Below are 55,828 nucleotides of genomic sequence, written 5' to 3' on the forward strand. Positions count from 1 at the left end.
GGAAGGGAGCCAGCAGGCTGGGAACCAGGGGGGCCAATAAAATCAAAGAGGAACTCTGGTAGTGAGCCCCACAACCAGGGTTTTTCTACAGCTACCGCAGAAGTCAGGGCATTAAAATACTGCGGGCAATGCAGCTCCACCTGTTTGAACGTATTTAGAGGTTTGTAAGCTCCCAAAAGACATTTCAGTTTACAGCGTTTAGGCTTGTGAACATACATAAATTCTCATGTTTTTCTTCTGTCTTTAACACTTCTACACTAAATTCTAAGCTGTCACTGATTTGCGCCTCCTGTGGCACCTTTGCACCGTTGGATTCATCAAAGAGCTCATTTATTAGTCTGCTTGGCACAGTGCATTGATGCGCGCAGTTGTAATAATCACTCTTAATGCACTTATGCAAATTGTATCTCCGTCTCTCACAGGTGTATAAAACACTTCCAGTGGGAAATCAGCAAATTATTCTGAGCAGCACTTAATTTGCTTCTGTCCTGTCATCTTCGGAGGCGTTTCTAAACAGTGAAGGCTATTTCAAACAGTATTATGTGCTACAGTTGGATCTCCACCAAGAAAAGATCTGTTCCAGTTCGATCCAAGTGTTCTGTTTGAAGCCAGGATGTTCAGCGGTGTTATTCAGACTACAGGGTTGTGAAAAGAGGTGTGTGTGTATCAGATGTGCCTTGGATACAGTACAGGATGACCAGGTTTGTCTCTGTGAAGTACACACAAGTATTTCTCCAAGGGAAGCTTCCTCATGAGGTTCAGAATGCAAAGTATTAGCAAAAACCCCAGTGAGATCTCAGTACTTTTAATCCATCCTCTCTTTAAGCTCCTTTTTTAGCTCTGTGACTGGGTTTATTCCAGACACTTCAGATGGCTCTGGCTGTGTATTAATATTAGATGAATCTGAGATATCTCTGGTGGAGTTGGAAGAAAAAAAAAGATAAAGTGGAGCACATTCTGCTAGCAGGAATTATTTCTCCTGTTTAAACTCAGGCCAACCTTCTTCTTGTTGAATCCTTTGGGCCTCGTGTTAAAATTTGTTGGTGATTTGTTGCTGCTTGCTGAATTTTTCTTTTGTTTTGTTTCTCTTCTGTTACAGCGGGATGCAAAGGGACAGTATCTGTTTGACCTCATCTGCCACCACCTCAACTTACTGGAGAAAGACTATTTTGGCATCAGATATGTGGATCCAGACAAGCAGCGGGTAAGTGCTTGTGTCTGCGAACACAGCAGGGATCTTTGTGTGCATTTTATTTATTGTTTTCTTGGTAATCGCCTTAGTGAGGCATTTTTAATAAGAAAATTTTTGGGGTAATTTGAAAACGGTGTCATTACATAGCTTGTCCAGCCCCAAAGCTATTGTTTACAATCCTGTCACTACTGTCTGCAGCACATGTAGCAGAGTACAGCTAAGCAGGCGGTGGTGCGGAGTCAGTCTGTGTCTTTACGGGGCTAACTAGTTTGTGAAGTGCATTGCTGGAAAGTTACTAAACAATCAGCCTAACTTTTTTTTTTTTCCAGTGTAACTCTAACATATGTATATACAACTTCATAAATATAAAAAAAATACTGGTCAATGTACCGATATGAAATTTCTTACTCCCAAAAAAATTCAGCATCGTTGAGTCTTTAGTTTTTACTGTTACATAGTGATTCGTGTGTGTTTTGTGTGATGTTTGGTTCTGATCCTATGATATGTCATTATTTTGACTATGTGCAGCAATACTTTAAAGATAAGATACTAAATTATCGATACCACACTCATGTCTGTGTATTAGCTTTGGAGCTGGATTGGGCCCTATGCTTCCAGTTATGCTAAGCTAAGCTAACTGCCTCCTGGCTTCACCTCCTTACTTAATACGAATGGGAGACATAAAAGTGGCGTCACGAAAGTAAATAAGAGCACAATGCCAAACTATTCCTTAAATAATCAACAGGACGTTCCAGTAGAGAATGATAGATGGTAGAAGCTATTCATTTCCTACTTTTTGTGAGTCAGTGTGAGCCAATCTTTGAGTTGAAGTTCAGTGCTGAGTTTGTAATGTGCCTCGTTACATCTGATGCATCCAAACTTTCCAAAGCAGAAGTTGTTGAATATGAACTGAGAATAACTTCATGCACTGTGTTGCTTTGTGTCTGTGTGAAAATCAAGTGCACGGTTGTCCTTTGAAAATTGAATGCATTTGATTTGGCCAAAGACTAAGCGCGAGATTGTGGTCCAGAGTGAAAAGTTGTGTTCTTCCGTTTCTCTTATTCATGCTGCCTCTCAGACTAAAGGTTGCCCCATCAGGCTCTCCTGCTACAACCATGTAGTAGCACTGCTTGATTCATGAAGTATTAACATGTTCACAGATCATGTCGTAGTCCTGCAGACAAGAGCCGAGTCCTGCTGAAGCTGCATTTCCCCTGCTGTCACTCAGGACTATTTTGGTGGTTGTTGCTGTGGGTGGGTTGGCTTGGCGAGAAGATGCATGGTGAGAGAATATGGTTCCAGAGAGAACGAAGAATCTGAACGTGGTCGTGGACACAGACCGAGGATGGCTGTCACCGCGGACTTGCAGCGCCGTCAAAATCTGTCTCTAACGGTGTCTCGGGAGATCCCTGTATGTGGAACAGAGCTGTTTGAGCTCATCTGCCTCAAATCTTTGATGATTTCATGAAAGAAAACCCCGCATATTCTTCATATTCAATGCAGCTTTGACATATTGCACAGTGCTGTTGTAACACCATGCGTTATAAAAACAGGTTTTCCCCAGAAAACTGTCAATAGTAACAGCTGAACATCATGGCAGCTGACACCCAAAGTGTTAGCTGAATGATGTGTTGATTACTCACAGAGGATGTTTTGTGACGTTTAATTATTGGCATTGATCTGTTTTTTCCTTTCATGCAGCATTGGTTGGAGTTCACGAAATCAATCGCAAAACAAATGAAATGTAAGTACCTGGAGTTTATGTTGATGTGTTTAGACACTAATTAAATCCTTTATATGATGTATGCACCGATGCTGATGAATGACATGAAATGTTTGAGCCTATATAGCAGACAGAGGAACTGATTAAACAACACAGAGTTTCATTTGTCATTATTGCAGTAAAAACACCAAAGAACTGCTTCTCAAGAACTCTGCTTTTGAAGTAGCTGTATTTGACTATTTTAATTTTATGCTGCTTTTGTTCACCACATTTGAGAGGAAAATAGTGTACTTGTGTTTGACTCAATTTGCAAGATAACATTTTACATGAAACCAGTGACAAATCCATAAATATGATGAATTGTTTTGGACCCAACAGTAAATAAAAAGTAAATATTTGCTCCACCACACACTACCAAAAAACCCTGAATTTATTCTGTTTAATGTCTTACTGTATTTCATTACTTTTGAAGCATTAAGTCAATTTTTTAACCTTATTTTTTTCCACTTTACTAATGTTAAATGTAGAATGCCGGACATTTGCTTTTAATTGGGCTATTTTCACACTGGTGGTTTTGCTGTTGTCTTGCTTCAGTGTGTTTTGAATCTGAACATTTTCATCTGTACTGTAAAAACATTCTTTAGGATGAAGAGTAATTAGGCTTTGTCCATCCATAAGAACTTAAATAATCTTCACTTTCTGCCTACAAACCAAGCTGGTCTTTAATGGAAGTGAATGAGTCCCGACAAATCTGGATAATAACCTGTGATTCATTACAAAGTCAGAGAGTTCTGCTGACGTGCGCTCTTTAGTTGGAGAAAGCAGAAACTCTTTTGTTTTATTCTCAAAATAAGTTGTGTTGAATTACATTAATTTTTTTCTTTTGTTATCAACTCAGTGTAACTGTCACAGTATCACTTTTGGAACTTCAGAAGTCACGAGTTCAGCTGACTAAACCTTCAACTTCATTTGTCAAATTAAGTTATGTAGAAACAGTGTGAGTCAATTTGCATATATTTGTCAGCATGCACTGCAGTGATATTAAAAAATTCTCAGAAATCCATCTTCTCGCTGAAGAAACTCATTTGTAAACTAAAGATATGTATATAGTGTGCAGATGTGAGTTAATTTAAATTAGAGCAATTGCCTTCTACAGTAAAATAACTTTATATTCTCATTTTAAATATAATACCTCATATTTGAATGCTGATGAGCGATCGTGACTTTTATAGAGGAAATGATTCATTATGATTACAGTGAGTTTATTTCAGGGTTGAAAACTGGTAATTTATTTATTTTCAGGACTTATTCTGTTGGTTTTTTTGACAGGAATGATGCACTTTGATGAACAGAAACTAGTAAATGATGTAGGGCTCTTTCCCCCCCCCCCTGGCTAGATGTTAAAAGTCACCCCAGAATCAGAATCAGAATCCTTTTTATTGTCATTATGCATACGCTGCATACACACAACGAAACTGCAGCTGGAAGTCTCGGCTTCCAGCAATAAGAAGAAGAAAAATGGCACAAATAGACTTCGAAGTAATAAACACAAATAAGAAAGTATAAAGTATATAAATATAAACATCGTAAACATTCCTTAAAAAAAGTTATATAAAATGTTATATAACCAGTGCCACAGTAGAAGTCCATGGCAGCTCGCGAGGCTCCGTGCTAAGTCAGTAAAATCATGCAAATTACAGTCAGAGGACTAAACAAGACCTGTGGCTGTGTAAAACACTTCTACTGTCTCCTTCGCTCTCCTGTTGATTGTTTGATCTGCAAGACTGAAATTATCCCCGTGTTTGTTTCTTGCAGCTCAGCCTCCGTTCACCATGTGTCTGAGAGTCAAGTTCTACCCTCCTGATCCTGCTGCTCTGAAGGAGGAAATCACTCGGTATGACCTCCTGTTGTGGCTTTCACTTCAGATGACTTGATAAAGGCTCTTTATGTTTTTTTTTCTTGCCTCCCTCTACAGTGACAGTTTATTTCAGTTTAACAATAAAGAAGAGAGAGAGAGTTTTCATCATCTGACACGGTGGTTTAGTTGTTGTTTTGTTTCTTCACGTTTGACTGTGGCACAGATTACGCTCTTAAACTTTTAGACGCAGCAAACGAAACATTATTTATGGCCTTTCATAATTAAAAAGGCTGTCTTAAAACAGAAACACAAGAGCTGTGAAGCAGAGAGGAATGTAAAAGCTTTCCCTAGTAGCTTGGAAAGATAACGGGGAGAACATTGAAAGCAACATCATATAGGTTTTTGTGCACACGTTTTCTCATGGTCATTCCTTCTCACTGGTGTCCTGTCATAATACTTTCTAAAATTAATTTGCAGAAATCGGTGGAAGTAACAGATTCACTAATGCCGAGCAGACGTGAGTTCACACTTCCTCCAGATGACGCTGAGAGTAGGCAGCTGGTGAATGTGTGTGTTTGCGCAGTTTACTCATGTATTCATTATTGACCGGAGGGAGAGGAGTCCACTCTGTCTTTGAGGGGTAATGAGATGAAATGTGCGCCACATGTAGAGTGGACATAATGAACAGAGTGCTCAGAGGAGACAGGGGGGCAAAGGGTGTGAGCGAAAGTGGGCAGTGGGGGGGAGGTGAAGGACGGAGTGATACACAATTATGGCAGTGAAGAGGGCAAAGCACAGAGGGCAGGGGAAGGATGAACAATCAGTCACGTACAGAACGAGCCTCGTACAGCGTGTGCTCCCTCTAGTTGTACTCTGTGGGGACGTTAACCCTCTGAACCCCCCAAAAAACCTGCCGGCTGGTGTGAAAGGCTTGTTGTCCTTTAAAAAATTCATAAAAGTTACATCATTTATCAGAGTCAGGAACTGCAAAAGCTGAAAAAAAGATTTTCACCTTTCCAACTACTCATCGGGACATGCTGTTCCATCAGGAGAACATACCCAAATTAAAGCTTAAAATTTCATCAAAATAACTTTATTCTACATTTGAAAGTTTGCCAAAAAAATGAAACATTTGCTTTTAAAAACTAAAATTGTCTGTAACTGTGTGTTTTAGCTACAGACAAAAATTCAGGTAGTTTTCAGCTGAACTTCAGGCTGTGTTCACACAGAGCAGATAGGAGACAAGAATGGAAACACATTAAAAATGTAAGTAATAAAATATTTATACTGTGTGGAGTCACCTTGTTTTTTCTCGATATTGGTAACACCTGTGGGCACTTGGAAAATGATTGTACGTGTTGATTCCCAGGTTTTATTGGATTTTCTAAACTAATTTCTGTTGTGTTCTTTTATTATTATTATTGTTGTTTGAAGATTTCTGACATTGCAATTGTGTCATTCTGCACAGTATACCATTTTTTTTAGCTCTTTGTGCTTCTAGCCTTGTTGTGTATTCTTAGAGGTGCAGGACTTCACTTTTCTGTGAAAAATGAGCCCACGGTGACGAAAAATGCAACAGGAAGCTTTCTGGGGTTTAGTGGGTTAACACCAAATTAAAATTGTATAGATAAAAACAAGCATTTTTCATAAACCATAGCCACACTTTGCTATTTTAATTTCACTTGTCACTACTGAAAAAACACATTTTCTGCCATTTAGGGTCTAATTTACAAGGTACTGTGATCATAAAGATGAAGTGAAATTACTTGGCAGAAGAGAGCTGATCTCTTTACACGTGTTTTGTAATATAATCCAAACATCAGCCGCACATCAGCAACAAAAGGCTGTTAATGTTTTTACCCACGTACGCTACTCATTATACTTTGAAAAGAGTCTGTTGAACCTGCTGCCGTGTGAATAACATGGAACACGTAAGCAGCTTTTGATTGTGTGTCTCTATAAAAGAAGCATCATTAGCTTCAGTGAAAACGGTGTAGACAAGAGGGAAGCAGGTCCGCCTGACTAATTGTCTTATTTACTGAAATCAGCTCTTGAGTAATCCCTCTGAATGCGGGTGCTCACCTTTAATAGTGATAATAATAATAACAGCAATGATGATAATAATAATAGTCATCTCCATTGTCATCATCACCATCGTCCCTGCTGCAAATGTTTTTCTCATTAAAGCTCGTGCTTCAGGTGCTGATTGGTCGGGGGAGTCTGAAACTAGGCTGGAAGCTTTAAGAGAAGCACAGCATCAGTAGCAGCGTTTCCCTCGGGGCCTTTTCTACCCTCCTTTTTTCCCAAAACAAAACCCTCATTTCAGTTAAATCAAAAAGAAATATTCAAACCACCCACAGGGAACGTGAACTCAACATGCAGCCTTTGAGTTTTATCAGGTTTGCTGTTTAGCTGCTTCCGCTCTCTTCTTTTTATTGTTTTTTTTATTCCTTCTGTGCTTTCACTGAGAAAATGAACTGTATATGAGAGGTTATGGGTATTCAGGAATACAAGCAGTATTCTTACAAGCATGACGTTTGACCCTTGCAGGTATCTCGTCTTCCTGCAAATCAAGAGGGACCTCTACCACGGTCGGCTCCTGTGTAAAACCTCGGATGCGGCCATGCTGGCTGCCTACATCCTTCAAGGTAATCCAGAGTGACAGATGGAAATGACTTGTACCACTCTCTGCTTCTCGACCTCTGTTTTGCCGCGCCCCCGTAGTTCAACGTGCAGATAAATGCCGCCCGCTGAGCAAACAGATTTCCTGAGGTATTTCTACGAGAACATAAAACACTCCATAAAGGACGTACTTGCAGTCGTTCAACATTTAAAACATGTAATGAGCTTTTCACACTCTTTGTAGGCGATTTTCCACACTGATATGCACGCTCATCAAATGAAAAATCATTCGGCGCTGTGTGATAATTATCTGAACGGCTTGTAGACTCTTTAACAAACAGAAAAATCATGCTCGATTATAAAGTCTTTGAAGTGGTTACCCGGCATCTTATCTTGTCCTCACCGCATAGAGAACACAAGTCCACATGACGTATGGTGGTGGCACAGCTCGCTTCACAGAAAGCACAGTGTTTGATGGGAGGCAGGTCTTCTTGGAGGAGGGGCTGATGAATTAAAGATGGGCCGCCCGGTCAGCTCCTCCTTGCAGAGTCATCTGAGGGAGTGCAGTGTGGCATGAAGGACTGCAAATAACCCCGGCCATGTTCAGCCTGCCTCCGCTGACAAAAGCACCAGTGTGTTGAAAACTGTAGATTTTAATGAATGTCTTTGAATATATTTAACATCCAACTTTTTTTTTTTTCTGACCCTTCCTCCAGCTGAGATTGGCGACTACGACCCTGGGAAGCATCCTGAAGGTTACAGCTCCAAATTCCAGTTTTTCCCCAAACACTCTGAGAAACTGGAGCGACGGATTGCAGACATACACAAGACAGAGCTGATGTAAGAGACACATTGATGTGACTGCGCCTCCACTGTCAGTCTCTCTCGGTTGTTTCACCTGCCTGCAGAAGCTGCACTCACTCAGGCCAAACAAACACTGGGCTGCCTCTGACATTTATATAATTGACTGCAGTAATGAGGTACCAGTGGTCTGCACCGGGTTGGCTAGATGGATTATTGTGGGCCATTTGAGCAAATAGCGGAGAAAAGCACCTCTCTCCTCCGCTATCAGGTCATGTAACTCAGTCAGATCATAACTCGGCCTTTTAGTTGCGCGGTTATCGATGGATCGCAGCCTCAGCTTTAAGTGGAAAAGCAGCAGAGCTCGGTAATGAAAGTGATCAGATAGAGCAGGTCTGTGCAGGCGTACAGACAGAGAACACTTTCATAGACAGCCCCTGAGCTGACGAAGCATTTTGTTCACACCCTGATCGGTCCTGCTGATTATTGCAGTATTTCACCCTCTAAAATGTTATCTTGCATTAGTTTGTAGGTCGTTTCGTAGTTCATGCTGGCTTGAACAAACAGGAGCACGAAAAAACAAAACAAAAGATGTCTGTTTAATGACATACTGTCAGACACAATGAAGGTGGAATTGCACCAACCCAGTCTAGTTTTGATGCCGTGGGAGCAGCATAAGACTCTGCTGCCCACTAGTGGTCTCTTCTTTCTTCACTACCCAGGAAGCACAGTCCTGCTCTACGAATACTGACATTAATTTCACACCCAGAATGGACGCCGGGATAAATAATGAGTGCTGTAAAATACATCAGCCCATATTTTATTTGCTTCACTGATCTTATGCTAATATTTCATCTGTTGTGGTGTAATTGATTTCTGCCCTTTTCAGTCTTTCTAAATTAATGGATCTCATTATTGGGATATCAATTTGTTTGCGCCTCTCTCACAAGTCTTTGACCTTTTAAATTGTACACACTTCCTTTTTTCAATGCTTAAATAGACTGACACAGACTGTTGCTCTCCCTCAGTGGTCAGACACCTGAAACATCCGAGCGAAATTTCCTGCAGAAAGCCCAGATGCTGGAGACATATGGTGTTGATCCACATCCATGCAAGGTTGGGTTCTATTTTTAGACAGTAAACATTTCAAAAAAACATTCCTGTCCAACTTGAATGTTGAAGCCTTCCCTTGGGAAACACAGTACATGCACAAACATATGTCTGATTTACTCTTCGTTTGTGCGCCCATGCGTGCGTTTCGAGTTGTGTTCTGATATTGTTTCGTCTGTTTCAGGATGTGTCTGGGAATCCAGCTTTTCTCGCCTTCACGCCATTTGGTTTTGTGGTGCTTCAGGGAAACAAGAGAGTTCATTTTCTCAAATGGTGAGCAGCACTTTCTTGCGTGAGCCAAGGACAGCACACTCCTCGGGAACTTGCACAATTGTATGAAGACAAACACTGTGCTGCGGGCCTTGACTTTATCGGATTTGACGTACACACTCTGTATGCAGGGCGGTCTGCATGAAACACGACGTACACTACAGCTGGTTGTACAGTCACAGTCAACAAAGCCCCTCCATCTGCCTCTACCTGTGACTAGAGCCGTGGGCTAACATGTGCACAGATGGCTAATTACAGTGGCTAGATTCAGAGACAAACTCAGCAGAGGAGCCTCATACCAGGAGCCTCTACCTGAATTCAGGGAAATGCTTTATTGCCTCAGTGACAATGTATACAACAGGGTGCCTTTCTATTTATTTTGCTTTTAACCAAGGATGTTACTGTTACCATTATGCAGCCAGACTTGTTACGTATCATGTTTGCAGTATTTATAATGGCTTTCTTTGTTTGCCATCAGCGGCACTCAGGTTCCTTTCACTCTCCATTCCCCCGTCTGGAGGGAATATTATCACTTATTTGTTTTGTCAGGCAAACATAGAGCTCCGTGACTGTTTATGTGATCTCAAAGTGGTTGTCATGAATATTTAACGAGGCTGTGGCTTTTTGTTTCTGCTTGCTGGATCTGTAACTGTTGATACACTTTCTCCCGGACAGGAACGAGGTGACCAAACTCAAGTTCGAAGGCAAGACTTTCCACGTATATGCAAATCAGAAGGAGGTGAGAGCGTGAACTGTCGGACGTGGGGAGGGTGGGAGGCTCTAATGACACTGTCTATTGAGGGTGACTTTCTGCCTCAGTTTTGTTATATTGTCCTGCACGCCCTCTTTATTTTCAACGTGCAGGACATAAAGATCATCTTGACGTACTTTGCGCCCACACCGGAGGCATGCAAGCACCTTTGGAAGTGTGGAGTGGAGAATCAAGCTTTCTACAAGTGAGTCCACAGATCTTCATTTTGCCTTTTCACCCTGCCATCTTGATGTAGTTACCTGCTCTGCATTCCCCCGAGCGCTGTGGGGCACGGCACCGTCACGGTGCCTTGGTGTCCTTAAAATCCCTTCCCTCCCGGTTGTTTATCAGCGAGAAAATGAGGTGTGAGTTGCTGCTGACCTTTAGTGAATGAGTGCGCGCTGGCACGAGACCGCGAGCGCTCCTTCTGAGATATGGCTCCCCTGTCTCGGCTGTGAGTAATAGTGCAGGTGTCCTCTGCTCTCTCTGCAGCTTAGGAAAGGTGATTAACAAAACCAGGCGGTGTGAGCTCAGAGGCTGCGAGTGGTGGTGTAATGAGGCGGGCTCTGGTGATGAAGGGTTAAAAGATAGAAGGAGGGGAGAGGGGGCACGAGGAGGGCAGAGCTTAGCTTGATGGAGGTAATATGATGTGACCTTTTGGTGACTCTTTGAAGTGGCAGGCTCATAATATTTTATCAGCCCTCCACTTATTACGATTCCACTGTAATTGGAAGTCTGGAGGACTGAAACGCAAGAGGCAAAGATGTTTTCTTCTGAAGAAGCACACACATGCCTTGAAAGCAAGATGGAACATTAAACTTTAATGTCTCACTTACTATGACAATATAAACATATTGAATACTGTATGGAATCGCGCTGAGAAAGCAGTGCCTATAGCACAAGGAGACGACATGCATAATTTAACAGCAGGGTATTTGATCCCAGTTTCTGCCTCGTTCTGGGACTCGGAGAGCAATTGCATACATTCACACTTCAAATGTGTGATCATATTAAGGCTGTATTCTTGCAAGAATGTGTGGGAAACTGTTAATACCACCTGTTTCCCTTCCTGCTCGCTTTGTTTCGTAGCTTTGAGCTTCATCTTGTGTTTTTTCTTTTTCTTCTTTCTCCAGGCTTGAGAAGTCAAGTCAGGTTCGCACAGTGTCCAGCAGCAACCTGTTCTTCAAGGGCAGCCGTTTCCGCTACAGGTATAGTACACGACAAGGCAGTATGACTGATGACAGGGAAGGGGAGGACACTGCAGAAAACCCCCCAGCTGGATGTGGAGAGAAGTGTTCCCAGAAGACGTGGCCTCCTGGCCTTCTGTGCTGTAATGTCAGCCTACTTTTTTTTTTTTTTTTTTTGCCTGGAGGACAGGACTGACACCTCACAAGACAGAGGACACAGACGGGGGGAATGAAGGGGACTGATCACATGAGGCATTATCACACTGTACCTGCTGTAAACCTGTAGTATGACCAAGACGTTGTTCTATAGTCAAGGGTCAGATGATAGAAAATACATGTTTACTCACTTACACTTATTGGTACCTATTCTAAAGAAAGGTTCAGTTTTTATTTGCACAGACTTTGAGATATCTCTGTAGGACTTGTGGTGAATGCAATTTAGTTTGCAGCATTTCAACACTGAAAAATTACATTTAAAATTCATAACAGCAGTATCAGTTTTCCAAAAACAGTGATGCAGTTTCTTTGGATAATCCACTTAAGGCTGAAGAGTTTCCACTGAAGCTATTTAATACCAAAGTGACACTGTAGAAACAAAACAAAAAAACACACATAGAAGTAATGCTTTCAACTGTTTTTTGTTTTGTTTTTTTTTAAATTAAATATTTTAATCAATTTATAGTGACTTCACAGATGTTCCCTGTTTTGTTAAATTATAGATAATAACTTGTACAGCCACATCAAAACTCTGTCTTTTTGTAAATGATAATTTGTCCTTTTACAGTGTTTGACCATCAAATTATTATTTTTTTTTTACTGTATTTAAATCAGAATAAAAAGAATCATCTTAAGGATATTTACCATTGTTTAAAACGACGAGGTATATTAGGGATAGAAAGTTGTTATTCAGTTTTCAATTGTTGTTTTCCAGATTTTTTGTTTTGTACAATTGCAGATATCTGGTAAAACCACTGAAGAAAAAAAACAGACCAATCGGCTAAAAAAAAAAAAGTCAACATTTTAACAGATATTTGACAATATTTTCAGTGGTTTTGATGTTTTAAATATTATAGTATTCCACCGTTTTTATTGTATTTTTTCTGGCACCCTTGCAGCCAGATCTACTTCTTTTTTCTTTTCTTTTTTTAATACTGTATAGGACATATTATTGTGTTGTAGGAAAAATCTCAAAACCTCAGCAGATAAAACTGAACCTAGAAAGTGTGCCAAAATGTACTTTAATTATGGCGAAATGGCCCTTTAAACAGAAAACATTCATGAGAAAGTATCGTGACATTTTCTCACAAGCCCAGTCAGTTAACTGTTGAGTTTAGTGTCGAAGGGGGCAAACCATGATCATTGTTTTGATATTTTTGCCTGCAAGTCTGTGTGTGCATTTTGTCTGACTGGTGGTAATTCAGTTACACAACGCTGAATTCACCAGGTTAATTCAATCATGATGCTCATGTACTGTACTCATCCACTGCAGTGATGGCTTTCGTAGCATTGGGTGAGACCAAGGTGGCTGCTTATGTGCGTGTGTGTGTCCGTGGAACTCATCCTGAGCATCGTCTCTGTGCTTTATAACAGTGGACGAGTGGCAAAAGAGGTGATGGAGCAGAGTGCCAAAATCAAACGCGAACCTCCAGAAATACACAGGTAGAGTTGTAAACTCAGGAGAGGTCAGAATGTTTGATCACAATTTCGTTTTCAATTTTCCTCCATTTTCTTAGGCACCAAGCTACTGTAGATGTCTTTATATCAGCAGCGCCTACTGGTTACAGTATCCACGCTCGCAGCTCGGCGCACTGATGTTTGTGCATTTTGTGTCTGTGTTTGTCTCTGCAGGGCTGGCCTCGTGCCCAGCAGAAGTTGTCCATCCATCACCCACGGGCCTCGGCTCAGCAGCGTACCGCGCACGCGTCGGAGAGCCGTGCACATATCTATCATGGAGGGTAAGAACTGAGCTTCACCCCGACGCTTACACAGCGACCAATCAGTGTTTTTTACATCGAGTTATATGCTGCCGCACTCAATTTAGAAAGCAGCTGTAATCTCGCTTTTCTGATATATTTATGAACAACCTCTTCTGGCACAGATTTTTAAATGAACCACAGAGTCCTTGTTTATGAGGATTTTTTTCCCCCCTTCTTCAGAAAACACACTTGTGCTTACACTTTCTCACACCCACATGCTGTAACTGGAGCCATGTGGCCCAGTTCAGGCTGTTGGGACGCGCTGCAGGTGTGTGCGTCAGTCAGCCTGCCTGGTTCAGAGATGTGTATATTATGTGTGTGTGGAAGCTAAAGTCACTCGCTCAGCCTTCCTGCAGGCTTCTGGCCCAGAACAGATGAACAGAGACGGCCACAGCAGGCGTACAGCCCTGCGTGGCTTTGGGTAAAACAGAGTGACGCGAGTGCCCTTCAAGTACAAACTACAAGTCATTAAACAGCGAGGTAAGCGGAGGTCAGAAGCAGGTGTACTGAGTCTATTGAGGGTCCTCTGCTGTGGGTTCAAGAGAGCCATAAGCGTTTCTTACCCCCAGTGTGTGCTGACTGGGTGTCTTATAGTGGTATTAATACCCCCAGCTGAAAATAGCCTGGGTCTTCTACTCCATGTATGTCACTGGTTTGGGTGGGGCCAAACCAGGCCAGGCCAATGCTGGCGACCGTAGTGCTGCTGCAGAAACCCACCGTTTCACCCCCGCAAACTGAGGAGAGAACCCTTCAACACAAACACACTCTGTGGCCTGGACTCCGGAGAGGGACCATAAGGACGGGATAAAACGCGTGCATGCTGCAGCCATGGTGAAGTGTCTGATCCGCATCACCACCCGGGTGAACGTCCACCTGCGTATGATCAATCACTGCTACCGGGATGTGAAGGTTCGCGTGCTGAGCCTGGGGCCTCGTATGCTGGGGAAGGCCCTGGGCGTCCTGCCCCTCTACCCCGCTCTGATGGGGCAGCAGGAGTCTGCCGGCATCCCCCCTCTCCCCAGCACTCCGCTGCCCTGCGTTCAACCCAGCAATCCTCCAGGTAAACTCGTCGCAGAGCCAGCCAGGAGTGAGCTTTACATGGAGGCGCGAGTCGCTATTTTAAATCAGTCTCATCGATGTAACCGGGGAGGGAGTGATGACATTCCTGTGGTTTTCTGTGCATCCTGGTTATTGGACGGATATCTTTTTTGATCTTTCTTTTGCTGAGATCATTTCATTGATTCAGATTAGAGGACTCTTTATATACTTGCTATATTTGGTTCCAACCACTATATTTCAAGTGGCATTTATTCTAAAGTTATATTACACAGAAGGCTTTTAGATTAAGAGCTCTGATCAAGGCAAATACAGATGAAAATAATGCATTTTCTGCTCACTGCTGCTCTCTTGTAAGCATAACACAGGATAAGCTGAGGCAGATCAGCTCAGAGCAAAGATGGCCGCTGACATTCATCCAGCCTTTATGCCTCTTTTCCTTTCACTTGACAGGAGTTTCATGTCAGCAGAGGCTTAGATGCTGGACATAATCTGTCCTACTTTTTCCCTACAGTTTTAAAAAAAGTCCTTTTCATGATTTGCCTCCTCATCAAAAGCAGAATTTTAATCCCTTCTCTTTATAAGTGAAGGTGTAATGTTGCTGCTATGACACTCTGGAGAATGTGATATCGTCAGCACAGGCCTCGACCGCAGCTCATCTTCACTGAAATGTACACGGTAGAGGGTCTCTTATGTACTGTACTGTTACCTCCACTGCAGAATGGGCAGTTCTGCTGTACGGTTCTGCAGTTCTGGCAGGTCTTGGAAGCTTTGTTCAAGGTTTGCTGGTAGGATTGGGTGAAGTGGCTCAATAATAAGTCAGGCGTTTAGTAGAAAGGCAATTATGGGAAATGTTGCTGTGCAGTTAGCAGGCCTGTCTTGTGACAATATTGGATTTTTATAGCACTTCTGTATTAATCTGATAATTTGGGAGCATCCTGAACAAATGGTTGAGGCATTTAGATGTAACCACAACATCCACCGTCCTGTTGTGGCCATGGATCTGTGTTGCATAACATGAATCTGTCTATTCTTGTTTCCTATCTGCCTTCATATAAGCAAATAGACTGAAATAAACCTGATTCCCACTAAAAAGGCAACCTCATTTGGTTATTTTACATATAAACAGTTGATCAATAAAAGCAGGTGACAGAAATCAGCGTAGCCTGCAACATTTTTTAACCGTTTCATTTCGGTTTGACTTCATCACAACTGTCCTTTCTCTGATTATTTGCTGCTATTTATGTTTAATATTCTGTCTGTGTGCATTTGTGGACCTGCACCAGTGTTAAACCCTAAAAAGGTGGTAAAAAACTACACTCATATCAGCTTTATCAGACCATTTATGTCACTTATTTTGAGAAGGAGGACGTACAGTAAGTTCTTTTGCGTTGGAAGTGAAGCGAAGACAAAATGCCGCAATTAGCTTTCATCATAAACCGCTGGGCTCAGACTTGAGTTTCGAGGCATTGAAGCTCAGCTCAGAACACTAATCCCTTTACAAATTTAAACGCAACTCATGCGGACAAAGTGGGATCAAATGATGCAACGTCTGCTACCTGATAAGAGATTAGAGCTCGTAAGTGCTGGTAGATAAAATGAAAGGATGTTTGTCATTTCATCAGGAAGCAGGCCCGGCTTTTCTCTCAAGTATACCTTATCTTAATGGGTTTGTGTGCTCTGTTGTTAAAAGATATTTGTGCTACAGGATGATTTTTTTATTTTCCCCATTAGGGATGAGCCTTCACATCACCTCATGTGCTTTCTATAGGACTACAGTTTGACTCTGGGGAGCACATGATCAGATTTCGACTCTTAAAGTGGAGACTGTGTGTCTGCAGCACTCTTAGAACCAGAACTAGTGAACGCCCCGCTGATAAACAACATGACTGACCACTTCATGTCTTGTCTGTAATCTTTCACCGTTTTTAAAAAAAATGCATCTTTCTCCCTCTGTGCACCCTCCCACTAGGTCTGGAGTCCTTGCGTGACAGTGCCCACTCTACACCGGTGCGTTCAGTGTCCCACGGGGAGTCCTTCATACCCCGCTCCCGGAGCCAGGCCACAGACGCCAGCGAGGGGATGGCGGTGATATCAGACGAGGCCTACAGCCCCTCTGACAGCGTCCTGCCCACCCCGGTGGCCGAGCACAGCATGGAGCTGGCCGTCTCGCGCCAAATCAACGGGGCGCCCTGCAGCATTGAGGAGGAGAAGGAGTCGGAGGCGGGCACCCCGACGTACGGGGAAGGGGGTGATTTTGGTGCGGACGGTAGATCTGCACAGGAGGGCGCTGGGGGGGACTCGGCCCTCAGCGAGGTAGAACAGGTGAATAAATTTGTCTTAAGTGTCCTCCGTTTGCTCCTTGTGACCATTGGACTCCTCTTTGTCTTGCTCCTCCTCCTCATCATCCTCACCGAGTCAGACCTTGACATTGCATTTTTAAGTGATATCCGCCAGACCCCCGAATTTGAGCAGTTCCATTACGAATACTTTTGTCCCCTCAGGCGGTGGTTTGCCTGCAAGCTCCGCTGGGTGGGCGGGTTGCTCATTAACAAGTGAGAGTGAGGTCGTAGAGTCCGTAAGCCCGTTCGGGGGTCTGAGAAGACGGTTAGGACTTCGGAGTGATGGAGGGCAGCCTCGTCCCAACCATGAACCCTGCTTCTCTCATCCTCCTCCTGCAGACATACAGCTTGGACCACTCCTGGTAACACCGGGCCAGGATCTCTCTCCCCCCTTCCTCCTCCTCCTTCTCCTCCTCCACTTTGAGTTGCCCTCCCTCCCACCCAACCACCTCCTCGTTTCGCTTCCGTTCGTTTTTTTCCTCTTTTCTTTTTTTTTTCTACAAAGCCAGGACACTTTTTTTTTTTTTTTTTGCATTTTTTTTTTTTAATTTCAGGTATTTTATTTTTTCAAATAACACAAAGGAAAAAAATTAAAACTGAAACATCAAAGAACTTAAGAATTTTAAACAGTTCCTTTTTACAGGAACGGAAGATTTCGTCGCAACGGATGAGCGTTGCCTTCATTTATTATTTATTGCTTTTTAAACATGGATTTTGCATAAGAAAAGGAGACGAGAGAGGACGAGTGGTAATCGGGGAAGTTGATTTGTTATTAAAAAAGATGGAAGTGAGTCATGTTAGTCAAAAGGCCTACTGCTGGGAAGTACGTGTGAGTCAAAGCGGTGTAATATCTTTTGATATTAATTCATCCTCATTGGAGTCAACGAGACAAACAGCAGATTAACCTCATTAGAGAAAAAAAAAATGCAGTCTGAGGGGAATAACAGTGAAGGTTCATGAAACAGAGAACAGACAGGGTGATTACCAAATGCCTTTTTTTGATTAAATATTGAAGACTGTGGGCAGTTTAGAGTTCAGAGGATTGTTTAAGACACAGTTAGTATACGGTGGTATACGGAGCCAACTGGTGAAACTGCTTTTCTAACGTTTTATAAGGATACAGTAAAATAAATCAGTTAGTGTCATGTGACCCAGTAGTGCGGTTAGAGAAACGATGAGCAGAGATTCACCGGCACCAATAGATTATAGTCTAGATAGACGTGCAATGCTGATATGGTTTTTAATAATTAAGTACTTTGAATGTGCTCCTTTGTTGGATTATTCTGTTATTTCTCCGATTAATTTGATTTTCTTTTTCATTAAGTTGAAATTCGATGAATTTCAATTATTTCTTTCTATGAAGAGTTTATGATTTATTTTGGTTTCATATCGACCTTGCTCTTAGGTTCATGTATCATACTATATTACTATTATTGTTAGAATAAGAGTAATGATGTACTTTTTGTACAAATTAGTTTGTTTCCTAATATATATTGACAGGTTTTCCATGTATATTTTAACAGAACTGAAATGTTATTTTGTTATTGAAGATTAAATTATACCTTTTTTAGCGCTGTGTTTCAAGTAAGGTCAGAAGCATTTATGGCAAAATGTGGAAAGGGAGTCGAAAAAAACAAACAAACAAACAAACAAAAAAAAAACAGGGCTTTTATCCAGATCCACTAAACACTGATCACACCTCTCATCTGTCCACCAGCAGTGAATCAGCCGGCAGCAGTGTGTGTGTAATTTTAAGGATGATTTTAAACACGTATTTGTATCGAATACAATCCGGATATATCATTTATACCACCGCAAATACCAAATATTTCCAAAACACATGTTCAGCTTTCATCACTTTGTCATATCTTATTTTACTTGAAGAGTTTGGAGAGGTGACTGTGAGCCTGACCAACTGGATCTGCACTAAAAACAACTTTGATTTGGAGAATTTGTAAAAACAATTTAAAAAAATTAAGGCTGAAACAATAGTTTGGCGCAAAATGCCAAACATTTTCTGGGTTCAGCTGCACCAGTGTGAGGGTTTTCTGTTTTTATCTGCATTATAAAGGTCGGATTTTTGACTGTTAGTGTAAAGAAAGATGAAAAAATAACAAGATTTTAAAAAAAGAACTTTGAATCCCTGAGAATTAAGAATTTCCAATTGATTATTGTAGAGAAAATAGGCAGTTTAATCAATACAGGAACTATTAGTAGGTTGCAGCATGAAACAAAACATTTTGTAAATAATAAATTAAGAATTAACGACTAAAATGGGCCCAACACATTTATTGATTTTATTTTTTTGGTAGAGGCTGCTAGGCAAATTATAGCATGTAAAATCATTTTTTGGAGATCCCTCCTGATCTTTATTTGCGTTGCTCCTTTAATTTTAAAATATAATATATATATATTATCAAATAATATCTGCCCCTTGATATTTCGGTCAGGCTCTTCTGCCTCACAGCTCCAGGGAGCAATAACTGTCATGGCTGCTGGATTCTGGGTAAAGTCTGTTTTTTGTATTGCGTGTCTACCTCCTGTACCAGGTGCAGGTGTAAGTGTTAGTGTGTCTGTATGTAGGAAACAGAAGCAGGATTCAAGATGATAGCAGTGGGTTGTGTTTTTTTTAGAGTAAAAACAAGAGGGAGTTACAAGGAGAAAAAAAAAGAGGAAAATGAGAAGTCTGCTTCTTTGAAAGTGGGGTTTTTAAAATACTAATTGGGAATGGATGGCACTTGTTGACATCAATCTAATGGCTGTACAGGGTTAACTTTATGTTTGTTTTTTGCCCCCCTCGCCCCCCTGCAGCTGCTCCACTGAAAGCCCAATGGTGCTACTTTCTTTGTTTGCTCCTGTGTAAATCAAGCGTAACAGCCCTCGGCTAAGTTGTAGTCCTGACCACAGAGTAGCATGCACTTTGGCGTTGTGGCTGGATCCACTTCTGTAGCTCATTATCTTTCACAAACCGTAGTTATCTCCGGTGGAGGCAGCAGCAGCAGCACCGACGTTTCCCAGCACCGATGCCGGAGGAAGCATCGAATCATTAGAGCTACGCTGGCAAGCAAACCTGTCATACATTAAGTGTGAGAGCTCGTTTATGTCAAGTTGATCATTTTCAACTGAGCTACATCCGGTAAATAGCAAAGATGAAGCACACTTTTTCCTAACAAGGGGTGGAGCAGGGTGGTGGGTGGGTTGACTTTTTTTTTGTGTACATTCATACTTCATATTTATTACTTCTACACTGAGGTCAATAAGAACCATCAGTCCAGCCAGGCTGAGTTCTTAAGACGTCTTTTAAAAAGTCTGTCTGCAAAGGTTTTTCTCTTACATCGATCAGCATTATGTAGCTTCAGTGGTCTCTCTGAACATGCAACAATGACAAAAAAAAAAAAAGGCAGCATTATTCAAGGAGCAATAACCAGCTATAAGAGCAAAAAGATGTGATTTACAAACTTGTGTACGAAAATCCAATGATGAATAATGTTTGATAGGTCAAAAATGTCCTGTTTCTAGAAAAAAAAAACAACTAACCAAATTGCTGTTGTGCCGACTCTAACAATGGTGTGACCACTTAGTTACCGTTGCATTCAGTAATGACATTTTATAAAAATCCGTTTTTCCTTAGAGACCTCTTGTGTGGATGTTTGTTCTGCTGTTTTCTTTGCTGTTTCATTGTTAAGTGACAGAGAGTTCCCCTCCCCCTCCCCCCCGTGCCTGCATCCTCACTCTGCAGTTTACCAAAGTGGCAAAGATGAAGGAACGGAGACAGAAAGATCAACTTCTGTATCCTTAAATCTCCAAAAGGCCGAGAGGGAAAAAACAATGTTCACCTCTGTCTGAAACTGTCTGTAATGTTCACCGGGCAGTCTCTGTCTTAGTTTGTCTTCGCAGGCGTGTTTTCCTGTGACAAACCTGACTTTGCATTTTACATTTCAGTTGCTGTGTCATGTTTACATCTTCTTTTACTTCATGGGAGAGGTTTGTGTGACTACTGTTGATCTAGTTTGTGATTCCTGATTTGTTAAGGAAATCAGATCACCTGTACTTGAAAAGGTGTAGTCATTTAAATAATATGTGGTGCAATGGAAGGTTAAATTTAAATGTAATATACTGGAGATGAGGGGGTGGACTCAATAACAGAAACACCTGCACTGGATGATGCAGTTCCGTACAACAGCCGAGCAACATGTGACGCTTACGATGAACTCCTATTAAGGTTCATGTCTGAGGCTCGTGTCGTTTTACTGAAATACATTGTACTGTGAGGTGTTTCTGTTATTTTGTCCACTCCCTGTATTTTTCTACGTCTTTCCGTAATCATCACATACCGAAACAAAACACTCTCAGACACATAATCGGGATTTAAGTTTCAAAGATTGTCCAGCAGGGTGGTTCTTCAAACATCATTCTTAAGGTTTTTGTTGACATTTATGTGATGAAAGGAGTTATCAGTTTACACGACCAAAAAAAATCAAGTGATCTAGTCTGAATTGGCGATCTAATCCCTGTCACATTATCGTGAATGACGCTTGTTGCACTGAGGGGTTGATGAAATGAGTCATAACTGAAGACATCTCGCTCTGCTTTTTGCCCCTCCGCTAGCTCCCAGTAGACAGACCCTCACACAACCGTGCGTACACGCGAGTAAGCGTGTGCGCATATCTCCATGTCTGGTGGTGTGTTCTGTAGTCTGCCTCGTTCTATCCTCGGATTGGAGATTGCTGTTTAATTGCGTTAAATATACAAGTATATATATATAAATCCATGTGCCAAATCCAGTTCTTGTTCAGTCCGATCCATTCCGAAACCCATGTTTGTACTGTAGGTAACCTTCTGTACAAGTCAGTATAAAATATTGTTTCTCTCCAATAGTCCCTTGTAACTGGTGCCATTAAATAAAACTATTCAAACTTGAAATAAACATTAAATAAAAATGTGTTGCGGCTCCCCCTGTGGTTTTGTGGAACGATGCAAATTCAACTTTCTTGTCTCGGGTAAAAAAAAAAAATCAAATACAAGTTGAAGCAATAATTATTATTAATGGGGTTTCAGTTTCTTTAATATAAAAAAATGGAAATTTTACAACAATTTACAACAGTCAGTATAAAATCGGGACAGACAACATGCATCAACTGTACAGAGCTTAAATAAACTGTCTTAATATAAAATTGTGTTACAACAGAGAAATAATTTACAACAATTGATAACCTCAACTGGTTTGAAAATGTAGTGGAAAAGTAGTTTTCTACCCTACGAAGTCAGATCCATAGGCTAAGACGTTGAGAAGGAGGGCTTTAAGAAGGGTCGCTGGTTGCTTTGAGGCGTCGGGACGGCCAGAATTCCTGGTCTCCTACCCGCTGACGTGTCTCCGGCTGTGGCCCTGAACCCTCGACCTGCACCTTTTGATGCGCCTGTGGAGCTGGATGACGACCACGACTTGTTGCTGCTGTAGCCACGACTGAATCAGCAACACAGGAGAAAGAGGGGGAAAAAGCAAAGAGGATTGTCAAGCTTTCTGCTAAATATGATCCTCAAGTATGAAATGTGAAGACAACACACACCCTTTAGAACCGGAGCTTGAGTTGCCGTATGCTTTCTTCTTCTTGGAATACTTGAAGAATGGAGCTTTCTTTCTCTTCTGGCCCTGTGAAGCCTTGCTACGGAAGTAGGTGGAGGACTCCGTGTCCTCATCGTCCTCGTAATTTACACTTGTTCGGCCTCGTGTCGTGTCTATCCACCCGTCTCCACCGCTCTCATTCTGCTCCTCTGCTTGAGACAGAATCTAACTTTAACACCACAAAGACTAAACAAGTAAAGGGTGCAAATGCTAAAATATGCATAACTTCAGCTCTTACCGGGCAGCTGCCACTCAGAGTATTTCTGCAGGACCTGAATGACTTCAGCTCCGTACTTCTCCAGTTTGTCCTCGGTCACACCGTCGATTTGTAGTAGGACTTCGGGGTCAGAGGAAAGCTTCTCTGTTTGTGGAAAAAAAAAAGTGTGACAGTTTATAAAATGCTGGTTATAAATAAGGAAACATCATCAGTTGTTATGTGTCCACCAATCTTAGAAGTAGCTTTTGAAATTACCAGCTATCTTTTTCAAGGTGGCAGTGGAGAAGATGTTGTAATAATGAATGCCAAACGCTTTCCCCAGCTGCTTGCACAGATCAGTCAGCTCCTTCAGACACTCCTGAACCATCTTTTCTCTCTGGGAGACGTTCTTGGCCACAGCCTTGTGTTTCCTGATGGTGGATGCGCTCTCCGTCTCATAGAACTCCACCTGAGATACAAAAAAAAAAAAAAGAGGAAAATGGAGGAAAAATGTAACACTTAAATATTCATGTTGTATTCTTCACATTGCCTCAAACCTGATGTATGACTTGTTACCTGCATGTATCCAGACAACACGCTCATGGCTTTTGTTCCAGCAGAGATATAAGCCACAGCTTGACCGTTGTTAGTGATGTAAAGGTCCTCAACCAGGATGTTATCCAACACCAGTTTTTTGAACAGACGGTCAGCATTATGCCTGGAGTAGGCTCCTCCCATCCCAAACATCCCTGTCTGTACCTTGGCAGATTTAGACCCTGAAAAAAATAAAAGTTTCCCAACATGAGACCAATTAGAATACAAACAGAGCTGTACAGGTCAAATCAGCATCTTGCACACTGAATTTGCACAGTTCTGTACCTATGAAGATATCCACCAGCATGTTCAGTGTCAGTCGGTTCTGCTGAGCCGTCCTGCCAAACCTTGATCCAACCTTCTCGCAGTTCTCCTGGACGAACTGCACAATCTTCTTCACATCTTCAGTCACATTTCTCACCTTGTATTGCTGCGTACAGAAACATTTAAACATTTAGAAATGGCCAGGTAGGTATTATTTCTAGAACTAATGAAGGCAGAAATGACTCCTACATTGGGTTTGGCGCAGTTGTCACAGCTGACGTCCGGATGGTCTTTACAGAAGCTGCTGGTGAACTTGAGCTCCCCAAAGTAGGCGAGCAGCTGAATTCTTCTGCACTCCATCATGTTCTCACAGAAGTGCACCATGCTGTGCAGGTTGTTGTAATGAGTGGCCTTGGTGTGTTTGTCACCTTCTCTGTCCACTGTAGGAGCAGAAGCACAACATGAGATTACTATAAACTATTATATATAATCACCAAGTTACCACACTGACCCACATAACTTTTAAATGCAAAAAGAAAGTTTTATAATTTCGCCACGTACTGCTGATAATCCTCTTGATGCGGTGGACGTCAGCGTATGAGTAGAAGAGAATGCAGTGAGAGATCTCTCCGTCCCTGCCAGCTCTACCCGACTCCTGGTAGTAACCCTCTACTGATTTAGGCAGACTGGCGTGGATCACATAGCGCACATCCGGCTTGTCAATGCCCATGCCAAAGGCTATGGTGGCACAGATGACCTGGTAGACAAACATGAAACAAAAGCAATGTGCAGTGTGTCTCACCTTAAACTTTAAATCCTTCAAACATATACTGGGTTTATAATATGCTATGATAATATTTGTACTTTGCATCAAGCATTTAGTCTACCAAGTTTACGAAATGATTAAGTTCTGAACTGACCTGGCAACCGTCCTGATTGATCCACTTGCTCTGCACATATTCTCTGTTACCGTCGCTCAGTCCTGCGTGATAGGCCAGAGCTAATATCCCTGCTCTCTGCAGACTCTCTGCCATGGCATCACAGTCATTACGAGACAGGCAGTACACTATTCCAGAGTCACCTGCAACATGTGGACACAATTTCAATCTGGATAATTAAAAACAAACAAACAAACAAAATACCCATTCTTTCATTGCAAGGCTACTTATAAAAGCAGCTAATCATTTGATAAAACATGGATTAAAAGTAGCTTAAGAATGTTACTTCCATAAAACATTCACAATATGCGGTTACCAAACAGCATCTTGTTGAGGTGTCAGAACTGATTATACAACATCATCTAGAGGACTTCTTGTCTGCAGACTGCTATGCGTTCTGACTTTCTGTTCCTTCAACGTGATTCAGACATGTCAGACCTCAAAGTGTTCATACAGGGTTGAATTTTTAACAGAGCAGTTACGCCACTGTTCTGAAAATAGCATGCGCTGGGATCAGAAAAAGTACTGAATTATTTACGTGGGTAGTGCTTCTTGATCCAGCTGATGCAGTCCTCGTCTACCTTTTTGGGTTTCTTGGGCAACACAGAGTACTTCAGGTTGATTCTGTTGAAGCTCATGGTAAACCTGAAAATACATCGGATGGAAAATGCACAGTTACTGATGGCCGTCTTAAGTCAGCAATAAACAACACTTCAGTTATGAATCTAAGAGAAAGTGAACACATACACTTGCGGTCGAGTCATATTCAGCTGGTTGAGGATGTCTTTCTGCACACGGGGAGTAGCGGTGGCTGTCAGAGCCATCATCGGCACGTTGGGGAACCTCTGACGGAGTTCATGCAGCTTCTTGTAGTCTGGACGGAAATCATGGCCCCACTGAAAAATTTAAAGTAATTTGGATTATTCTCAACGGCTGCTGCGAAAAATAAAAGCAGACTGCAGATTGTTAGAGCAAAGGAACACACCTGACTGACACAGTGAGCCTCATCTATGACGAACCGGGCCAGAAGGCCTCGCTCGTACAGGTTCTGCAGTGCCGAGATTAACCTGTTACTTGCACTGACCTTGGAAGGAAAGAAAAAGATGCATCAGTCATTAAAGTGTTCGAAAATCATAGTAAATGACAACAAGAAAAGACATTTAACAAAGCTTATACTATGTATGTGCGAGTCACGAAAAGCTCACCTTTTCAGGTGTGACATAGAGCAGTTTAATAATGGGGTCTTTCCTGGAAAGTTGCATATAAATCCTTCCAGCTTCACTGTCACTTTTGTCTCCAGACAGACTTGTTGCTGGAATCTAAAAACAAAACAAATGAATATAGGGCATCTAGGATTATTTTTATTTATCTGATAAATATTTTCTAATCACTGATTTTGTCTTTAAAGCATCAGAGAACATTTAAGAATGTTCATCACGATTTCCCACAGACAAGATGACACCATTAAATGTCTTGTTTTGACTGACCACAAGTCCAAATCCCTAATGTAATGCATGTATTACAATAGAATACCAAAATTCTCAAATGTGAGAAAATGCAATCAAAATATTTTTCCTAATCTTTAATTTACAGATTAATCCTTCATCTTATCATTGCAGCTCTAAATTTGCACAATTTCAGACCAGTGGAAGTAAATATACTTACATCCAGGGTGGTGAGTTTCTGGATCTGGTCTACAATGAGCGACTTGAGTGGGGAAATAACCACAGTGACTCCCTGTGAGATGCAGGCAGGCAGCTGGTAACACAAGCTTTTACCCCCACCTAAAAATACATCAGTTTGAGAGGTTTGGACATCTTCGCTGCACTTGTTCCACAGCTACATTAAATGTGCTTCAACTAACCTGTGGGCATCAAAACAAATGTGTCTTCTGCCAGAATTGTGGCGTTAATCGCTTCCAGTTGATTAAACCTGAACTGATGAAGTCCAAAACGCTTGTGAAAGATTTTCATCATCTCTTGTGAATGGGAGAAGTTGAACCCTCTGAAGCGATCGTGAGCTGGGTTTTTGAAGGTGGGCTCTGCAAAAAAAAAGACACAAAACATGCGATAGTGAAAAAACACCATCTAAACATTGACCTACACGACAAATCCCTCCCTAAATCGGGCTCTGTATTCATCAATGACATCCAAACAGCTTCTGTGTTGTCGGCTAAAAGTAGGACTATTTAGCATGCCTACAGGATTTCACGTCTGATATCAGTTTTATGACACACTAAACTTAACAAGACTGTCTGGTTGTATATAGGCTGATAAAAAATAATGTTGAATGAAGGTAAAAATAAAAAATTTGTAAAGAATCTGACGCAAATGATTTCTTGATTTCAATATAGTGCCATTTCATGAGCACACATACAAGTATTTTCATAAAATGTTCCATAAACTGTGATTCCTATTTTTTTTTAAGCCCTCGTTGACTTGCCTGGGGAACAAATCTTTGAAGGCTTCGGTGCAGAAGCAGGTGTCGTTGGTTTCTTCTCCCATGAGAACTTGCTTGGGCCGCCCTCCTTCACTGTTGTCGTCACAGTGCTGGAGTTCTGTGTAGAAGCTGATGAAGTCGAGGGTTCGTCGAAGTACTCCGGAATGTCAGAGTCATTGAAGTCATCTATGTCAAAGTCGTCATTGTAAAAGTCATCTTCTTCTATATCTTCTGCGGCTGTGAATGGTGGGGTATTAGTTTTTTTTACAATCTCTGGCTTCATGGGTGAGAAAAACAGATCTGAGTCCTCAAGATCTATGCTCTGTTTCTTAGAGAAATTGAAAGATGTCTTTGTGAGGCTGTGGCCTGATGGAGAGTCACAAGCGCTCTCATTTTCCACACATACTGTTGTGCTAGTCTTGCTGTTCAAGGGCTTTAAATCAATAATACTGTCAGAGTGATCAGACTCATAATCCAGAGAGATGACTGAAGATCTCCTGAGCTGAGGAGGCTTCATGGTGTCCAAAGGCACAGAGCTGTTGTGTGACACAACGCTAAAGGTACCACAGCTAGAAGATGACGTTTCTTTAAAGCTAGATTCAGAAGTCACAGTGCTGTCAGGCTGCTGCATCCTAAACACAGAGTTACCGCCAGTTGCAAGAATCCTTTTCCTGCAGGAAGAAGACAGATGACTGCAGTCACACTGAGAAATCATCAAACATTATGAATAACAACAAAGCTGTTTTTGACTTAAATGAACACACCTTTGAGCCCTCTTCAGTAAAAGTTCACTTCCACAGGTCAGAGCTATTAGTTCATGTTCAGGGATGGAATCAACAAGAGCACAAATGGACTCCATGATACTAAAGAGCTGTTCATCTGTCAGGTGTACAAAAACAAACAAAAAAAAAGTCAAATGAACTGACAAAATCATTAACAAACAACATTTTTTTATGTTAAAATGAGCTGATGTTTTGTTCAAATCAGAAAAAGGCATGAAACCCACTTGTTTTGTCTTTTGCCTGGAGATGCGAGGATTCATGTAGTGTTGTGACGGGACCCTTTGATTGCACAGGAATGTCTCTACTTTGAACATCAGCGGATTTTGGTCTGTTTGAAAAGAAAGCAATGTTAAGTCCTGCTGACTGCAGGGCGTGAGACACATTCATTAGAGGTTGTTCTTTGGTTATTTTTAAAATATTTTTACTTCTCTTTAATATCAAGTCTATAATACAGGTCAATAAAACATGCAAAATTAAGGACGTTGCCATGACAATGATAGCAACCAAAGGATTCAAAGATTTTTTTTTGCCATATGCATCAATAAAAGTTATCAGACCTTGCAGTCTCTCTAACTAGTGCCGTGATCAACCCATTTACAGAACGCACTCACCTAAAATTCTCTGCTCATATATATTGACGGAGACAAATATGCAAAGAACAGTGCAAAGTGTATGCACACAAAAACTATGTGTAAAAAAGCATGTGCAACATTCATGGTTTAAAGTATCAAGATAAGCAAAAAATAAAATAAAATCCAACATTGTGAGACTGCAGCAAGTCCTTGGGTTGATGACGTGGAAAGAGGAATTGAGGGGTGGAGCAGTGGCTTGGAAATGTTAATCAGTATTATGGCTAAATGGTATAAACTGTCTCTACACCTTGAGGTTCTGTGTGTCAGTCTTATGTAACGTCTGCCGAGCAGCAGGAATATGAAAAGGCGTTGCTGGGTTTGGTGCTGGTGGGTGGAGTCCCTGATAATGTCGTTGGCCTTTCTGAGCCATCTTTGATGACAGATATCCTGTAGAGATGAGAGGGCCGTACCTATGACACTATATACAATATCATAGGCTGTACCTATGATCGTATCGATTTGCAGATGATTAAAATGATGTGAGGCACTCAAGAATTACCGTCAGCAAAAATGTGGCCCCTGTAATAAATGTACTGTCAAAACTAATATGGTTAGGGTGCTCCTGTGACGTAGGAGTAAAATCACTGGCCATGACCAACCGTCGTGGTCATGCATTCGTCTAGTGGTACAATCTAATCATTTGATTTGTATAACAACAGGTGTAGCAACTTACAGATTCTTTTACTCAGAGCTCATAACAAAAAAACCGAGGAAAAAAAAAAACAACATAGCTAAGAGTTGGGAAGAAAAGCTACAGACTACAGACTATTAAAAAAAACTCTAAGTATGCTTTAAGAATCAACTCATTCTCGACCATGTATACACTGTAAATTATGAGAACAGAGGTAAAATACATTAACAAAATGTAAATACTGACCTTTTCTCCTTTACAGAGGTTGTATAAGAGATCTCATCATTGACTGGTGAAGGGGGAACGCAATCAAAGTCGTCTTCAAGCTCCGAGTTGTAGTCAAGATCGATTACCTTTGGGTCTATCCATTTTTTCTCACTGCCTGAAAAGCCAGCAGATATCTCATATTAGCCTGTGTGCGTTTTTTTTTTTTTTATACTTCAGTGCTTTCAGGGTTTGTATCTGCTGTCAAGTACAAATAAGATAAAATAGTTACCTGTCCTGTCTTCAAAGGGTTCCGGCACAGCATTGCTATCTTCTTCACTATCACTAATGGCAGACTTCAGGTGTGCAGCAGTACGTCTTCTGGTCATTTTAACGGGGGAATCCTCCACACTAGGACATTGTGAAACTGCAGCTTTGTCAACACTGTACTCTGGCTCATCTGTTTCCATACAAGATTGCTCACCAGTCTTGTTGCTGAGTCTCTCAGGCGAGGCATCATGGTTTAGTTTCCCTGCAAATTTTGCTTTTTCTTCAGTAGGACATGACAGTAGCTTGCTGCTTTTTCCTGATTTCTCTGAACTGAATGAGTCATTTTTGGTTTTGGCAGGCGTTTCAAAGTCATCAAAATCGTCCCAGTCGTCCATAGGGACACCAAGAGATTCATCCAGACTTGTGGAAATGATTCCTTTGCCACTAGAAAACTCTGGATCTGGTTTCGTTGGAGCTGGAGTCACCTTAAAACCAGACACTGCTGGAGCAGTCTGACATGCTGGAGAAGGGTTAGCTGCTTGGCTGATGGAGTCTGATTCACATTTTGAACTTACAGGGAAGAAGCTGCTGATATTGGACTTTTGAGGTCTGTCAAGCTTGTTTGGAAATGTCAAAGGAGATTTAGTCACCAAACTGTTCTTAGGGACATTGCCATTCCTGCTTGCCAAAACATTTGAGCTGATTACCTTGGTAGGGAGTTCCACTTTGGTCGTACCTGATGAGGATTTCTTTTTGAAAGAAAAGGCCCTGAAAAATACACATAATAGGCATGATGTTATGAAAATAAAACATGACACTCAGAAGATAGAAGTGTTATGACACATTCAACAGACAGCTCTATTCTTGAATGACACTTGTGTTTTTTCTTTCTATTCAACAATCTGATGAGAACAGCTGCCAGTGATTCTGTCTAAACACTAACATATATAAACTACTCAACGCCGTCATGGCGGATTTGTTTCCGGGGAGCTCGCACCAACCTGGTGCAGCTGCAGCAGGTGGAGTCCCGGGATGACAGGTCAGACCTTTCAGTGGGTACAAGTGACTATACCCGGCAGTGCAAAATACTTACTGATTAGCTTTAAATGATTGTGGACTTACTGTGTGTCTATTGTTTGTTTGCTGCTGCAGGAAACAGCTGAACAGAAACATTTTTCGTGCCAAACTGTCTACAGTGCGACTTGAAAATGCTCATGCAGCGGTGTGAAACTACTTCTGGATACGTGGTCTGAAGCAGCAGTAAGTGAGTAAGTAGTAAGCAGTAAGTGTTAATATCCCTTCTTGTGCCAACACTACTGAGGAGTGTTCAGTTAGCATAGCTGACAGCTCAGGGCTAACTGTTAGCTGGGTTTCCCCCCCTCGTGGTAGTTTAACCTTACTTACCCCGGTTTAGGTTTAGCCAGAGACAGCTTGCTTTGAGCAGCATTGCTGTGCCTCGCCAGTTGTTCCTTCAGGTTATTTTGTGGAAGACCGGACATTGTTGTTGAGAAGCTGAGCTAGCAAGTGTTAGCTACTAGCAAGTCGAGCTCAGTTCATGAAGAGTGGCCAGAGAAGCCAGTTTCTTCAGCATTGCACAAGACACGAAATAAAATAACTCTCCGCAGGCTGGCACACTGTTTGTGTCTGCTCTATGTTGTAACTCGGTACAGGTCATTAAACTTAGCCGTCTGTAAATTAATAGTTGAACCTCAAGGCTAATCACTGCTCGAGTACAAAATACAAAGACGGCGGAGTTTGCGCCCAATCAACAAACAGACTTCTTATTGGTCGGCACTGAAGGACAAGGAGGATTCTGGGAACTGTAGTCTTACCACGTTCACTCAGAAGATATGCGTTTTTGTTTTTTTTAATAGAAATCCAGACTAAAATGAACCAAATACACTCAGAGTGGCCTGAAGCAAGTTGCAACACTTTATTAAACCAAAAAACTTACTTTAACACTGGAAAGTCAGCCACTGTACCTCTGGCTAACTTAGAAGTGACACCTATGTTTCCATGGTAACACGCAGTGACCCCTGCTGACTAGTGATAATAATAATTGGCAAAAACATGGTGCCTGATTTCATAAGAGAAAGAGTTTATCAAGTTGTCGGCTGGAAACTGACTGTGGTCGCAATTTTATACCAAATTCTGCTACATTCTGCACTGAATTTTAACAGGAAAACATCACTGTAGCTGTTACACTCTTATTCTCATTTTATCAAGGCACATTAAGAAAAAGCCATGACAGCAAGAGGTTAATCTATTTTCTAAGAAAACATTGTAAGTTATGAAATTAATGTGATCTGAAAAAAATGAATGTTACATTAATTGCTCTAGTATGTAAGACTATAATATACTTTCCCGTAAAAAAAAAAAAAAAAAAAGTATTTAAACGTTTACCTAAAATCATTTATTCTCACATGATTCAGTTTTCAGCAGTTTCACGTAAACATTATTTATGATATATTTATATGGTGAAACCAACCAGGGTCATTTCCATGCTGCATAAATGAAAGAGTGTTCCTATTCACCTGATATAGCTCCATACTTTAAGTCAGGCCCCACATGAATTAAAGAACAACAGATCCATACTCCCCTTACATTCTATTAAAATCGAATACGTAGAAACGTCGCTTTGGATAAAAGCTTCTGCTAGATGAAACTGTGGAATTGTAGAAAGTTATTGACAAAGTTCTGAAAACTGGAATGACAAAATAAACAAAAAATACACATCTGGGATCTGCAGGTACCCCAGTTTGCAGAATGAAGGTTTAAGTTTTCTTCTGGAGTAAGGCAAGCAAAGAGATTTTTCACTCCACCTTTTGCTTTAGTCTGAAAAAGTAAATACTTCTATGTTATTTCATGAGCGCACCAACTTCAGTTAGCAGATAAATTATCTGTCTCAAGTGTCTTAATCTCAAGTCTGACTATTGTCTGCTGCATCTTTGCACAAAAGCTCAGTAAAAAGTGTATATTTTTTTGTTTTCTTTGTTGTTTGCAGTCATTTCTATCTTTCTGTAATGTTCATTTCATCATTATAACTTCCTCAATCATTATTACTGTATTCATCGTGGGTACCTTTTAGGTATATGTAACATATTGTTGTCAAAGACTCAAACACACAGATTAAGTTGATTTTATTTGTGAAATTTACACACATCATTATTCAAAAGATTGATAGTTGAGTGATTATTTCAGATGTACTGATATTATAGTGTATTTGATCTCAGTACGGCCCGATGGTCCTGTCATAGTGCTTCAGTGGAGATTAAGACATATTCCCTTGTGCAGAAACACACTGTCCATAGAAAAAACTGCCTACACTCAAAGCAAAACAATCACAAAAAATATCCCTGTATGATTAAAAAATTTCATCCCTTTTTAGTGCACAATCATGTAAAAATCACACCACTGGGAAAGATGAGCAGGCAGCGAGTCCACACATGTTCTTCCCACGTTCAATGAAGAAATATCTAGAAAAAGAGAACAGTGTTGTTACCTTTCTTTAGTTTGCATACATTCAGTAACAGAATGAGTAATTTGAATGAATAGAAAATGTACCCGTCCATGCCCCAGCCGGAGCCCCATGAGTTCTTTACTATCCAGTACGGGGTACCGTTCTCTTGTCCGTAGCCGACAGCTAGAACTGCGTGGTTCACTTTGTCTGTGGTGTCGTGGCACTTAGTGCTGAAAGCAGGAAGAGAGGAAAGTTTTATTCAGCTTCATACACACAGCTGCTTTTATAAGGAATGAGGAACTAGACCTCTAAATAACCTGACTACCTCACTGACTGACTGAATCAGCTATTGTTTTAGTTCACATGACTTTTATTCACTTGAAAGTGCAGAAAAGCCTTTTAAATCAAATAGAATATAATAAACCATTCTTACATCCTTGTTTCATTTCATAAATTAGGAACATCCTGTCTCAGAGTGATGCCGAAAAACTAGTCCATGCATCTTTTTACTTGCAGGCTGGACTATTGTGATTCCTTTTTATCAGGATATTCTCATTTGACAGCATTTGTTGGGGGTAAATTTCATATTGATTTGTACAATTCTAATAAAATGTAAGTAGAGCAGTCTCATATAGTATTTCATGTGTGTCAAATGTCCAATAAATGGATAGTATGTAGTGCTGGAAAAGCTAAACGTGAAGTGCATTTCTTTGTAGAAATCTATCTAAACTAATATGAGACAGACAAATTCTCCTCAGGCTTTGTTGTAAAGAGTTAAATAAATGATTTTAAATACATAAATGCTTGTGTTTTAACATACTTGGACTGAATATCTCTTGATTTTTCCTAAAGGTTCATTTAAAGTGACATTTCCCGAAAAGTTGTAAAACACTACAACAAAACTTTGGGCTTAAACAGTACATGTGGGGCTTTTTATGGGAAAAAAGTGAAGCATTAATTGTATTTGTTTGAGTCATTCAACACCTCACTGCGTTCACTTATTTATAAAAGTAAAAAAAAAAGAGATTTCTATAAGCTCGTCTCACCTGGTGTACACGCCCTTGTGGTAACTCATGAAGTCAGGGGTCACCTCAAAGGCGAAGCTGACAGGATTGCGTGTGCCGACAGCGTCCACCATCTCCATCTCATTGTACTGACGGGTAAGAGAATAACGTCATCGATCTCTCACTTCAATACAGACTTTTAGTTTGAAGAAAGACATTAATGGTCACTTACCGCGGTTATGTTCATCACCTCCTTCACAAAAGCAGCAGCCAGATGTGGTATATACGTACATTTACCCTCCTAATATACCAAAAAATAGTAGAGATCAAAAGCTGTTAAATATGTTATTTACAGGCATGTATGTTTGATATTTAGTTTGTGCCAATATCACTGTAGCTGATTATTTACAACAGCTTTGTATGGATAGTCCTGCTCCCTCATCAGCCCCTTGTTGTACATGATGTATTCAAATGCTTGACTGGGAAGACCGCTGAAAGACAAATTAAGATCTTGGTATAAAATTGTGACTGATTTGCACAAATTATCAAAGAAAGAAGAAAACCTATGTTTGGCTCTGACCCATTACATCCATGGTTGTTGAAATCCTGGGCGCAGTCCACCAGCTGCTGTTCTGCCTGGGTGCAACGGGAAGTAGCTCAAGATTACAGTAAATACTCTTTGCCCAATATGAGATTTTGTTTTTAAGCAAGAGCAGCAGTTTTGATGAAGAAGTGAAATTAAATTACCAGTGGCACGAGCTTTCCAGTGGCGATAGCAGTGACGGACTCCAGACAGCCAGTTGTGGAAAAAGTCCAGCAGCTACCACAGCCTCCCTTTGGTGCAACAGAAAGATGAAAAGACATTATTTCGTGAAGTAAAACGTGAAGTAAGGTTGTATATGAAGAGGTGGATGCATGGAAATAAATGTTCAAACAACCTTCAGGTAAATTCTTTTTTCTTTTTAACTGTAGGTACCATATTTGTTCTCCACGACCTCCATTTGGAGGCTGGAAAAAATTCATACACTCTCCTTAATCTGCAACAATAAGCCTTTTTATCACGACAGCAACAATGGCACCGGTCCAGCACCACATATTTTCCAGCTGTCAATAGCGCCTCCATTTCTCATTGCATTGTGGGAGATTCGTGCCCAATCAAAGGTTTTTTTCTTTTTTCTTTCATGCATACTTTGTGTTGTTTGTATTTCCATTGTGAACACACTAAAACTACTCTTATAATCTGCTGTCTAACTCAGCAACCGTGTTCACGACAGCTGAGACTCACAGTAGTGGAAAGTAACTGAATAGCTTTACTCAAGTACTGTATTTAAGTACAATTTTGCTGCACTTGTACTTTACTTCAATACTTCTGTTATGTGTTTCTTTATACTTCCATTCAACTACAATTCCCAGGCAAATATTGAACTTTTTACATGAAGCCGATAACTTGTTAGTTACTTTGAAGATTCAGTTCACTAGATAGATGAATTATCCATCCATCCATCATCTATACACCGCTTAATCCTCACTAGGGTCATGGGGGGCTGGAGTCTATCTCAGCTGACTCAGGGTGAAGGCAGGAGACACCCTGGACAGGTCACCAGGGCTACACTTAGAGACAGACAACCAAGCACACTCACATTCACACCTACAGACAATTTAGAATCACCAATTAACCTCAACATGTTTTTGGACTGTGAGAGGAAGCTGGAGAACCCGGAGAGAACCCACGCTGCACGGGGGGAACATGCAAACTCCTAGACAAGTTATGATAACTTCAATATTTTAAAAAAACAAACAACCCCCCCTCAAAAAAACACACATTAAATGTGTCACATTACTCTATGTTTACTTGGTATTTAACATATTTACATGTCCTCAGTGAGTCCTGAGATCCACAACACATGAGAAAAGACCAACCTCTCACTCCTTTTTTCCGCATGGATCAGAAAATGTGTCTCTGAACAGTTGGATTTAAAGGTACAGCCACTGAAATGGGCCCAATTTGAACACGGCTAAAATCAGGGGTATTATAGTCATGACAGAATTAAAGATTTGTTCAATAATATAAGCTGGAATTGAAAATACACACTCTGGGGGCACGTGACACTTTGATTAACTGGATATAATATGGGACCTTTAATGCAGCACAATTCTAATCCAATAATAGGCAAGTCTGCAAAATGAATGCATTTACTTTCTTTACTTTAAATGTATTTGAATGATAATACTTTTCTATTAGCAGGACTTTTTACTTCTAACAGAGTAATTCTACATTGTTGTGTTGTTACTTAAACGGATTACTTCTTCTACCTCTGGAGGTCCATAAAAAATAAAAAGTGCATGTGAATATTTGTGTTAAGCTTCACCTGATTCTTCACATCTGTCACATAATTTCCTTTCTTCCTCCAGTCGATGGAGTCTGGATGTGGTCCGTTGCTGCTGACGTAGTTCCCCTTGGTAGCAGAGCAGTTCTGCAAAAAGCACAATGTAAAAATCACTTCCTGCCAAAAAGAAAAAAAGAAAAATCCCCATCACCACCATCTTTGTAAAACTACTTCTTGTATGGAGGGCGTTACCTGTGGTTCAGACCAGAGGAACGACTTTCGGAATTCACCAAATGTCATGTCAGAAAACTGGTTCAGGGCCACTGCAGGAGGGAAGAGATGAACTTCAGCAACAAGCATTTTTAATGTGGAAGCTGTAAAAGTGTAGCTGTAAATCCAGAGAGCTCCTACTTGTGAAAGAGTGATTTCCTTCATTGTGTTTGTCAATCCTCTGCTTGTTCTCTGTGAAGATCTGGAGTCTCTGGTGGTACTCCTGCATGTTGTACACTTTGTTGTGCTGCACATGGGACAGATTGTGTATATGAGGGGTGAACAGCTGCAGTTAGGCAACACGATGACTGTGATTTTTCATTTCACATTACTTCCTCCTAACATGCATATACTTTTTAGATAGATACAGAGTTTACAGGCAGATCTGACTCACCTGTACCATCCATGACTTGAAGTGAAACTCGTCTGAAAACAATCCATAGCATCAAATTATCACTGATACAGAACAATAAGAGAGAAAAACAAAACAGACGCCGTGGCGCAAAAAAAGAAGAAGAATGAAAGTGAAAGTGCGCTTTAACGCGAATAACACAACCAGACGTGTAAGTGCGTTGAGAAAAGCGGACGATCAGAGCAGCTTACCTTGTTCAGACAGAGGAAAAGCTGAAGTTACAGACGCCAAAGCAAACACAAGTAAAATCATGTTGCTTAGTTCAGTGAAAGCTGCAGCTGATCACAACGGCAGGCGGGTGGAACTGAAGTGAAACCCAAGAGTTGAAACAGGAATGAAACAACAGATGAGACGGTCACGAGGTGAACAGCTGCCTGATCAGATCTGAATATGACACCTCCCGAGATATGCACAGTCACATTCACTCACTAATAAGTCACCAATAAGATATCCAGAGGTTCTAACTGCTAGTAGACTAAACAGTGGATGCAGGGAAAAGTTCCTGCTGGGTAGCGAAGGAAAATACATTGGTTTGTATTTAGCATTCATATCAGAGACTATTTCAGTAACCATGAGCTGGAAATTCCCCCTTTTAAAAAAAAATAAATGTAAAGTTTGCTTAAAGTAACAACAGAAGCAGAGGTCATTTGATAACCCAGCTGGTAAGGAACGTTTCCACAACATCGGATAACATTACCTATAAGTTCTAATAATGATTTTATTTTAAAGGAAAACGTTTTTAAGACTATTTTCATTTCCAATGATGTTACTATAAAAACCATGCATTGTTCCTGGTGTCCACATGCATGGACATCACAGTTTGGGTTATATTACCACAGTCATTAATTTTTAAAATTTTATTATTATTATTATTATTATTATTATTATTATTTTACATTTTTAACATTTTATTATTATTGTTTGATTACTTTTGTTTTTTATTTTTATTTGTAAAAAATATTTTTAAATATATGTTTGTTTTCTTTATGTTTTTTACATTTTTTCTTCGTCTGCTTTTTGATCAGATGAAATAGCAAAGAGAATTTTTTTTAAAAAAAGCATATAAAACAAAAGCTTGCGTCTTAAGAGGTTAAAGGTGGAACATTTTGCCTTTTTGTAGAAGAAGCATATGACAGAATTTTATTGACAGTATTGAGACCTCAGATATCAGGCTGTCCTTTGTAAGACATTTCTGTGATGTGATATATTAACAAAGGTGGAACATTCGGGCTGCGATGTTCTGAGGATGTTTGGGGATGTTGTTGAGGGAACACACTACTGAATCTATAAAACGTTCTACAGAGTCACATGACGGCAATAAAAGAGCGTTCTCAGTGCAACATTCTGTTTTTAGAAAAAAAGCTTCTTGAAAGTAAAAGAAAAATATCCCGTGGAAACAGAAGAATTTTGCAGAACTCTCTCAGAACTTTTTTGGGGGGAAAAAATCCTGACAACAATTTAGCTAGGAATGCTTGAATTAATTGGATGTTTCCCCCCACTAGTAACACTGCAAACTGCAGTATGGGAGCAAAGTACTGTGTTGGGATAATATCATACAATAAGGACTTCATCATATGATTTAGCTGGGCCATTCAGGACTTTGTATTTTAGGAGAAGTTTAGAACTTAAATTCTGTTCTGGACTTTACAGGGAGCCCATGAGGAGAAACCAATATGGGAGAAATATGTTCTGTCTTGCTATTTCCCATCAATACTCTCATGGCAGCATTTTGTTTTAGCTGGAGGGTTTTCTGAGAGTTATATGGTGATCTAGTAAAAAAAAATATTGTGCTGGCATGAAGCATATAGGATGAATTGAAGGACTAATGTTAACAACCCAAGAAAACAAAAACAACCACCAAAATCCCCCCTCAGGTTCACTGTTTATTGATTGCTTGTATGTTATTCATGCATTTAAAAAAATAAAATAAAATTGCATCACTTTCATCATTTAAGGCCAGTTTCTTCATCATTGCCAAATCTTTTTTTTGCCTGTTAGAGCATGAAAATAGCCTATAACTCCATTTTAGTTTAGACTACAGTTGTAATATTACATATAAAATAAAGGCTAATTCAGGTTAATCCAACCATGTGTAAAGATTTATATCATATAAACAAAGAAACAGAGTCAAACCGTGACTGCAACTGCCACCTGTAGACCTGGAATGAACAGATTTTCCCTTAATCATTATAATGGAACATATTACATGCTATTAGTAACTTCAGCATCAACAGGAACTGTGTTTGTTCCAAAATAATGAACTTTAAGATGTTACAAGTGCGTGTTTAGTTTGTGCGTTAGGTCTGTGAAAATTTATAATATTCATTTTTTTTGTATATTTGACATAAAATCAGGATTTTACACTTTTTTTTTTTTGCTGTGCATTTTTGTTTGCCAGGATGAAGAGCTGCTTTTATTGATTAAAAAAAACTTTGATATTATATTTTTATTTCATCATATTAGAAGAGCATGACGTCAACTGATAGATGATCTACAAAAACACTTGAGACAAACTGCCCCTGAGATAAAATGGATTTATTAGCAAGAGGTAACTGGGAAACATATTTTTGTTTATTTGTTGTTATTGTCATCTTCATATCTTTTATACTGTTTTATTTATTTTTTTCTTACAAAACTGGGAATATTTCTTAAGCTGTGGAAACATGAGGGTTGAAAGATAATTTTCATACCACTGGGTATTGCTAACAGCAAAATGTTTATTTGTTTATATACCTTATAAGAGTATGTGCATGTATAAGTGTATACAGTATAAGTATATAGTATTATTCTGTCTGTGAAGGTGTTGCATGCCTACCACATGAGCTTCAAAAGTGTACTGTACATACATAGTAAAAATACATACAAATATTCACAGAATAAGCACTACGTTACTATATTCCTGCTAACAGAAATGGTTATAGACAGGATTACAGTATAAATGCAAAACACTTTGAAAGTTGTCTCCTACCTCTAAGTCATGGTTTTCAAGACCACACTGTTGTAGCATTTCGTGTTAAGCTTGAGATACAACTTGTTTTTGAAAGGATTACACTGTTCCACGTTGAGAAATATGCCAGGTTGCATGTACAAAATGTACAGCACATCTCAGTGAAGTGAATTAACAACAAAGTACAAAATACTTTCCCATGTTCATATAAAGAGCAGGTCACTCTCTCTTATACTACTACAAAAATAGTGTTTGAATGCTGCAGGCAGAGGTCATTCACATACATTTTATCATAGTTTTTAACAGCAATGCATATAACAGAGTGATATACAGTCACGTTCCACAATCACTGGAACAGCAAAAAGGACAGATTGTCTTTTAATTACAGAAGAGCAACAACCTTTTACTCTACAGAAGTAGAACCCGAACCTGAAGGTACAACACTTACCACTGCGTGTGATCTTTTTTCATGAGTTTGAATTTAAAAAAAGAAAAAAAAAAAGCAAGTAATTCAAGCAAAAAAAAAAAAAAAAAAAAGCAAGTAATTCAAGCAAAGGGAAATCTCATTGTACTCGTGTACCTTGAGTGTAACAAAAAAATTCAGATGACTAATCCTTAAATCACACCAATCTACGATGGTGTAAACGTTCTCTGTCATACAACGGATTCTATTAATTGATCCGAGGTGTCTAAGGTGAATGTAGACACCTCATGTGTCAACAGGCTACTAAAGGAGAGTATCGCTATTTAACAAACAAAAACACACTTAAAACTTCATCAGTTTCAGGTGATTGAAGACATATGTTAGAGCAGAGGTTCCCAACCTCTGGGCTGTGGACCATTACCAGGCCTTGGTAAACATTTACTACTGGGCAGGAAAGAACCTCTATGTTTTTGAAAAAAACGCTGAATGATTCTAAAACTTTACAAGCTATTAAGTCGGCACAGACAGTTCAGTGTTTTCATCACATCCTGTCACATATGATCAGTGCCACTGACTGTATATAAAACATGGATGTAGCACCGTGACATCATGCATTAGTTTGTGGATTACTGTTTTTTTTTTTCCAAAGTTATTTTTTTTGCCTTTATTTGAGAGTGCAGTTGAGAGAGAGACAGGAAAGTGGGGGAGAAGAATTGGGGAAGGACCTGCGGAAAAGGGCCATGAGCAGGATTCGAACTCATGACCTCCGCATCGGGGACTATAGCCCTTGTTCATGGGACGCCAGCTCAACCAGGTGAGCTACAGCGGCGCCCATGGATTATTGTTTTCAAGTGACTAGTTTGGGATTTGGTAATCGCAGTCTTGGTAGTTTGAAACTGGATGGATCTGATGGAGAACACTATAAACAGCCATACAGTAGCAAACAGGTACAATGAAGCGTAAAGTACATGATGCTTTATTGTCTATTTTACTCTAAATGGGGTCATAATTTACTAAAAGGACATCAACCTGTATTGAAGGAGACATAAACTAGTCCTTGAGATCATTAACTTATAGAGAAGATGCTCATTAAGGTAACAAATTAATAAGGAATATGGCCATGTCATGTAAATGTATACATTTTGACTTCTTTTTTACAATGAGAGGAGTCGCCCTCTGCTGGCCATGAAAAGAATGCAGGTTTAAATTGCTTCTGCATTGGCTTCACTTTTCAGATTTGGAGGCTACATCCATGTTTTATATAGTCTTTGGTTTGTAATTCTCAACATTTGCTGTTGTCTCCTAGAATTGCTCTATAAAAAAAAATGAACTTCTCTTGACAGTCCTAATTTCATTTTTGGCCAAATGAATGATATGACTCCAGAGATGGCAATGTTAGACCATCAGCACCACTCACTTGGTCCAGATGGAAATATTACAACAGCTTTGGTATATTTCAGCAAATTTGGTACAGATGTGGTGCCCAGAGACTGACACCTACTGACACTGGTGATCCCTTGGCTTTTCCTCTTGCAGCACATGCAGGTTTACATTTGTGGTTTTTAGTAAAATGTCTTAACTGCTGGATAGATTGCCATTAAATATGGTGCATGCATTCATCTGCCCTTCAGGATGAACTGTAATGACTTTAGTGATCCCTTAACCTTTCACCTTTTGCTATCATCAGGTAAAATATTAGTTAGGCCATGACTGATACTTGCAAAACCAACAATATTCTCCGAAGCTTCATTTATGAGTTTAGTGCAAATTGGTACATGTGAGCATGCAAACTAGATCAACTTAGAAGGTAAGACTGGGGTTGAAATCATGAATTTAAACATGATGCAACCTTCATGGTTGTAGACTGTTAGTCCACCAAATTAAAGGTTTTGAGCATTCTTGTTTATTCGTTTTGTTATTTTAACCGCAACAAGATGTTAAGTTTCTCTCTCTGTTAGGTTTCATACCCAGTTGGGCCTGTTTGCCTGGTCCACAATGACACCGTCGACGTAAACGCAGTAAAAGTGGTGCAAAAAACAGTTGGGAACCCCTGTCTTCAGAGTAGTGAGCAGAAATGAAGAAACAAATCCTTCTTGTTTTGGTTTGGGAAGCACAGAGACACTTATGCTTTGGATACCTTACTGTCATTTCCACTGATCATTGTTCCCTCTCTTTAAATACAATTCTATTCTCTGTGCTCTTTTACCTGATTTTTATGCAGTTCATTTTTACAATGCTACATTGGTTGCAGAGAAACTCAGTCATCAATAAAACTCAAGCCAAGAGAACAACGGCCAGCAGCACGAGTGCTCAGAAAGTGCAAATTCGACACAGTATGACATAATGCAAAATAATGTCATTGGTCACTAAGAGACACAGTTGCATGCGACTAAAGTGACCTCTATTATTATTATTATTATTATTATTATTATTATTATTGAAATACCCCAAAGAAATTAAAAAAAAGAAATCCTTTTAGCAGGTGTCGTCATGGCAATGGCAACAAACGAAAAATATATACTGGAAAATATACACTAAAATGTTTTGTGTCGTCAAACAAGCTTAAACGTCTACTGTACAGAAGAGCAAATATCTTAAACATGTACAACTATACAAATGTGTATGTTAACTGATGTGTAATATTAACAGAGAAAATAACGTGGACGACCACCTTCCCCATCAGTTGGGCACTTTAGGCTCAATTCTGAGTGAGGCTTCGTACATGCTTTCTTCATCCAGAGCAGAGCTGTTGTCCAGGAGATACTGGACTACCTGAAACATTAAAAAAAAAAAAAAAGACAGACAAGTTCAAGGAATTTTCTTTGATTGAAATGAATGAATCTTTAAACTCAATACAAAACATCTGTGGCAGTGAGCTACTCCACGACACCATCTGTAGTATTGTAAGGTATGATCAGGTCAACTAATGATTGATTTTGTTTCATTTTAATCTCTTGTGAGGCTCAAACAAGAAAGCTATTTAGAACTCCACAAAGGAAAACAATATTTTTGTATAGCCTCAGTGCTTTCTCTTACCCCTTATTCCCTATACTGTTAATTGTGTAACAACTGATCTTGTTTGTCTTGCAAAATGTATTTTTTTTCAGTCTTTTTATTTAATATTTTATCGTGAATCAATAAGTAATTTGTCTTCTTCTGCTTTAAAATTTATTAGAATAAAATATGCTAAGAAGTAATAAATGCTCTTTCAGGAAGAGTCACAGGTAGACATGGCTTCTCTTTTCCTATTATTTCTGCCCTGATGTAGTGTTTAAAACCAACATCTCATATCATTTTTTGTGATCAGAATGCTTTATCGCTTTATCGCTTATGTTAAGACGTCACATGCCACAAGAGTTGGAAATAACCGGCCTACAGTCTTTATTTACCTTTGGTTGCAGGTCAATCTTATATGCTGTTTGTTGAAACTGCCTGATTTCTCTGATGATGTGAGAAATCTGAATAAAAGGAGAAACAGATTTTAACTTCAGGTATGTCAAACACAAATGTGCACAATACTCTCATATATCAGGTCATCTTACCATCCTCATCTTCGAGAAGTTGACCAAGTTGTCTTCGGTGTAGTTCGGCGTTCCCTCCTCGATGAAAGCCAGGTCGGTGAGGTACATCCCCAGATAGGGCACACAAGGAGGATCACAGCTGGTGGGAAAAGAAACACTCGTCATCCACTTGTACTGCATGTGTGCTTTATTGATCCACTCGAAAACTGTGTCCTTGAACTGAACTCACTTCTTCAAAGCCTCTCTCAGGTTTTTGAACCTGCCCTCTGACGAGACCAGCTTCTGCAGTTTGTCGATCAACGCTTTAGTCTGGGAGGGGAAAAAAAAGGGTTATCATGAGCTCATTTAATGACGATTAAATGGAGGAACAACGAAGAAACGATAAAAAAAAAAAACAAGAAACGATGTAGAGGGAGACAGGCACCTGCTTGGAAACCTTGAGCCAGGTCTTCTTGAGGCGGAAAACAGAGCTGCGGTTCAGTGAGGACGTGATCTCGAGCACAGCGTTGTAGTTGTGAAGACAGCGGCAGATGTCAGCAACAGCCACCCATTTCTCGATGACTACTACCCGAGTGACCACGTCCTCACAGTGCAGGATCTCCGTGGCAATGAGGTTGCTTATCTTGCAGAGGAAAGAGAGAAACAAATAAGTCTGACTAAATATAATGTTTGAAAATCAATAAAGGAGAGGATGAGTTGGGTCTGGTGCTTTTTGATGGGAACATACATCATTGAAGTGCTTCGTTGTTCTCATGATGTACGGCGTCTTCTCATTTTTGTCGTTCTTCATCCAGCCTTGACCAAAGAACTCCCTGCAGTGAACAGATCAAGAACAATGGATTAGTCTGTGTGTCCTTCTTGGCCACAGATGTGAAGAGCTGAGATGGGATGACACTCACTCATATGGGATGACCTTAAACACCAGGTGATCCAGCAGAGTGAGCTGCTCTGCGATTTCCAACGCAGAGTGGTTCTCAAAGGGTTCAGCCTTCCCTCCTCCAACCTACGAGATACAAGAAAGCCCGAAAATCATCATTCCCTAAAGTAGAACGTAAATACTCAAAGTTAGTCAGTTTGATGGTGGCTCAGGACACAATGTCACACTTTGTTTCTGGCTAATGGGGAGAAAGGAGGATATGTTTGCATATTTAGTCTGGCTTGTTTGTCTTGTAGACTCTGAAGGTTGTGGGTGAGCGCTGCCCCAAGCAAAAGACTTTAAGTATCTTGGGATCTTGTTCACGAGTGACGGGAAAATGGAGTGTGAGATGGACAGACGGGTTGGACGGACTGTCGTGGTGAAAAGAAAGCTGGGCAGGAAGGCGATGTTCTTGATTTTCTGGTTGCTCTATGGTGCAACACTATGGTGATTAGCTCTGGATAATGAGCGACAGAATGAGATTGCGAATACAAGCAGCTGAAATGGGTTTCCTCGGTAGGGGCCTCAGCCTTAGTGAACAGGGTGAGGAGCTCAGAGATCCAAAGGGAGCACAAAGTAGGCACTGGACACCTTGCTTAAAAAGGTTTTTGGGGATGCCCAGCTGGGAGGAGACCCCGGGGGTAGACCCAGAACTTGCTGGAGGGAAACACCTTGGGATCCCCTGGGACCCAAATTCAGATAGGCAGCAGAAAATGGATGGATGGATGGATGTTAGCCTAGCCTCCTGTACTTGCATCTAAAGCTGCTCCATAATAAAAACTGGCTGTACCTAAAATCCCTGCATATGCTAACAATCCTATAATGCAGTGCTCAATTAGCTAAAATCACCACTCACTACTGGGTTAAGTATTGAGAGTTCATTATCTAGGGAGTAGTGACAAAAGGGGGTGATTTCGAACAGAGCCACAAACAGCAGCTACCGACTTCACTCACCAGTTGTGTCACGTCTTCCAGGGTGATCTGATTGTCACCGTGATCTTCCTGAGTTAAAGTCCTGACAGGCAGGGAAAGAGAAGGTCAAGCTCTGAAAGATGTAGGGCGCCATGAATCAGTGAAATACAATTTAATCCTACAATCAAACAGCACACGGCGGTACCTGATGATGTTGGCTGCCGCCTTCCTCTCCTGGGTCAGCAGCTCAGGGTCATGCATCACTTCCTCCAGGAAGGCAATAACCTTTGTCTTCAACTCATTGTTGCTCTCAAAGTCCTTGGAAGGCAAAGAAAACAAATACTGAAGGATGTTGTTGTGGTCATATTTAAGCAAAAACTCTTCTCTAAAATGACAGCTCACATCTTAATATATGTTTTTTACTGAACTGTTTTTCATACTCTGCTTTGGTGGTCTGTTAATAACAAAATACAACCCAAATAAAGCATCTCTGTGCTCTACTATATTAAACGTACAGCTTACAGGCTATAGTATGAGATTATTGCAAGGTAAATGTGACATACTGAATTAATATGCAGAACTCCAGCAGTATCTATACAACAGCAGCATTAAAATCACGGTTATCCAGCAGTGCAGTGGCTATAAAGTGTGCACATAAAGGTGCCCTCAGTTGTGTTTTACCGGAGAGTGTTTGGACACCCAGTGTCTGAGTACATTCAGGACTCTGTTGGTTGCCGCTCGTCTGATCACAAACTCCTTGTCTCCGTTTCTCTGATCTGTCGGAAAACCTGCAGAAAATGAATTAAATGAGAAATCTGAAATCATTGCATGCTATTCTTCCCAGCCTGGTTACAACAGCCTGTAAATGAAACTGCTCTTTTACAAGGTAGTGAATCGGTGTGTATACCTGTACTGGCGAGGGACATCCGTCTGTATTTTTCCTTGGTAGGGGTGCCCTCATTGGCTCCGGCTGTAGCAATAGCGAAGGCGGAGGCAGCAGACAGGGCACTGCGGTTGTTGTCAAGCTCTCGACACGAGGACATCACCATGCCATTGTTGTAGGAAAACAGGGAAAACTCTACAGACAAGCATAGTTTAAAAAAATAGAATATATATTACTGTGTCATGAAAACTGAATGGTTGGTTATAACATTCCACATTGTACATGACTCAAAATTTTACCAAAAAGCTGCTGGTAAAATGTGTACCGCTCAGTATCTGCAGACCGACCTGCATTTCCTTGCACAAGCCTCCACTAGGGAGCACTACAGGCCAACACAACGGTTTCCCTCCAGACTTTCCTTTACAAGAGGCTTTGATATTCAAGATGGTTGCAGCTAAATATAGCCACCAAATATCAGCATAACAGAGGAATCAACAGATTCTCTGCACTCTGCTATGTTTAAATCCTGGGAACATAGACAGATCATAAGCAGCTAAGAATCCTACACACTGCTTCACGATTTCAGTTAATTCACATATTCGAGAGCAGGCTTTGCTTTCAAAATCTATTGTGCAATTTTGTCATGAGATTTAGAAGGCACAGATAATCTTGGCTCCAGTGAAACAGCCTCATTACTGGGGGCGGCAGGGAAAACACGCTCTTGATGTAGTTGCTATGACACAAGTTTCCCTAACACCCACTGAAGCCAAGCTTTGGCTTTCCCCACATGTTCATAGGAATCGACCAAATGATATTTTATGTTTCTTATGCTTCTCAGTGGCATGTTTTTCTTCCATACACAGCGATTAATCTGCCATCTCTGCCACTAACAGACAGTAAAAACATTCCCAGTTGCAGACTCAAGAATATTGTGAGCTGCAGGCTTTGTTTTTATTATGTGGTCTGGTTCTGTGATTAAAGAAAGTAGTGCAAAGGGCAGCGCAGTGAGGCACTGTCATACGCGTTAGATGCAGCTGGCATGTCAGTGTGCAGTTCACAAGCTTGGATTTGCATTTGTGTAGTTCTGCAAGTCTAGAACATAATGTACCTGAGGAGTTTTTGCATTTGATGTTTTTTGGTGTGGTTGGAGATTTGGTGGGAGACGCTTCTGGGTCCCCATCATCACTCTGGTTTTGATCATTGTCACTTTCTTCTCGTACGGAGAGATCTGTATCATGACAAGCGGCGAGGTCAGTAAAAACAACATTCCAGCAAAGTTGGAAGAATTCATTTTGAAACGGTTGCAGCCGACCTACCTTGTTTACACGCTGAGGTATCCTCCACCTTGTCCTTCTTGTCCTCTCCCTCGTCAGAGATTTTGCTCGTGATCGGGCTGGACACGTACAGTTTGTTGATGTCCAAGGTGGTCTTGCTGAATGGGGACATGGAGGAGTACATGCTTGCATAGCCATTTGAGGAGCAGCTGAGGGCAGCCAGGTCAAGAGCTTTGCCCCCAGTGATGATGGGGATGTTGAGAGACAGCTTGCGCCGGCGGTTGGGGGATGAGTTCTTGGCAATAGCGAGAGGAGGAGGGGAGGAGAACTTTCTGCTCGCCCTGGGGGAGCTGGGAGGCTCTCCATATAGGAGTTTGCTGTTCTGGCTGCTGGCAAAGAATAACTCCAGGGACCTGCATCAAGGGCGGATACATACATTTGATTTTAGGACATAGGAATGTGTTTCTTTGATATGTGGCAAGCATACTCTGTGCTTCAAGAGCTTAGCTTAACAAACAACACCTCCTAAATAATTTATGCAAACCAGCCCAGCAACCAGAAGTCTCTTCGCAACCATGTCTCGATGTTTTAGAGCAGGATACAGGCTGCAGTGTTTCAGAAAACCTCTCCCACTCCCTGCCACCCTCCTGGCGACCTCACGGGTTCCCATAAATAGCACAGCGAGTGATAGTGCGCATGGCCACTGCTGACACAAGCAGCCAAGTGTAGGTGTCTCACAGTGACATGACAAGCGACACGGGAGAGCATACTGCAGAGCGTGGACGCGGAGAGCTCCCCCTGATCTGAACCCCACACTGGGGCCCTCGCTCTAGGCATGCGGAGCGGCACGTTAGCCCCCAATGCAACACTCCGTCAATATTTCACACTATGGATCTTTTGCAGACAAGGAGGAAGAAAAGGAGGGGAGGGTGGGGTCCTGCAGCACTGAGGTTGGTTGCCATAGAGCGATGGAGCCCAGTTGAGACACTCCCAGGCAAACAGGAGGGACCGGACCCAATTACTGCCTCCAACCAGTGAACACACACACACACACAAACACACACAAACACACAGTGATACAGAAGCACCATCAAACATGTCTTCCTGCACGGCTTCATCTTTCTGCTTCTCTGTGCTCGCAGTAACCAACAAAACAAACTCCCTAAATACACACACACAAAGCTTAGAAGATCAAATGTGAACTGTTGACTTCACATACAGTATCTGGACACTAATTCTCTGTGACAAAATATAGACTTGTGGTTGACCCTCTTCATGTCCATCCTCTGATTCAAAGTCAAATTTAAATTTGCATCGACAGTAATTGTGTTTCTGTGTTGTCAAGTAGGATTTAAAATTAAGGAAGGACTTGCAAGAAACAGGTTACACAACAAACACTGCAAACCACTAGTTCCATCATGAGACCATTTTTAAATGTATACTTCTTAAAGACTCCTTTAATATTTGCTTAATCATAAGACTTCACAGGTGCAGTGTTGAGGGAAAAAAATGCATCAAATTGTTTATGTATTTGGTTGTGTTTTCTGTATATGCAGCATTTTTTATTTTTTTCTAAATGCAAAGACGTTTTCATTAATTGCTTTTGTATATTTGCAGTGAGCTCTCAGGGCTACCACAGATTCCTCAGTCCAGTTTCATAAGTTTGCGTGTGTATAAACAGAAAAAACGTATATAGTTATTATATTTAGAGTCATCTGTGTAAAAGCATGGAATAAACAATTTATATGGTTGCAGTTAAACCTAAAAGTTCAAACCGCAAGCATCTTGGCTCCGGCATATGCCTTGAAATTGATTAGAGGATGACAAAGCTTCACATCCTAATAAATCAATCTCATCTTTATGCAGTATGGCAAGGTCTGGAGGAATGCCAGACACTTCAAATAAGATTTGTTTGTCTATTGGAAGTGCTGTCAACAACCTTGCAACATCCGAGTCTGTCCAAATGCAATGTGACTCACCGAGCAGGGATGGCACTGATGGGCTTCTTGTAGATGGTGATGAGTTTATCCAGCACCACATCGGCGGTGGTGAACACGCGATAGGAGTGCAGGAAGGTGTTGAGGAAGTCGATTGAAAGGAAACGGAGATCGGTCAGTCTCTCCAGCAGGCGCTCGACGCTGGCGTAGCGGATCTGCAGCACCTTGCAGGAGTTCATCATCTTACTGAAGCGAATGTCCACATCGTCGCAGTACAGGCTCGAATCTGACCTGTTGACAGAAAAGACAAAAATCAGAAAAAAAAAAAAACAGATAAAAAGGAGAAGAAGCTGCACAAAGCATGACAACAAAGCTTACTTGATCATCTGCGGTACTGTGACTTTGGAGTTGTCTTCAAAGGCGTTCATCATCAGGCCATTGCAGCGGATGTTGTCGATGCACTGCAGGACACATGCGGTTGAAGTAAACAGACAGGACAGAGGAAATGTTAGCGAGTTCTGTAACGCGCGGGCTTTCGGCCCGACATCCTCGGCTTCTTGTCTGTCTGCTTGGAGACTGTGATGTGTGTTGACGTGCCTGGCTGATGTCACTGGTCCATGCAGACTTCTCCTGCCTTGAGGAGGCCACCAGGATGACGGTGAATGACTGGCTGTCCTTTGGCTCCACGACAATCTTGAAGTCCAGGTGCTCCATGTCCTGGCCGCTCTTGTCTGATTTGGCTGTTGGGCAAACACAAGGACTAGATGTCATTTTCTCTCTAGACATAGGCAAATATACCGTAAACACAGCCAACAAATACAGATTCTAAAGTGGCACCGTATCAAATGGTATCTGGGCAATAACTCTATTAGTGTCATCGTTCTTTAATAAAAAAATGCATTTTAGAGTCTCTTTCTGATGGTTCTACTGTCCTTTAAAACACTATTTTTCCAGTTGTTTCAAATACGGATTATACAATATTAATGCATTCAAACACATTCCAGGAATCATACATTATATAAACCATAATAAATAGTACATATGATGCATTTTTCTGTGAGCTGGGATGTATATTAAACACTCACACTCGTCATCTGTCCCCTCAGGGTCCTCCATAAGAGTGCAGTCTATAAGTGACACTACTCCATTCTGCAAACAGCACACAATATACATTTAGTTTCTCTACGCCGCATTCGACTCAACATCGTGTAAGATTGCATAACACACTGTACATTTACACAACAAAGTATTGTGAAAAAAAGGCTCAGCAGCAGCTTTACTTCTTATAAGGAAAAAAATTCATTTGGAGTGTAATAAGAATTCAGGGCACAGATTATAACTGTTAATAAAACTTTTAACCCTACGAACCACCAAACCTGCTCGGAAAACCTACGGTCCAAAACTGCACCATTTATTAGAGGCACAAGCTGTAAAAGCTGAGAATTTTCTGATGGTTCTTGAACTACTCATCTGTGATGTGCTGTTCTGTCGGGTAAATTAACATAATCTACATTTAAAATTTAGGTATTTCATCATTTTATTTTATTCGTCTTATTTCAAATTGTGGCAAACACAAACAATTTGTCCAAATCAGAATAGGTAAAAAACTAAAAATTCTGTGCTCCTCGTTGCAACTAGACGCCGCTACTGACTCAGCTGTGAGCAACAGTGATATGACAAAAAATCAGAATTTGCAACTATACTGCAGGATGTGTTCATACAGAGCAAATAGGAGAGTAGTAGGGAAGCCAATAAAAATGTAATTAGTAAAGTATCTGTAATATGCAGAGTCACAATTTTTTTAGTGGTGCTCGTGGGGATTTGGAAAAATGTTTAATCCAGGTTTTTAAAAATACTTTTAATGATTTCTAGCATTGTATTTGTGTTATTCTACACAGACAACATTTGTGCGTTCTCTCTACTTCTAGCCGTGGTTGCACTATTTCCATAGAGGTGCAGAACTTTATATTGCGATGATAAATGAACCCACAGTAAGTAAAAATGTGACAGGAGCAGAAAACGCCCAGAAACCGCTCTGGGCTTCAGAGGGTCAAACCATTTCACATGAAGGTTTTACTGTAGCTATGCAAGGCCTTCATTTAAAAGCTTATCTTAATTCCTAAACATCAATCACTCTCTGTGTTATTGAGCAACGTGGAGTAATAGTGCACAACTGCTCCATTACACAAATCAAAGTGACATCAATGTTAATGAGCTGATGTGTGCAGGCTTGTACGATCGCACGTAGCTCCGACGGCCACTGACAAAAGCTACGACATCTCTAATCCTGACTCTTTCATCTGATGTCGCCTAATTTGTTCGGTTTAGCTCGGGCGTTCGGGGGTTTATTTGCGATGCTGTAGGACTGTGACGTCGGAAACGAGGAGCAGCTCCACTGCCGGCTCAGCAGCTCGAGGCCCACCTTGGTGAGATGAAGCTTCCCCCCAGAACCTCTGGTGCAGATGATTAAATGCTTGGAGAAGAGAAAGCACTGCCTCTCCCCCTCCTTCTTCAGAGACAGAGAGCCCAGTCGCCCACGGGTGATCTTGCCCTTCTCGCTCATCGGCACCTGGATGAGAGACCCTGCATGTAGGAATAAAAGAGAGTGGCGAGGAGAAGGAAGAGGGACAAGGGGTAAGAAAAAAAAGAGCAAGGCGTCAGCAGAGAAACTGCTATAAATAAATGAAGTGCTTGTCTTGCCTTTGATTAGATATGAATACGTAGCCAGTCACATGTGATACTAAATAAGCTACCATTGCTGTTTTCCTCATCCATCAAGGCCTGTTGGGGACATTTGACATTTACAGTCCCAGATTCATCATCAGTTTGCCTCAGAACAGTCTAATTACACTTGGAAATGAAAGACTCTGCATCTTCTTCCCCAGAGAGAGAGAGGGACAGGGTCTTTTTTTAAACTCATCTCCCAGTACAGTGGTGAAGATGCGGCATCAGGCTGTCAGACATGTGGCGGAACAGGACAATCCCTCTCTGTTGTGATTCTGCTGTCCGCTGGGATCTAAAGCACAACACTTAAAGGTGGGAGTTACCTTGTCTTACAAAGGTCTGACTGGTGTCAAGGAGAATCTCGCAGCCCTCTACGATCATGCGCTCTATCGCCAAGTTCTTCCTGATGTTCTCGGTCTCGCTCACTTCATCGTGCATTATTCTGAGGAAAGGGACATTTCAGCATTTTCATTCGGTCCTGATATATGAAACACAACAAGACTTAAGCTTCACAAGAAGAAAAGAATAATTCAGAGAGTGTATTGCTTTGGGTTTGACCTATCTGGCCACATATAGGCTGTGCTATCTCACTGATCAAACAAAAATAAAGAATTAATTTTGATCTATATAAATGCACACTGTTAAAAAAAAATAAAATAAATAAAAATAAAAAAATACTTTAAAAACAGTAGAATATTGTAACATTCAAAACCTGTAAAAATTGTGGCAAATATCTGTAAAAAAAAGGATTTTTTGTTGAGTCATTATGCAGTTTTTTTCTGCTGTTTTACATTCAACATATTCAGTTTTGTGCTCTAATTTTACTTGATATTATCTCTAACATCAGAAATGTGTAAAATAAAAGTTTAAAAAAAGCTTTACAACTTTTCATTACCTAATAAACATAATATTCCTTTCAAATAACAGGAAATATCTGTAGGATATTGTTATTTTTTGCTGATTTAAATACAGTTACAACACTATAAATTTACCTTCAAACATTATAAAGAACAAACTACAGCTTCTATTTATGTGGCCGCTATTTACAGTTTTAGTCTGTTTTTTATTTTAATTTTTAGGGTTAACATGTATAGAAATACTTCTGTAATTTTACTAAATATTATCTGTAATTTAAAACCTATAAATTAACAGCAAATAGTTTTAAAAAATGAATAAAAAATAACCTCTTAACTTGTTTTTACAGAGTATATAAATGCAGGAAATGGAAAACCTGGCTTCAATGTGTCTCCCACATCTAAAACCAAACCTTGATTGTATCATGTAAAGCAGGGGTGTCCAGTCCTGGTCCTCGAGGGCCACAATCCAGCATGTTTTAGATGTTTCCTTCTTCCAGCACACCTGATTCAAATGATCAAGATCATTATCAGGCTTCTGCTGAGCTAGTGATGAGCTGATCATTTCAATCAGGTGTGCTGGAAGAGGGAAACATCTAAAACATGCAGGATTGTGGCCCTCGAGGACCAGGATTGGACACCCCTGATGTAAAGTAATATCCTGCTCATTTGAGACACCATGCATGTCTCAGTGTTGACAAATAGGTATACCTGGAAAGCTCCTCCAGCTTCGATTTGGCGTAGTCCAGACTGTTTCTCTCCACATGTTCGTGGGGTGTGTGGGCCAGAAGTTCATGGAGAGTAAGGATGTAGCGGGGAATCTAGAGAGACACAACACAAAGTCATTTATAAGACCTTACGTGCCACTGAAAATGCGCACAAGGACATCGCAAACATACAAACACAGGAAGACACACGTGCCAGCATAATGAGAAGTCGATCAGTGGAGAGCACAATCTACACTCATCAGCAAAATTTAGTATCAACGCAGCACAGCCTGCAGTCGGCCCCAGCAGAGCAGACTGTCGGGAAACTGCGTGCCTTGCCAGAAAGGAGCCGTTATTAAAGCCCGAGCTCTGAAAACAACCACTTTTTATAGACATGAAAAACACCAACAAGGATATTCTGAGCAACAAATGCCTGCTGTTTCTTATGTAAATCAGTGATGCTACAATATGGGTGTTTGAAGCCAAGTTCTGACTGAGCCACACTGGCCAGAATACAGGCCAGACAACATTCATGAAAATGAATGCTTTGGTTAATGTGTAAATCAGTCAAATTTGGTTATGCGGGTTTTTATTTAATCCTACAGTCGCTTCAGAAAGTTTTCAAACCAATTATTTCTTATTGGCACACACACAGAGGGGATGGCAGGTTAACAAGAGGGATGCATTTTGGTCATTTTGCTAACAAGGGGGATGACATCTCCGCTCATCCTACTCAAAGTGTACAATATTTGCACACTTTACAGTATTACTGAACATTATCCCCCCATAAAGAAAAGATGAGGATGCAGTTATTTTAACAGATGTTACGATATGAGTCATAATTTCAGTAGGAATGGAAAATTTTACATTTATTTTACACTGAAACAAACACAGAAATGATCATCTGGTTTCTGCTGCAGTCTCTAGCAAACAAGCATGTAGCCATGAGATGTGTCAGCCACCACCCAAGCACCAAGAAGCACAATGCAAAACGAAAAACGCTAACACATAACACATTTGACCAAATAAAAAAAAAAAAAAAAAAAATAATCAATAAGTGCTACGTTATACTGTATAAAGTGTAAAACATAATACACATCACCCAACACCCAACAACCAATAACCAAAAAATAAAAAAACACAAGAAGGAACGAGAAAAAATTTATTAAAAATCAAAAACTGCTGTCTCTCATTTGCTATTCAAACCTTCAGATCTGTAATTTATAGAAGCCACTTTGGCAGACATCACAGCTTTGAGTCCTCTTGGGTACATTTCTACAAGCGTTGCACATTCCCATAGTATGATGATGCCACCACCGTGCTTCACAGAAGACATGGTGTTAGTCATCAGAGACTTTTCCTAAGAGTGACTGATGGTCATAATAGAGAGATCCTGGCGCTCTCATAGTCCCTTAAATACAAATACCAAGCAGGTTGTCATATGTCTTTTACTCAAAGTGGCTTCTGTGTAGCTCCTCTACCATATATATGTCTGTGATTGAGTGCTGCAGAAATGATCATCCCTCTGACAGGTTCTCGCATCTCTTCAGATTACTTAAGAAGCTATGTAAAAGCCACAGTTTGGTTCCTGGTCCCTTCTTTAGCCAATGACCCTCTTGCTCTGTTATTCAGTTTGGTTGGTCGCCATTTAATCTAACCACAGTTTTAATGTCTACGGAGTGTTTCTTGCACTTTATGACTCAGTTTTAATCCTGGCATTCTGTGTGAATTGCCAACTATGACCAGTAAATTCAGTTTGCCAGGAGAACTTCAATCAGGTTATAGACACATCTCA

The 55,828-nt window shown here is 40.7% G+C and overlaps 4 protein-coding genes across 6 annotated transcripts; 1 reads left to right on the plus strand and 3 right to left on the minus strand.

The window, feature by feature from the left end:
• Positions 1 to 2,929: 2,929 nt before the first annotated feature.
• On the plus strand, positions 2,930 to 17,105 carry LOC103373640 (FERM domain-containing protein 5-like). The gene is made up of 12 exons (XM_008303569.1): positions 2,930 to 2,936; positions 4,731 to 4,809; positions 7,324 to 7,421; positions 8,112 to 8,235; positions 9,225 to 9,312; positions 9,491 to 9,579; positions 10,252 to 10,315; positions 10,441 to 10,532; positions 11,461 to 11,535; positions 13,105 to 13,173; positions 13,363 to 13,469; positions 16,519 to 17,105. Exons 1-12 carry the CDS (start codon positions 2,930 to 2,932, stop codon positions 17,103 to 17,105), a joined length of 1,479 nt encoding a protein of 492 aa, XP_008301791.1.
• Positions 17,106 to 21,925: 4,820 nt separating this feature from the next.
• blm (BLM RecQ like helicase) lies at positions 21,926 to 31,202 on the minus strand. Of its 3 annotated transcripts, none has more exons than XM_008303572.1 (22): positions 30,866 to 31,202; positions 30,169 to 30,229; positions 29,484 to 30,078; positions 29,234 to 29,369; positions 27,949 to 28,052; positions 27,707 to 27,821; positions 26,946 to 27,613; positions 26,368 to 26,544; positions 26,169 to 26,287; positions 25,709 to 25,822; positions 25,489 to 25,587; positions 25,251 to 25,399; positions 25,042 to 25,148; positions 24,486 to 24,646; positions 24,127 to 24,322; positions 23,815 to 24,005; positions 23,587 to 23,731; positions 23,284 to 23,483; positions 22,984 to 23,176; positions 22,750 to 22,872; positions 22,456 to 22,660; positions 21,926 to 22,352 (listed from the first exon to the last, which is right to left on the minus strand). In XM_008303572.1, the coding sequence occupies exons 1-22, from the start codon at positions 30,958 to 30,960 to the stop codon at positions 22,166 to 22,168; spliced, it is 4,140 nt and encodes a 1,379-aa protein (XP_008301794.1). In that variant the 5' UTR covers positions 30,961 to 31,202; the 3' UTR covers positions 21,926 to 22,165. The 3 variants fall into 3 exon arrangements, with proteins under 3 accessions (XP_008301794.1, XP_008301793.1, XP_008301792.1); XM_008303571.1 differs by having other exon boundaries at positions 22,456 to 22,663; XM_008303570.1 differs by having other exon boundaries at positions 22,456 to 22,663; positions 29,484 to 30,229.
• A 1,382-nt stretch (positions 31,203 to 32,584) lies between these two features.
• ctsh (cathepsin H) lies at positions 32,585 to 37,261 on the minus strand. Its single transcript, XM_008303573.1, has 12 exons — positions 37,126 to 37,261; positions 36,917 to 36,948; positions 36,664 to 36,769; positions 36,505 to 36,575; positions 36,295 to 36,399; positions 34,673 to 34,759; positions 34,506 to 34,561; positions 34,335 to 34,416; positions 34,158 to 34,226; positions 33,968 to 34,074; positions 33,026 to 33,151; positions 32,585 to 32,937 (listed from the first exon to the last, which is right to left on the minus strand). Exons 1-12 carry the CDS (start codon positions 37,184 to 37,186, stop codon positions 32,868 to 32,870), a joined length of 972 nt encoding a protein of 323 aa, XP_008301795.1. The 5' UTR covers positions 37,187 to 37,261; the 3' UTR covers positions 32,585 to 32,867.
• Positions 37,262 to 42,888: 5,627 nt separating this feature from the next.
• LOC103373643 (ras-specific guanine nucleotide-releasing factor 1-like) lies at positions 42,889 to 54,147 on the minus strand (the record flags this gene model as incomplete). The annotated part of the gene is made up of 20 exons (XM_008303575.1): positions 42,889 to 43,077; positions 43,695 to 43,763; positions 43,848 to 43,965; positions 44,056 to 44,135; positions 44,251 to 44,448; positions 44,554 to 44,638; positions 44,726 to 44,829; positions 45,697 to 45,757; positions 45,860 to 45,972; positions 46,336 to 46,442; positions 46,562 to 46,732; positions 47,646 to 47,765; positions 47,854 to 48,224; positions 49,791 to 50,039; positions 50,127 to 50,209; positions 50,346 to 50,488; positions 50,834 to 50,897; positions 52,171 to 52,331; positions 52,796 to 52,914; positions 54,038 to 54,147. Coding segments are annotated over 20 exons (2,619 nt in total), but the record flags the coding sequence as incomplete, so codon positions are not given.
• Between the last annotated feature and the right edge of the window lie 1,681 nt (positions 54,148 to 55,828).

Source organism: Stegastes partitus, unplaced genomic scaffold (genome assembly GCF_000690725.1).
Source record: "Stegastes partitus isolate 25-593 unplaced genomic scaffold, Stegastes_partitus-1.0.2 Scaffold2036, whole genome shotgun sequence".
Classification (NCBI taxonomy): Eukaryota; Metazoa; Chordata; class Actinopteri; family Pomacentridae; genus Stegastes; species Stegastes partitus.

Bases quoted from the DNA above. Each gene is read 5' to 3' on its own strand.
- LOC103373640 (XM_008303569.1), top strand. The intron at 4,810-7,323 runs GTATGACCTCCT...TGACCCTTGCAG, and splicing joins CTGAAGGAGGAAATCACTCG to GTATCTCGTCTTCCTGCAAA. The intron at 10,533-11,460 runs GTGAGTCCACAG...TTCTTTCTCCAG, and splicing joins GAGAATCAAGCTTTCTACAA to GCTTGAGAAGTCAAGTCAGG.
- ctsh (XM_008303573.1), bottom strand. From the start codon at position 37,186: ATGATTTTACTTGTGTTTGCTTTGGCGTCTGTAACTTCAGCTTTTCCT. The intron at 36,770-36,916 runs GTGAGTCAGATC...TCCCATGTGCAG, and splicing joins TCAAGTCATGGATGGTACAG to CACAACAAAGTGTACAACAT. The intron at 34,562-34,672 runs GTAATTTAATTT...CGTTGCACCCAG, and splicing joins CTGGAAAGCTCGTGCCACTG to GCAGAACAGCAGCTGGTGGA.
- blm (XM_008303570.1), bottom strand. From the start codon at position 30,960: ATGTCCGGTCTTCCACAAAATAACCTGAAGGAACAACTGGCGAGGCAC. The intron at 27,822-27,948 runs GTGGGTTTCATG...TACACCTGACAG, and splicing joins CCAGGCAAAAGACAAAACAA to ATGAACAGCTCTTTAGTATC. The intron at 25,823-26,168 runs GTAAGTATATTT...TTTTGTTTTTAG, and splicing joins AGAAACTCACCACCCTGGAT to ATTCCAGCAACAAGTCTGTC.